General features: G+C 43.9%; 3 protein-coding genes across 3 annotated transcripts; 2 read left to right on the plus strand and 1 right to left on the minus strand.

Annotated features, from left to right (window-relative positions):
* Positions 1–23,654: 23,654 nt before the first annotated feature.
* Positions 23,655–25,018, plus strand: LOC125519048. The gene is made up of 2 exons (XM_048683937.1): positions 23,655–23,780; positions 24,566–25,018. The coding sequence occupies exons 1-2, from the start codon at positions 23,655–23,657 to the stop codon at positions 25,016–25,018; spliced, it is 579 nt and encodes a 192-aa protein (XP_048539894.1).
* A 1,423-nt stretch (positions 25,019–26,441) lies between these two features.
* Positions 26,442–27,445, minus strand: LOC125519049 (proteoglycan 4-like). Its single transcript, XM_048683938.1, has 2 exons — positions 26,916–27,445; positions 26,442–26,828 (listed from the first exon to the last, which is right to left on the minus strand). Exons 1-2 carry the CDS (start codon positions 27,423–27,425, stop codon positions 26,442–26,444), a joined length of 897 nt encoding a protein of 298 aa, XP_048539895.1. The 5' UTR covers positions 27,426–27,445.
* Positions 27,446–36,752: 9,307 nt separating this feature from the next.
* LOC125524868 (MADS-box transcription factor 16-like) lies at positions 36,753–43,218 on the plus strand. The gene is made up of 7 exons (XM_048689901.1): positions 36,753–37,224; positions 37,338–37,404; positions 37,618–37,679; positions 37,806–37,905; positions 38,231–38,272; positions 42,690–42,734; positions 42,826–43,218. The coding sequence occupies exons 1-7, from the start codon at positions 37,037–37,039 to the stop codon at positions 43,009–43,011; spliced, it is 690 nt and encodes a 229-aa protein (XP_048545858.1). The 5' UTR covers positions 36,753–37,036; the 3' UTR covers positions 43,012–43,218.
* Positions 43,219–72,089: the final 28,871 nt, after the last annotated feature.

Here is a 72,089-nt window from a genome sequence, read left to right on the forward strand (position 1 = left end):
CAGACAGCGAAGCTACTGAACCAGACACTTCTGTTCCTGAGTCTGCTGCAGGTCCTCAATTTGATTACCATGTTGAGCACAGGCCTCATGTACAGAAGCCAGTCCCAAGGCTGCCAAGGTTCCCAGGTCCTGCATCAGCACCTGGCTCCTTTGACATCAATAGCTTCAGGGCAGACAATACGTTTTTCAACAGCTCCAAGAACCCCTATTCAAGGGAACAGATTTCATCAGATAGGTTCTGGAGCTATCCTCAGCGCAGCTACTATTCATGCATCCTATACAACCAAGGTCGCATCTTCCCTCACAAGCGCCTTGATGTTGAAGCCATTGCTGGTCTGCCCTGCTTAGAGGAAGCGCTGGATTGCTTCAAGCAAGTGGGTCTGCTGCCGTTTATAACTGATGAAGAGCACTGCAATGAAGAGCTTCTGTTGCAATTCTATGCCACCCTACACATCAAGGGATACAACAGAGATCTGAAGACTTGGGCCCTGGAGTGGATGACCGGCAATGTCCATCACGAAACCAATGCATTCGATATCATTGAGCTCACCAGCCTGCCCACTCCTGGCGAACTCTTCGAGGAAAGTTGTCCACTTCACACTGAAGCTCTTGAGAGCATATTCCAGAGGCCTGAACCAAATATGAGTCAGATGCTCTCCATGATGAAGCCACTGCCTCTCGATGCTCCTTATCCAACAGAGTTCTTCGTTGAAGACTTTGAGTACCTGCCCAGAACAATCTATCACATTATCCGGCGGACTCTCTGGCCTATTAAAGGGCACTCTCCAAATGCCAAGATTGAGGGTGCAATGAAGACTCTGATATTCTGTATCCTTCATGGCAAATGCTTCAATGCACAGGATTTCTTCATACACCAACTCGCTACATCAGGCTCAGATCTGTTTGGCTTAAAGTTCTATGCTCCTTGGGTAATGAGACTGATCAAGCTTCACTCTGCGATCTCATATCAGCCTTCAGCCCGCAACCATCGGATCTTCTTGCCAGATGTGGATACCTCTGCCGAAGCTATATATCCTAAGCCTGCCAAGCAACCTATAAGTCTTCAGAATGCAGAACACCAGAGCTTCACTCAAAACGATGAAGGTGTTGAAGCCATCTCCAGGGTGTATCCTTTGGCTGGCACTACACGTGCGCCACACCCTGCTTCAACTGAAGCCACTGATAGTGCAACTGCTTCAAGACCCAAGAAGCGCGCTCGTGTTCTCAATGACCGAGAGCTTCTTGTGGCCCTTCATCAAAAACAAGATAGGCATCACGACTGGCTAAAGCGTCAGATGAAAAGCCTCTTGGTGGATGTTAATCGTCTTTGAAATCTTGCCACCAAGAATGCTTTCGTCACTCATGAAACCTGTCGTCGTACATGGAAAGGGCTATCAATGATATGTACTGAAGCTGAACTTGAAGAGGATGGCTTCACTGAGCGCTTCAAGTTTGACACCACACCTCCTAGAAGGGCTGTGATGCGCAACACACCTTCACTTGAAGACTCTGAGTTTTCTTCATCTGCTGCCACAGTCACTGCCAGAATCATCGATGAAGAAGACGATGCTACATCACCGCCACCTGCTTCAGCACCTCCAAGCTCTTCTGCACCGCCAAACACCTCCAATGACCCTGCTGCTCCTGGGAACGAGTAGACACTCTATGTCTTCAAACCTTTTTGGTCCTCGCTGACAAAAGGGGGAGAAGCATATGAGTTGATAGTCTTCAAGCGGGTCCATATGGGCGGGTGCTTTATGTTTTGCTATATTTTGCTTCGTGCTTACAACTCTCGTTTTTGCTTCATTTGGTTCTTATGAGTTGTAACACTTAAACCAGATGGTCGTCTGCTACTTGTTTGCCACCCTATTTTGCAAAGATAAATTCCGCATGTGCGACGATAAATTCCGCACTTAGCTCATTCTGCAGACGTCCATTTTCCATTATGCATGTCATTATCTTCATATACTTTCACATGCATAGTGGATTGTCATCATAAGCTGAAGTGGATCTCCAAGTACAACCTGCCATGTGCATTTGCATTCCAAAAGCAAATTAACTTATATGCACATCTTCAGGGGGAGCCGTTGCAACTTATGAAGACAATTCCTTATCCTTTACAATTTCACAGACTATATTCCCCGTTGAAAACTTCAACTAGTTTGTCATCAATCACCAAAAAGGGGGAGATTGTAAGTGCATCTAGTGCCACCCCTAGTTGGTTTTGGAGTATTGATGACAAACCTAGTTGAGGGACTAATGTGTTTGTGAGAATTGCAGGATAACACAGGTAGAAGTCCCTCATTGATTCGGTTTTACTACCAGAGATGACCCCTAAAAATGTATGAAGACATTGAAGCCAAAGGTGGTATATGAAGATATTCACATTGAAGACTATGACAAAAGAAGACACGTTATGAAGCCTATGGAGCTCGAAGACTTAGATCTTTCGTAGTTCTTTTTCTTTTGTGTTGAGTCATAGGAACCACCGTACTGTTAAGTGGGGTCCAGGAGAACCAGTCAGAATGACTGAAGTGATGCCTAAATCAAAAACCTATGTCTTCGAGTGAAGACAATGAGAGCGAATCTTGTCCAGAGCCGGACAAGTCAGCTTTGCTTGTAGCCCAAGTAAAGTTGCCATGAGAGTTGAAATCTGACCGTTGAGACACGTGTCAGTTCCTTAGTGACCCAGGGTCATTTCGGACAAATCAGGTCGGGTTGCCAAGTGGCTATAAATAGCCCACCCCACAAACCATAAACGGTTGGCTGCTCAGATTTCAGTGCACGGCTTTTGTCGTTTGAGAGCAACCCACCTCGAAGCCTTTGAGAGAAAATTCCTAGCGAGGAGAAAAGCCCTAACCACCTAGAGCCAGAGAACATTGGGCATCACTTAAGTCTTCTTGTCTGTGTGATCTGAAGACTTATTACACTTGAGGACTGTGAATCCTCCAGACGGTTAGGCGTCGCGTTCAGAGCATCCAAGAGACATTGTGGATTGCCAGTGAACGAAGTCTGTGAAGGTTTGGGAGTCTACCTTGAAGACTTACCAGAGTGATTGGGCGAGGACTATGTGACCTTAGCTCAAGGAGAATACGGTGAGGACTTGGTGTCCTGAGCTGCGTGTTCAGGACTGGGTGTCCGGGACTGTGTGTCCTAAGGTTTAAATACCTAGCCGCTCCAACAAGACGTACAGTTGTCACAGCAACTGGAACTGGTCCAACACATCATTGTCTTCAACGAGTTACCGGTTTCATCTTCACTTCCTTTTTCTTACTGTTACTCATTGTGAAGCCATTGCATGCTTGCTTTATCTTTTGTCTTCACAACGTGAATGTATGATCTGTTTGGCTTCATAACTTCTTCCTACCTGATCATTATTACATTGCAGCTGTTTGTGTTTGTGCTTTCACTCTATTGAATACTTGACCATGGCTTGCCTAGTGTAATCTAACTTCCGCTGCATACTAATAGGCAAAATCTTCGCTGTTTGTCTTCATAACTCCCACGTTTTGAAGACTTTCATAAAAATCGCCTATTCACCCCCCCTCTAGTCGATATAACGCACTTTCAGATGTCTCATCCGGTGTTGCCCTGAGAACGAGATATGTGCAGCTCCTATCGGAATGTAGGTGCATCGGGGGGCTTTGCTGGTCTTTTTTTACCATTGTCGAAATGTCTTGTAACCGGGATTCCGAGTTTGATCGGGTCTTCCTGGGAGAAGGAATATCCTTCGTTGACTGTGAGATCTTGTGATGGGCTATGTTGGGACACCCCTGCGGGGTTTTGAACTTTTGAAAAACATGCCCGCGGTTATGTGGCAGATGGGAATTTGTTAACGTCCGGTTGTAGAGAACTTGACACTTAACTTAACTAAAATGAATCAACCGCGTGTGTAGCCGTGATGGTATCTTCTTGGCGGAGTCCGGGAAGTGAACACGGTTCTTGTGTTATGGTTGAACGTAAGTAGATTCAGGATCACTTCTTGATCACTTCTTGATCACTTCTAGCTTCACGACCATTGTGTTGCTTCTCTTCTCGCTCTCATTTGTGTATGTTAGCCACCATATATGCTTAGTGCTTACTGCAGCTCCACCATATTACCCCTTTCCTACCCATAAGCTTAAATAGTCTTGATCTCGTGGGTGTGAAATTGTTGAGTCCTCGTGAGTCACAAATACTTCCAAACAGTTGCAGGTGCCGATGATACCAATGCAATTGACGCAACCCAGCTCAAGTGGGAGCTCGATGAAGATCTTGATCGTTGTTTTGTTTCGTTTCCTGTTGATCAGTAGTGGAGCCCAGTTGGGACGATCGGGGATCTAACAATTGGGGTTGTCTTCTTTTATTTTGGTTCCATAGTCAGACCTTGATTGTGTTATGGATGATGTATGAACTACTTATGTATTTGTGTGAAGTGGCGATTGTAAGCCAACTCTTTACCCCTTTCTTATTCAGTACATGGGATGTGTGAAGATTACCCCTCTTGCGACAGGCCTACCATGCGGCTATGCCTCTAAGTCGTGCCCCGACACGTGGGAGATATAGCCGCATTGTGGGTGTTACACTAAGACCGAAAGGTCGAGCATGAATCATATAGTAGATATGATCAACATAATGTTGTTCACCATTGAAACTATTCCATCTCATGTGATGATCGGACATGGTTTAGTTGATTTGGACCACGTGATCACTTAGATGATTAGAGGGATGTCTATCTAAGTGGGAGTTCTTAAATAATATGATTAATTGAACTTAAATTTATCATGAACTTAGTACCTGATAGTATCTTGCTTGTCTATGTTGTTGTAGATAGATGGTCTGTGTTGTTGTTCCGTTAAATTTTAATGTGTTCCTTGAGAAAGCAAAGTTGAAAGATGATGGTAGCAATTACACGGTCTGGGTCCGTAAATTGAGGATTATCCTCATTGCAGCACAGAAGAATTACGTCCTGGAAGCACCGCTACGTGCCAGACCTACTGCAGGAGCAGCACCACACGTTAGGAACGTTTGGCAGAGCAAAGCTGATGACTACTCGATAGTTCAGTGTGCCATGCTTTACGGCTTAGAACTGGGACTTCAACGACGTTTTGAACGTCATGGAGCATATGAGATGTTCCAGGAGTTGAAGTTAATATTTCAAGCAAATGCCCGGATTGAGAGATATGAAGTCTCCAATAAGTTCTACAGCTGCAAGATGGAGGAGAATAGTTCTGTCGGTGAACATATACTCAAAATGTCTGGGTATAACAATCACTTAATTCAACTGGGAGTTAATCTTCCGGATGATAGTGTCATTGACAGAATTCTTCAATCACTGCCACCAAGCTACAAGAGCTTTGTGATGAACTATAATATGCAAGGGATGAATAAGACAATTCCCGAGCTCTTCGCAATGCTAAAGGCTGCGGAGGTAGAAATCAAGAAGGAGCATCAAGTGTTGATGGTCAACAAGACCACCAGTTTTAAGAAAAAAGGCAAAGGGAAGAAGAAGGGGAACTTCAAAAAGAACAGCAAACAAGTTGTTGCTCAAGAGAAGAAACCCAAGTCTGGACCTAAGCATGAGACTGAGTGCTTCTACTGCAAGCAGACTGGTCACTGGAAGCGGAACTGCCCCAAGTATTTGGCGGATAAGAAGGATGGCAAGGTGAACAAAGGTATATGTGATATACATGTTATTGATGTGTACCTTACTAATGCTCGCAGTAGTACATGGGTATTTGATACTGGTTCTGTTGCTAATATTTGCAACTCGAAACAGGGACTATGGATTAAGCGAAGATTGGCTAAGGACGAGGTGACGATGCGTGTGGGAAATGGTTCCAAAGTCGAAGTGGTCGCAGTCGGCATGTTACCTCTACATCTACCTTTGGGATTAGTTTTAGACCTAAATAATTGTTATTTGGTGCCAGCGTTGAGCATGAACATTATATCTGGATCTTGTTTGATGCGAGACGGTTATTCATTTAAATCTAAGAATAATGGTTCTTCTATTTATATGAGTAATATCTTTTATGGTCATGCACCCTTGAAGAGTGGTCTATTTTTGTTGAATCTCGATAGTAGTGATACACATATTCATAATATTGAAGCCAAAAGATGCAGAGTTGATAATGATAGTGCAACTTATTTGTGGCACTGCCGTTTAGGTCATATTGGTGTAAAGCGCATCAAGAAACTCCATACTGATGGACTTTTGGAATCACTGGATTATGAATCACTTGGTACTTGCGAACCATGCCTCATGGGCAAGATGACTAAAACGCCGTTCTCCGGTACAATGGAGAGAGCAACAGATTTGTTGGAGATCATACATACTAATGTATGTGGTCCAATGAATGTTGAGGCTCGCGGCGGGTATCGTTATTTTCTCACCTTCACAGATGATTTGAGCAGATATGGGTATATCTACTTAATGAAACATAAGTCTAAATCATTTGAAAAGTTCAAAGAATTTCGGAGTGAAGTGGAAAATCATCGTAACAAGAAAATAATGTTTCTACGATCTGATCGTGGATGAGAATATTTGAGTTATGAGTTTGGTCTACATTTGAAACAATGCGGAATAGTTTCGCAACTCACGCCACCCGGAACACCACAACGTAATGGTGTGTCCGAACGTCATAATCGTACTTTACTAGATATGGTGCGATCTATGATGTCTTACCGATTTACCGCTATCATTTTGGGGTTATGCTTTAGAGACGGCTGCATTCATGTTAAATAGGGCACCATCAAAATCCGTTGAGACGACGCCTTATGAACTGTGGTTTGGCAAGAAACCAAAGTTGTCATTTCTTAAAAGTTTGGGGCTGCGATGCTTATGTGAAAAAGCTTCAACCTTATAAGCTCGAACCCAAATCGGAGAAATGTGTCTTCATAGGATACCCAAAGAAAATTGTTGGGTACACCTTCTATCACAAATCTGAAGGCAAGACTTTTGTTGCTAAATTTGGATCCTTTCTAGAGAAGGAGTTTCTCTCGAAAGAAGTGAGTGGGAGGAAAGTAGAACTTGATGACGTAACTGTACCTGCTCCCTTATTGGAAAGTAGTTTATCACAGAAACCGGTTCCTGTGACACCTACACCAATTAATGAGGAAGCTAATGATGATGATCATGAAGTTTCAGATCAAGTTACTACCGAACCTCGTAGGTCAACCAGAGTGAGATCCGCACCAAAGTGGTACGGTAATCTATTCTGGAGGTCATGTTACTAGACCATGACGAACCTACGAACTATGAGGAAGCGATGATGAGCCCAGATTCCGCAAAATGGCTTGAGGCCATGAAATCTGAGATGGGATCCATGTATGAGAACAAAGTGTGGACTTTGGTTGACTTGCCCGATGATCGGCAAGCCATCGAGAATAAATGGATCTTCAAGAAGAAGACAGACGCTGACGGTAATGTTACTGTCTACAAAGCTCGACTTGTTGCAAAAGGTTTTCGACAAGTTCAAGGAGTTGACTATGATGAGACCTTCTCACCCGTAGCGATGCTTAAGTCCGTCCGAATCATGTTAGCAATTGCTGCATTTTATGATTATGAAATTTGGCAAATGGATGTAAAGACTACATTCCTGAATGGATTTCTGGAAGAAGAGTTGTATATGATGCAACCTAAAGGTTTTGTCGATCCAAAGGGAGCTAACAAAGTGTGCAAGCTCCAGCGATCCATTTATGGACTGGTGCAAGCCTCTCGGAGTTGGAATAAACGTTTTGATAGTGTGATCAAAGCATATGGTTTTATACAGACTTTTGGAGAAGCCTGTATTTACAAGAAAGTGAGTGGGAGCTCTGTAGCATTTCTAATATTATATGTGGATGACATATTGTTGATTGGAAATGATATAGAATTTCTAGATAGCATAAAAGGATACTTGAATAAAAGTTTTTCAATGAAAGACCTCGGTGAAGCTGCTTACATATTGGGCATCAAGATCTATAGAGATAGATCAAGATGCTTAATTGGACTTTCACAAAGCACATACCTTGACAAAGTTTTGAAGAAGTTCAAAATGGATTAGGCAAAGAAAGGGTTCTTGCCTATGTTATAAGGTGTGAAATTGAGTAAGACTCAATGCCCGACCACTTCAGAAGATAGAGAGAAAATGAAAGATGTTCCCTATGCTACAGCCATAGGCTCTATCATGTATACAATGTTGTGTACCAGACCTGATGTGTGCCTTGCTATCAGTCTAGCGGGGAGGTACCAAAGTAATCCAGGAGTGGATCACTGGACATCGGTCAAGAACATCCTGAAATACGTGAAAAGGACTAAGGATATGTTTCTCGTTTATGGAGGTGACAAAGAGCTCATCGTAAATGGTTACGTTGATGCAAGCTTTGACACTGATCCGGACGATTCTAAATTGCAAACTGGATACGTGTTTATATTAAATGGTGGAGCTGTCAGTTGGAGCAGTTCTAAACAAAGCGTTGTGGAGGGATCTACATGTGAAGCGGAGTACATAGCTGCTTCGGAAGCAGTAAATGAATAAGTCTGGATGAAGGAGTTCATATCCGATCTAGGTGTCATACCTAGTGCACCGGGTCCAATGAAAATCTTTTGTGACAATACTAGTGCAATTGCCTTGGCAAAGGAATCCTGATTTCACAATAGAACCAAGCACATCAAGAGACACTTCAACTCCATCCCAGATCAAGTCCACGTGGGAGACATAGAGATTCGCAAGATACATACGGATCTGAATGTTGTAGACACATTGACTAAGCCTCTTCCACGAGCAAAACATAATCAGCACCAAGGCTCCATGGGTGTGAGAATCATTACTGTGTAATCTAGATTATTAACTTTAGTGCAAGTGGGAGACTGAAGGAAATATGCCCTAGATGCAATAATAAAGTTATTATTTATTTCCTCATATCATGATAAATGTTTATTATTCATGCTAGAATTGTATTAACCGGAAACATAATACTTGTGTGAATACATAGACAAACAGAGTGTCACTAGTATGCCTCTATTAGACTAGCTCATTGATCAAAGATGGTTATGTTTCCTAGCCATAGACATGAGTTGTCATTTGACTAACGGGATCACATCATTAGAAGAATGATGTGATTGACTTGACCCATTCCATTAGCTTAGCACTTGATCATTTAGTATTCTGCTATTGCTTTCTTCTTGACCTATACATGTTCCTATGGCTATGAGATTATGCAACTCCCGTTTACCAGAGGAACACTTTGTGTGCTACCAAACGTCACAACGTAACCGGGTGATTATAAAGGTACTCTACAGGTGTCTCCAAAGGTACTTGTTGGGTTGGCGTATTTCGGGATTAGGATTTGTCACTCCGATTGTCGGAGAGGTATCTCTGGGCCCACTCGGTAATGCACATCACTATAAGCCTTGCAAGCATTGTAACTAATGAGTTAGTTGCGGGATGATGTATTACGAAATGAGTAAAGAGACTTGCCGGTAACGAGGTTGAACTAGGTATTGAGATACCGACAATCGAATCTCGGGCAAGTAACATACCGATGACAAAGGGAACAACGTATGTTGTTATGCGGTTTGACCTATAAAGATCTTCGTAGAATATGTAGAATCCAATATGAGCATCCAGGTTCCCCTATTGGTTATTGACCAGAGACATGTCTCGGTCATGTCTACATAGTTCTTGAACCCGTAGGGTCCGCACGCTTAAAGTTAGATGACGATCGATATTATGAGTTTTGTGTTTTGATGTACCGAAGGTAGTTCGGAGTCCCGGATATGATCACGGACATGACGAGGAGTCTCGAAATGGTCGATACATAAAGATTGATATACTGGAAGCTTGTATTTGGATATCGGAAGTGTTCCGGGTGAAATTGGGATTTTACCGGAGTACCGGGGGTTACCAGAACCCTCCCCGGGGAAGTAATGGGCCTATTGGGCCTTAGTGGAGAAGAGAGAGGGCGGCCAAGAGGTGGCACGCGGCCCCCCTTGCCCCAGTCTGAATTGGACAAGGGAAGGGGGCAGCGGCCCCCCTCTCCTTCCTTCTCTCCACCTCCTCCTTCCCCCCTTCTCCTACTCCTACTAGGAAACGAGGAGTCCTACTCCCGGTGGGAGTAGGACTCCCCCCTTGGCGCGCCCTCCCTGGCCGGCCGCCTCTCCCCCTTGCTCCTTTATATACAGGGGCAGGGGGGCACCTCTAGACACACAAGTTGATCTGTTGATCTATTCCAGCCGTGTGTGGTGCCCCCCTCCACCATATTCCACTTCAGTCATATCGTAGCGGTGCTTAGGCGAAGCCCTGCATCGGTAGCAACATCATCACCGTCACCACGCCATCGTGCTAACGGAACTCTCCCGTGAAGCTCTGCTGGATCAGAGTTCGCGGGACGTCATCGAGCTGAACGTGTGCTAAACTCGGAGGTGTCGTACGTTCGGTACTTGGATCGGTCGGATCGTGAAGACATACGACTACATCAACCGCGTTGTGTTAACGCTTCCGCTTTCGGTCTACGAGGGTATGTGGACAAAACTCGCCCCTCTCATTGCTATGCATCACCATGATCTTGTGTGTGCGTAGGAAACTTTTAGAAATTACTACGTTCCCCAACACATGCATCTAGTGTATTAAGTTCATAAAAAATGGAGTAACGCCTTAAGCAAGATGACAGGATGTAGACAAGATAAACTCATGTATGAATAAACCCCATCTTTTTACCCTTAATAGCAACGATGCATACGTGTCATGTCCCCTTCTGTCACTGGGATTGAGCACCGCAAGATCGAACCCATTACAAAGCACCTCTCCCATTTCAAGATAAATCTATCTAGTTGGCCAAACCAAATTAATAGATCAGAGAGAAATACGAAGCTATAACAATCATGCATAAAAGAGTTCAGAGAAAACTCAATTAATATTCATGGATAGATCTGATCATAAACTCACAATTCATCGGATCCCAACAAACACACCGCAAAAAGTGATTACATCGGATAGAACTCCAAGAACATCGAGGAGAACATTGTATTGAAGATCAAATAGAGAGAAGAAGCCATCTAGCTACTAACTATGGACCCGTAGGTCTATGGTAAACTACTCATGTATCATCAGAAGGGCGGAAAGGATGATGTAGAGCCCCTCTGTGATCGAATCCCCCTTCGGTAGAGTGCCGAAAAAGGCCTCCAGATAGGATCTGTCAAGACAAGAACTTGCGACGGCAGAAAAAGTATTTCATGGAATCCTCTGTCGGTTTCCATATTTTAGAGAATTTATAGAGGCGGAGTTAGGTCAAATGAAGCCACATGGGCGCCACAAGCCACCGGCGCGCGCCCTGGTGCCTCGTGGGCCACTGCTCCATCTTCTCGTCCCCTCTCGAAGCTTCCAGGGTTTCTTATTGCTAGAAAAAAATCTCTAAAAAGTTTCGTGGCATTTGGACTTCATTTGGTACTGATAGTCTGAAAAAACAAAAACGGGCAAAAATAGCAACTAGCACTAGGCACTAAGTTAATAGGTTAGTGCCCAAAACGATATATAATTGCTTGAAAGTGTATATAAAACATCTAAGATTGATACAATAATAGCATGGAATAATCAAAAATTATAAATACATTGGAGACGTATCACACAAGTCATGCTAAAATCTAGGAAAAACTTTGGCATGATCTTTGCTAAAATAGAACATATCGAGCGCCTGAAATTTGCCAGAACGGAAATGAATCAACATTTCGGCAAAACATAGACCACTCAGAGGTGTTCCCTACAAAATCATAATAAATGATAGAAGAAATATGTGGCATGTTCTTGAACACCAGCATTCCAACACCAACAAATACACCAACACCAACATTCCAGCACCAACAAATACATCTTAAACAATGTGAAGATTGAGCATTTTCGATAATTGTATGGACATGACACTCTACTTAATCAGAGTGAGAATTTTCTTCTGTTCACTCATTAGCCACTACCTAGGTCATATATGTAGGCATGTGCTACTACAAATGTGTAGATTTTACCTCAAATTGAAGTAGTTGTGCTGCTAGAGATGTTCTCATGGTGGCCTTCAAATATCTTGCAACAGAAATAATATACATCTGCCTACAACAACAAACCTGAGAATTGTGTCAGCAGTCAATATCTGCGTCATATATGCATTAGCCAATATCGGTGTCATATATGTACTAAAATTGTAGTTTCATTGTGTACAATACATTTCTTAGTACTTTTATAAAATGTCCTAAAAAGAATGCTTTAATAGTATTTTCAAACTTCTAAGTTCAAAGACACATAAAGTTTACATGGAGAAGTTGAATGCTCTACATTGGAAATAATGAACAAGAAGTCCTTTTTGTTCAAAATATTAACTGAACGATGTGGTCACGTTGGCAGTAAATGTTTTTATGCATTTGTCCAAAGGTTGATCAACTAATATGTTTTTAGTGAGAAACTTGGTTCAGTGAGAAACTTACTTTTGAAATTCTTCAAAGCTATTATTGATAATGAGCAGAGTTCATTTATTGAATGGTTTGGATTTGTTACCAATGCTTCCTAAAGCTCCTTCAATTGAAAACTTTGGTACTGCCTAAAGCTCATTTTCATTATTTAGGAAGAAACAATTTACTTAAAATTACATAAATGTCCAAAACTAAATTCCAAACTCCGTCCTTCCTATTCAAAGACCATTTTTTGAAACTCTTCAAAACTATTCCAAGTCACGTTATTTTTTGATATGTGACATATGAAAGAACATTGTCTGTTGCATTCATATAAATTTGCTCATTTATCTTAAAATTTTGGATACTTCTACTAGCAATCATTTGAGATCATAAGCAGCAAACACTACTAGGTATAAAGAGGAGGCGGCAGGAGGAGGGAGGAGGGAGGAGGGTGGAGGCTTACCAAGGCTGGGGATGGTGGGGACGGCGGCAATGCGGCGACGACGGGAGGAGGAGGAGACGTGACAATGAGAGAGGGAGAGAGAGTGAGGAGAGGGAGAGTCAGGAATGGGCGACAGGGAGAGGATAAGGGTGGCTTAGCAATAGAGCGGGGCACGGGTTCACGCGCTCCTGCTAAGCCCATTAGCTGTAGCGCGAGACACATAATAGGCGATGCTGCTAGGGGGGCCCGAGAGCTCGGCCCGTGTATCCACAATAGCAGTGCATGTTATAAAGCCAACGCTACTACTATCTAGTTACTTGTAGCGGAGGGTTTTATAACCCCCACCACTACTGTGGCCAGCCCCTAGGGGCACGATGAGGACCACTTAGTAGTAGCGCTGGTGTGTTGAACCCACGCTACTGCTAATCTTCACCTGCAACACTGGGTTTGACCCCGCGCTACTGCTACTTAGCAGTAGCACGGCTCACTTACCCCGTGCCACTGTTAAGTGTCTACCTATAGGGTTTTTCTTAATAGTATACCAGAGAAAAACCACTATAAGTATGAAGTAAACACCTATGACTAGGTCGTTTTCTTTGACGTCAACACCTTCAAGAGGCATAATGCACTAGCGCCCTTGTCACCGCATCCAGCCAAGACGATCAGGACAACAGTCTGCATTCATGATGTCGAGACCAACCAATCAAGACCGGAACATCAACATGGAGACAATACATTCAACATGGTAATGGCAAAAGTTTGATGTTTTCGAGTCCAACTTATCAAGGCCAGATAATAGTTTTCACCCTAGACATAAAGCGATGTTCCAATCACCATCACTCTGGAACTCCTCGTAATCATGTGCCAACTCAAGCGCATGTCCAAAGGAGACATCTAACTCACCTATAACGAGGAGGAGTGTCACGCCATTGGGCAGCAATAAGAGGAGAGGGTGACCCCAGCTGATTTTTGTGGTTGCTCCGGTTGTAGTCTTTGTGCCGTGACACACATTCTCTGTAATTTGTGGATTTGGGTGGTGGCGCCAATTTAGTGCATTTTCGACCTTACTCTCTCTCTCTCTTACACACACGTTACCTTGAGGGGCGAGAGTGGCAACCTGCTTTTCTCTTATTAATCGGCAAGAACGCCGCCTTTTCATTAAGAAGGGCGAAATGTTTACGTAGTGACAAGTTTGGGGGCGAGCCAACCAATGGTTGGATGGTTAGATGGACAGTGGTATCACCAGCCTAACAGGGTTTAAGTTTTGGTGCTCGCATTTATTCTGGATTTATTTCAGAATTTTCGATGATGCGCGTTCAGTGCGAGGAGACATTTCTGTCGACTACAAAGCACCTACAGTGACTTCGTAAAATCTCAATATGATATGCCGGCTCAGTCTCTCGAAGGTGCTCATATAGGTAGGGTGTGCATGTGTGCGTTCATAAGGGTGGGTATATGCGCAAATATATGAGTGCTTGCCATCTGTACTGTATTAGAAAAATGTTTGAGGGACATGTGGAAACTGCACTGCACGCGAATTACTCATGAGTTTGGTTAGCATCCACACTCTATGCGTGGCCTGGATGCTCCCTGTAGCCGCCTGGTAGTTGTTTGGTTTGCGTCCTGAAAAGGAAAGTGTCTGTCTGGCCTGGTTGTTGGGGAACGTAGCAGAAATTCAAAATTTTCCTACGGGTCACCAAGATCTATCTATGGAGAAACCAGCAACGAGGGGAAGGAGAGTGCATCTACATACCCTTGTAGATCGCTATGCGGAAGCGTTCAAGAGAACGGGGTTGAAGGAGTTGTACTCGTCGTGATCCAAATCACCGGAGATCCTAGTGCCGAACAGACGGCACCTCCGCGTTCAACACACGTACAGCCTGGCGACGTCCCCTACGCCTTGATCCAGCAAGGGGAGAAGGAGAGGTTGGGGAAGACTCCATCCAGCAGCAGCACGACGGCGTGGTGGTGGTGGAGGAGCGTGGCAATCCTGCAGGGCTTCGCCAAGCACCACGGGAGAAGAGGAGGACTTGGGAGAGGGGAAGGGCTGCGCCAAGACTTGGGTGCGGCTGCCCTCCCACCCCCCACATATATATAGGGGCAAGGGAGAGGGGGCCGGCCCCCTCAGATCCAATCTGAGGAGGGGGTGGCGGCCAAGGGGGGTTGCCTTGCCCCCCAAGGCAAGGGGGCGCCCCCCCCCCTTTAGGGTTCCCCCAAACCCTAGGCGCATGGGTCCTAAGGGGGGAGGCGCCCAGACCACTAAGGGGCTGGTCCCTCTCCACATACAGCCCATAGGGCCCTCCGGGGCAGGTGGACCCACTCGGTGGTCCCGGTACAATACCGGTAACCCCCGAATTATTCCGGTGACCGTATGATGACTTCCCATATATAAATCTTTACCTCCGGACCGTTCCGGAACTCCTCGTGACGTCCGGGATCTCATCCGGGACTCCGAACAATATTCGGTAACCACGTATATCTATTCCCTATAACCCTAGCGTCATCGAACCTTAAGTGTGTAGACCCTACGGGTTCGGGAAACATGCAGACATGACCGAGATAACTCTCTGGTCAATAACCAACAGCGGGATCTGGATACCCATGTTGGCTCCCACATTCTCCACGATGATCTCATCGGATGAACCACGATGTCATGGACTTAATCAATCCCGTATACAATTCCCTTTGTCTAGCGGTACGATACTTACCCGAGATTCGATCGTCGGTATCCTGATACCTTGTTCAATCTCGTTACTGGCAAGTCTCTTTTACTCGTCCCGTAACACATCATCCCGTGATCAACTCCTTGATCACATTGTGCACATTATGATGATGTCCTACCGAGTGGGCCCAGAGATACCTCTCCGTCACACGGAGTGACAAATCCCAGTCTCGATTCGTGCCAACCCAACAGACACTTTCGGAGATACCTGTAGTGTACCTTTATAGCCACCCAGTTACGTTGTGACGTTTGGCACACCCAAAGCACTCCTACGGTATCCGGGAGTTGCACAATCTCATGGTCTAAGGAAATGATACTTGACATTAGAAAAGCTTTAGCATATACGAACTACACGATTTGTGCTAGGCTTAGGATTGGGTCTTGTCCATCACATCATTCTCCTAATGATGTGATCCCGTTATCAACGACATCCAATGTCCATGGTCAGGAAACCGTAACCATCTATTGATCAACGAGCTAGTCAACTAGAGGCTTACTAGGGACATGGTGTTGTCTATGTATCCACACATGTATCTGAGTTTCCTATCAATACAATTCTAGCATGGATAATAAACGATTATCATGAACAAGGAAATATAATAATAATCAATTTATTATTGCCTCTAGGGCATATTTCCAACAGAGTCTCCCACTTGCACTAGAGTCAATAATCTAGTTCACATCGTCATGTGATTAACACTCACATGTCACATCGCCATGTGACCAACATCCAAAGAGTTTACTAGTGTCACTAAACTAGTTCACATCATCGTGTGATTAAGACTCAATGAGTTCTGGGTTTGATCATGTATTGCTTGTGAGAGAGGTTTTAGTCAACGGGTCTGCAATATTCAGATCCGTATGTACTTCGCAAATCTCTAGGTCATATTATAAATGTTGCTTCCACGCTCCACTTGGAGCTATTCCAAATGGTTGCTCCACTATATGTATCCGGTTTACTACTCAGAGTCATTCGGATAGGTGTTAAAGCTTGCATCGATGTAACCCTTTACGCCGAACTCTTTATCACCTCCATAATCGAGAAACATGTCCTTATTACTCCAAGGACAATTTTTGACCGCTATCTAGTGATCCACTCCTGGATCACCTTTGTACCCTCTTGCCAGACATGTGGCAAGGCACACATCAGGTGCGGTACTTAGCATGGCATACCGTATAGAGCCTATGACAAAAGCATAGGGGACGACCTTCGTCCTTCCTCTTTCTTCTGCCGTGGTCGAACTTTAAGTCTTAACTTCATACCTTACAACTCAGGCAAGAACTCCTTCTTTGACTGATCCATCTTGAACACCTTCAAGATCATGTCAAGGTATGTGCTCATTTGAAAGTACCATTAAGCGTTTTGATCTATCCTTATAGATCTTGATGCTCAATGTTCAAGTAGCTTAATCCAGGCTTTCCATTGAAAAACACTTTTCAAATAACTCTGCATGCTTTCCAGAAATTCTACATCATTTCCGATCAACAATATGTTAACAACATATACTCATCAGAAATTCTATAGTGCTCCCACTCACTTCTTTGGAAATACAAGTTTCTCATAAACTTTGTATACACCCAAAACTTTGATCATCTCATCAAAGCATACATTCCAACTCCGAGATGCTTACTCCAGTCCTTAGAAGGATTGCTGGAGCTTTGCATACTTATTAGCATCTTTCAGGATTGACAAAACCTTCCGGTTGTATCACATACAACATTTCCTCAAGAAAATCGTCGAGGAAACAATGTTTTGACATCCTATCTGCAAGATTTCATAAATAATGCAGTAATCGCTAATATAATTCCAACAGACTCTTAGCATCGCTACGAGTGAGAAAGTCTCATCATAGTCAACTCCTTGAACTTGTCGGAAAACATCTTAATGACAAGTCGAGCTTTATTGATGGTGATGCTTACCATCATTGTCTGTCTTCCTTTTAAAATCCATCTGTACTCAACAGCCTTACGACCATCGAGCCGTTCTGCCAAAGTATACACTTTGTTTTCATACATGGATCCTCTCTCGGATTTTATGGCCTCGAGCCATTTATCGGAATCCGGGCCCACCATCACTTCTCCATAGCTCGTAGGTTCATTGTTGTCTAGCAACATGACTTCCAAGACAGGATTACGTACCACTCTGAAGTAGTACGCATCCTTGTCATCCCACGAGGTTTGGTAGTGACTTGATCTGAAGTTTCATGATCACTATCATAAGCTTCCACTTCAATTGGTGTAGGTGCCACAGGAACAACTTCCTGTGCCCTGCCACACACTAGTTGAAGAGACGGTTCAACAACCTCATCAAGTCTCCACCATCCTCCCACTCAATTCTTTCGAGAGAAACTTTTCCTCGAGAAAGGACCCGATTCTAGAAACAATCCCTTATTGCTTTCGGATCTGAGATAGGAGGTATACCCAACTGTTTTGGGTGTCCTATGAAGATGCATTTATCCGCTTTGGGTTCGAGCTTATCAGCCTGAAACCTTTTTCACATAAGCGTCGCAGCCCCAAACTTTTAAGAAATGACAGCTTAGGTTTCTCTAAACCATAGTTCATACGGTGTCATCTCATCGGAATTACGTGGTGCCCTATTTAAAGTGAATGCGGTTGTCTCTAATGCGTAACCCATAAACTATCGTGGTAATTCGATAAGAGACATCATGGTATGCATCATATCCAATAGGGTGCAGTTATGATGTTCGGACAAACCATCACACTATGGTGTTCCAGGCTGTATTAGTTGTGAAACAATTTCCACAATGTCTTAATTCTGTGCCAAACTCGTAATTCAGATATTCATCTCTATGATCATATCATAGATATTTTATCCTCTTGTCACAACGATCTTTCAACTTCACCCTGAAATTACTTGAACCTTTCAATAATTCAGACTCGTGATTCATCAAGTAAATATACTCAACATCTACTCAAATCATCTGTGAAGTAAGAACATAACGATATCCACTACATGCCTCAGCACTCATTGGACTGCACACATCAAAATGTATTACTTCCAACAAGTTGCTTTCTAGTTCCATTTTACTGAAAACGAGGCTTTCAGTCATCTTGCCCATGTGGTATGATTTGCATGTCTCAAGTGATTCAAAATCAAGTGAGTCCAAACGGTCCATTTGCATGGAGTTTCTTCATGCATATACACCAATAGACATGGTTCGCATGTCTCAAACTTTTCAAAATGAGTGAGCCCAAAGATCCATCAACATGGAGCTTCTTCATGCGTTTTATACCGATATGACTTACGTGGCAGTGCCACAAGTAGGTGGTACTATCATTACTATCTTTTGGCATGAACATGTGTATCACTACGATCGAGATTCAATAAACCATTCATTTTAGGTGTAAGACCATTGAAGGTATTATTCAAATAAACAGAGTAACCATTATTCTCTTTAATGAATAACCGTATTGCGATAGACATAATCCAATCATGTCTATGCTCAACGCAAACACCAATCTCGATGGTAGAGGGACCGTACGATATTTGATCAACCTCGGAAATACTTCCAACACATATCGTCATCTCACCTTTAGCTAGTCTATGTTTATTCCGTAGCTTTTATTTTGAGTTACTAACACTTAGCAACCGAACCGGTATCTAATACCCTAGTGTTACTAGGAGTACTAGTAAAGTACACATTAACATAATGTATATCCAATATACTTCTATCGACTTTGCCAGCCTTCTCATCTACCAAGTATCTAGGGTAATTCTGCTCCAGTGGCTGTTCCCTTTATTACAGAAGCACTTAGTCTCGGGTTTGGGTTCCTTCACTAGAGCAGCAGCTAATTTGCCATTTCATGAAGCATCCCTTTTTGCCCTTGCCCTTCTTGAAACTAGTGGTTTCACCAACCATCAACAACTGATGCTCCTTCTTGATTTCTACTTTTGTGGTGTCAAACATCGCGAATATCTCAAGGATCATCATATATGTCCCTGATACATTATAGTTCATCACAAAGCTCTAGCAGCTTGGTGGTAATGACTTCGGAGAAACATCAATATCTTATCTGTAAGATCAACTCCCACTCGATTCAAATGATTGTTGTACTCAGACAATCTGAGCACAAGCTCAACAATTGAGCTTTTCTCCTTAGTTTGTAGGCTAAGAAAATCGTCGGAGGTCTCATACTTCCTGACGTGGGCACAAGCCTGAAATCCCAATTTCAGCCCTCGAAACATCTCATATGTTCCGCAACGTTTCGAAAAACGTCTTTGGTGCCTCAACTCTAAACCGTTTAACTAAACTATCACTTAGTTATCTAAACGTGTATGTCCGATGTTCGTAACATCCACAAACGACGTTCGGGGTTCAGCACACTGAGCGGTGCATTAAGGACATAAGCTTTCTACTGTCCGCATAATTGCTACTGTCAACTTTCAACTATATTTTCTCTAGGAACATATCTAAACAGTGGAACTAAAGCGCGAGCTTACGACATAATTTGCAAAGATCTTTTGACTATGTTCAGGATAATTAAGTTCATCTTATGAACTCCCACTCGGATAGACATCCCTCTAGTCATCTAAGTGATTACATGATCCGAGTCAACTAGGCCGTGTCCGATCATCACGTGAGACGGACTAGTCAACATCGGTGAACATCTTCATGTTGATCGTATCTTCTATACGACTCATGTTTGACCTTTCGGTCTTCTGTGTTCCGAGGCCATGTCTGTACATGCTAGGCTCGTCAAGTCAACCTAAGTGTTTGCATGTGTAAATCTGTCTTACACCCGTTGTATGTGAACGTTGGAATCTATCACACCCGATCATCACGTGGTGCTTCAAAACAACAAACTGTCGCAACGGTGCACAGTTAGGGGGAACACTTTCTTGAAATTATTATGAGGGATCATCTTATTTACTACCGTCGTTCTAAGTAAACAAGATGCAAAAACATGATAAACATCACATGCAATCAAATAATAGTGACATGATATGGCCAATATCATAAAGCTCCTTTGATCTCCATCTTGGGGCTCCATGATCATCTTGTCACCGGCATGACACCATGATCTCCATCATCATGATCTCCATCGTCGTGTCTTCTTGAAGTTGTCTCGTCATCTATTACTTCTACTACTATGGCTAACGCTTTAGCAATAAAGTAAAGTAATTACATGACGTTTAAGTTGACACGCAGGTCATAAATAAATAAAGACAACTCCTATGGCTCCTGCCGGTTGTCATACTCATCGACATGCAAGTCGTGATTCCTATTACAAGAACATGATCAATCTCATACATCACATATCATTCATCACATCCTTTGCCCATATCACATCACATAGCATACCCTGCAAAAACAAGTTAGACGTCCTCTAATTACTGTTTGCATGTTTTACGTGGCTGCTATGGGTTTCTAGCAAGAACGTTTCTTACCTACGCAAAAACCACAACATGATATGCCAATTGCTATTTACCCTTCATAAGGACCCTTTTCATCGAATCCGTTCCGACTAAAGTGGGAGAGACAGACACCCGCCAGCCACCTTATGCAACTAGTGCATGTTAGTCGGTGGAACCGGTCTCACATAAGCGTACGTGTAAAGTTGGTCCGGGCCGCTTCATCCCACGATGCCGTCGAAACAAGATTGGACTAGTAATGGTAAGCATATTGAACAAAATCAACGCCCACAACTACTTTGTGTTCTACTCGTGCATAGAATCTACGCAATAGACCTAGCTCATGATGCCACTGTAGGGGAACGTAGCAGAAATTCAAAATTTTCCTACGTGTCACCAAGATCTATCTATGGAGAAACCAGCAACGAGGGGAAGGAGAGTGCATCTACATACCCTTGTAGATCGCTATGCGGAAGCGTTCAAGAGAACGGGGTTGAAGGAGTCGTACTCGTCGTGATCCAAATCACCGGAGATCCTAGTGCCGAATGGACGGCACCTCCGTGTTCAACACACGTACAGCCCGGTGACGTCTCCTACGCCTTGATCCAGCAAGGGGAGAAGGAGAGGTTGGGGAAGACTCCATCCAGCAGCAGCACGATGGCGTGGTGGTGGTGGAGGAGCGTGGCAATCCTGCAGGGCTTCGCCAAGCACCACGGGAGAAGAGGGGGACTTGGGAGAGGGGAAGGGCTGCGCCAAGACTTGGGTGCGGCTGCCCTCCCACCCCCCACATATATATAGGGGCAAGGGAGAGGGGGCCGGCCCCCTCAGATCCAATCTGAGGAGGGGGCGGCGGCCAAGGGGGGTTGCCTTGCCCCCCAAGGCAAGGGGGGCGCCCCCCCCCCTTTAGGGTTCCCCCAAACCCTAGGCGCATGGGCCCTAAGGGGGGAGGCGCCCAGCCCACTAAGGGGCTGGTCCCTCTCCACATACAGCCCATAGGGCCCTCCGGGGCAGGTGGACCCTCCCGGTGGTCCCGGTACAATACCGGTAACCCCCGAATTATTCCGGTGACCGTATGATGACTTCCCATATATAAATCTTTACCTCCGGACCATTTCGGAACTCCTCGTGACGTCCGGGATCTCATCCGGGACTCCGAACAATATTCGGTAACCACGTATATCTATTCCCTATAACCCTAGCGTCATCGAACCTTAAGTGTGTAGACCCTACGGGTTCGGGAAACATGCAGACATGACCGAGATAACTCTCTGGTCAATAACCAACAGCGGGATCTGGATACCCATGTTGGCTCCCACATGCTCCACGATGATCTCATCGGATGAACCACGATGTTATGGACTTAATCAATCCCGTATACAATTCCCTTTGTCTAGCGGTACAATACTTGCCCGAGATTCGATCGTCGGTATCCTGATACCTTATTCAATCTCGTTACTGGCAAGTCTCTTTTACTCGTTCCGTAACACATCATCCCGTGATCAACTCCTTGATCACATTGTGCACATTATGATGATGTCCTACCGAGTGGGCCCAGAGATACCTCTCCGTCACACGGAGTGACAAATCCCAGTCTCGATTCGTGCCAACCCAACAGACACTTTCGGAGATACCTGTAGTGTACCTTTATAGCCACCCAATTACGTTGTGACGTTTGGCACACCCAAAGCACTCCTACGGTATCCGGGAGTTGCACAATCTCATGGTCTAAGGAAATGATACTTGACATTAGAAAAGCTTTAGCATACGAACTACACGATCTTTGTGCTAGGCTTAGGATTGGGTCTTGTCCATCACATCATTCTCCCAATGATGTGATCCCGTTATCAACGACATCCAATGTCCATGGTCAGGAAACCGTAACCATCTATTGATCAATGAGCTAGTCAACTAGAGGCTTACTAGGGACATGGTGTTGTCTATGTATCCACACATGTATCTAAGTTTCCTATCAATACAATTCTAGCATGGATAATAAACGATTATCATGAACAAGGAAATATAATAATAATCAATTTATTATTGCCTCTAGGGCATATTTCCAACACTGGTTGCCTCATCCCTGTGATTAGCCGGGTGAAGATTAAAAAAGTCAAAGGAAATAGAGTGAATTGCAAAAAACATCGACATTGAAGGCTAGGGTTGCAGAAATCACAAGTCTCTGGTTTTGTGCCCAAAAACACTAATTCCGGGGCTAATTTTTTGCAAAAACCACAAGTCGCTTGGATCGCTCGTTTTAAGTGGGATTATGACAGGTGGGACCCGCACTTGTCGACGTGGCATAACTGTTCATCCGTTTGACTCGTTAGACGCCGTGAGATGCCATGCGCGGGACGGCTTGAGCTGGAACCCTTTTGACCGGTCCCTCCCCTCGAGTCGTTACAGGCCCACCCACCACAACCCTCATTCGCTCGCGCTCTCTGCTCCCACTCGTTCGCCGCCGTCGACACGTCCACATCTCCGACCGCCGCCGCCGCCACCGCGTCGCCATGGTTTCCTGGAGTGAGGACTCTGGCAGCAGTGAAGGTTCACATGGCAGGTATTACTAGTACGCCACCTCAGGTTCAGACGACGACATCGTGCAGGTGAGTTGGTAGAAATAGGGTTAGGGTTTGGATTTGGGGATTTTCCTCTTGGGCTAGATCTGAAGTTTTCTTCCCAAATCTCTTGCTTTCCTTTGCACGTGCAGATCCCTGCTACCATGGATGACTCCGAATTCGAGGGCAAAGATTATGTTTTGTGCCATGAACACCGGAAGCGAGCAGAAAGACTTGTTGCTTTCGAGGGCATCCATACTGGCAGGAGGTTCCTTGCCTGTGCTGTGAAGGTATGTGTCAAATTTCTGCTAATTAGTTGTTGTGGTCTAATCATTTCGTCATTGTTTAGTACTCCCTCCGTTTTTATTTAGTCTGCATATTAGCTTTGATCAAAGTCAAGCTTTGTAAACTTTGACTAAGTTTATAAACAAAAATATTAACATATATAATAAAAAATCAATACCACTAGATTCATTATTGAATGTACTTTCACATCATATAGATTTGTTATGGTAAATGTTTATATATTTTTCTATAAACTTAGTGAAACTTTGCAAAGTTTGACTTCGGTCAAACCTAATGTGCAGACTAAATAAAACGGAGGGAGTACCTATTTTGGTATTTAGCAGATCTGGCTTGTTAGTTAGGCTATTTAAATATGTGCCCAATGCTTATTGGCTTAGTGAAGTCATTGTATTTATGTGAGCATCTGTGCAGAGTGTTGTGGCATGTTCATTTGTTTATATGTGAGCATATGACAGTGTGGATAAGTGAGGTCATTTATTAATATGTCAGCATGTGACAGTGTTGATAAGTGAGGTCATTTGTTAATATGTCAGCATGTGACAGTGTGAACAAGTGAGGTTTGTTTATATGTCAAGCATGTGCATGGGGTTGGAAGCAGTTATTAAAAATTGTTATTAAGTACTGCTGCCCTAGTTGCTTTTAGTTAGTAAGCACGCATTATTTAGATTGCCTAATTGTTGGTACTAGTTGGAGTGCCTACTTGTTATTAGTAAATAACTCATCTTGGCATGTAGCTCATATCTTGTTGTTTAACACTGTAATTTAACAGGATGGTAAAAACTGTGGACTAGTTGAATGGGTTGATCCATCTTGGCCAGCTACAATGGAGAATGCACTGTCCAAATTGTGGGATATGTATGAAGAGTCCAAGAGAAACAGGACTGAGGACAACCTGATGAACTCATTTGCTGTTCACAATCTGACACAAGAGAAGATCAAGCTGCAGGCCAGTTATGACAAGTTGGTTGGAGATGTTCAAGCCATTTTGGATGAGAATGAGAGGAGGGCCCAGATGGAAAGGAAGCCTGATGAGAGCAAGCTCCAGGAGAAGTATGACATGGTTAAGAACCTGACAGTATCTCAAGCCAGTGTCATTAGGAACATGAAGTTGAAGCTTGTTGAAGAGAAGACTAAGTTGCAGGCCCATATTGATGAGATTGAGAAGGTTATGGAGCAGACCAAGGACAAGCTGAATGGGATCAAGGCAATCTTAGATGAATGAGCCACATTGGGCAGTAATGGTCATGGGGTTTATGGTCATGTATGGATATCCTTATTAGTTATGTAATGGTCCTGTATGGATCTCCCAATTATGCTACTTATTAGTCATGTATGGATCTCCAAATTACGCTACCTATTAGTTATGTAATGTTCATGTATGGATCTCCCAGTTATGCTACATATTAGTTATGTAATGGTCATGTATGGATCCCCCAATTATGATACTAATTAGTTCTGTATTGCTTATGTATGGATCTCCCAATATGCTGAATGTGATGAATTTTGATGTTGATTTGTATATCTGAAATAGCCCTATACTCACTTAGGTGGTTTTGTTGACGTCGTGGCACCCTAGACTCATTTAGGTGGTTTTTCGACGTCGAGGCACCCTAGAATCATTTAGGTGGTTTTTTCGACGTCGAAGCACCCTACAATCATTTAGGTGGGTTTTTTGACGTCGAGGCACCCTAGACTCATTTAGGTGGTTTTTTCGACATTGAGGCACCCTAGAATCATTTAGGTGGTTTTTTCAACGTCGAGGCACCCTAGACTCATTTAGGTGGTTTTTTCGACGTCGAGGCACCCTAGAATCATTTAGGTGGTTTTTTCGACGTCGAGGCACCCTAGACTCATTTAGGTGGTTTTTCGACGTCGAGGCACCCCAGACTCATTTAGGTTGGGGTTTTCGACGTCGAGGCACCCTAGAATCATTTAGGTGGTTTTTTCGACGTCGTGGCACCCTAGACTCATTTAGGTGGTTTTTTCGACGTCGAGGCACCCTAGAATCGTTTAGGTGGTTTTTTCGACGTCGACGCACCCTAGACTCATTTAGGTGGTTTTTCGACGTCGAGGCACCCTAGACTCATTTAGGTGGTTTTTCGACGTCGAGGCACCCTAGAATCATTTAGGTGGTTTTTTCAACGTCGTGGCACCCTAGACTCATTTAGGTGGTTTTTTCGACGTCGAGGCACCCTAGAATCATTTTGGTGGTTCTTTTGACATCGAGGCACCCTAGAATCATTTAGGTGGTTTTTTCGACGTCGAGGCATCCTAGACTCATTTATGCATCAATTTCAACAACCATCAACCATCAAGTTCAACAAGCATCAACATCATGCATTCAAGTTCAACAACCATCAAAAGGCATCAACTATTACTCATTTAGGTGCAACTACCATCAACATCCAGCATGAAGTTCAACAACCATCAAAAGGCAACAAGTTCAACATATGGTTCAAAGCAGCCAACAAAGGCATCTAGTTCAACATCTGGTTCAAACCTGCCAACAAAGGCATCTAGTTCAACAGCCAACAAAGGCATCTACTTGAATAGCCAACAAAGGCATCTAGTTTAACAGCCAACAAAGGCATCAAATTCAGCAACCAACATGGGCATCAAATTCAAGCAGCCAACAAAGGCAACATCTAGTTACCAGAAGCATAAAGGTACTCTTTCATCTTGTAGGAAACTGTCCTCTTCCTTCCAGTCTGTCTTGGAGCATGAAATGTTCCCCTATGGCCTATAGCAGATGTAGAAGATGCACCAGCTGGGGTAGTTTTCTTCCTGGGAGACCTCCTTGGAGGATCAGTAGGTGCTGGGGTAGCATTCTTCCTGGGAGACCTCCTGGGAGGAGCAGTAGGTGCACTAGCAACAGGTGCAGCTTTCTTCCTGGGAGGAGCACTAGGTGTAGTTGCAGCAGGTGCAACTTTCTTCCTGGGAGGAGCAGTCCCAACATCTGCTGTACATGGAGATGGCCTCTTCCTTGTTGGTGCAGCAGCTGTAGATGAAGCAGAAGCATGTGACCTGTTTGGCTGCATTTAAAAAACAGAAACAATCATGAACTATGAATTACAATTGAGACATAACTACAAAAACAGAAACAAATATGCTTAGCTAACCTGATGATGGTTTTGTCTCATAGCAAGAGCTGGTTTCAAGGGCTTGGAGCACACAGTGTATTTGTGCCCTACAAGTTTGCAGTTGCTACAAGTAATGGATGCCATCCTAGATGTATCTCTTGGTGCTGGCTTCTCAAATTGGTTTTTCCTCCTCTTTGTTTGTTGCTTCCCAACTTTGTCTCTGAAAACTGGAGGCTCTATGTCCTGAGTTCTTGTCCTTGGCCACAGATTTGGACCAGGGACAGGAAATATGATATGGCCATATGCTTTTTGGTACGTTTCCTTCTTGAATAAATCATCAACAAAGTCTTCAGGTTGCAATTTAGCTTTCACAATTGCAGAGACTGCATGGTTGCAAGGCATAGCAGTCATATCCCACTTCCTACATCCACATGTTCTGTGCAGCAAGTTCACTGAGTAGGTGTTATCTCCACTACTAACTTGGTAAATGTTAGGACCAGCCATCAAAGATTGGCACCATCTTGAGTTGTACTTTGCCTCCTCTAACATCTCTGCATATGTTGGGCAAATCTCCAATTTGTTGTCTCTGTCTTAGTTCTATTGGTGTTAAATTTAACCATCAATTTAGTCCTAATTCCTTCCAGCATGGTCTTTATTGGCTTCCCTCTAACATCTAGGATCATTTTGTTAAACACCTCACTGATGTTGTTCACAACTAGGTCAGTCTTGCAGGTAAAATCCATTGCATGTCTAGCTCATGTATGAACTGGTACTTTATTAAGCCATGCCCAAGTTGCCTTACACTCTCTTTTCAAATCATTCATTGCAGCTAGGTGTTCATTCTTAGTATAAGAGTAACTAGCTGCATCCATGTGTTTCTTTAATTCATCACCTCTAAAACCAGCAGTTTGGAAATTCTGATAAATGTGTCTAAGGCAGAATCTTTGTGGACAATTGGGGAAAACATGGTTTACTGCATTTAAAAGGCCCTGTTGACACAATATGAACTAGAGCTAAATATTGGTCCATTTGAATTGCTCACAAAGCAATGTGCATATGAAAAATTAATAGTAAATAGAAATATGAGAAGAGAAGTTTACCTTCTGCCTATCAGAAATGATAGTATAATACCCAAACTTTCCACTTTCTCCACCAAGTGCATCTTTCAGTTGTGTTAAGAACCAGGTCCAGCTGTTTGTGTCCTCTTTGTCAACAACTCCAAATGCTATAGGGTATATGTTGTTGCTTCCATCCCTTCCTGTTGTAGCAAGGATCTGCTGACCTGTTGACAGCTTGATAAAACAACCATCTACCCCTGCAAAATGACAAATGTGAGAATAAAGTGTATTTAATGTGGCCAAATAACAAAAACACTACACAAGTTACAACACAATGTATCTATGAATGGCCTACATCCATTTAAAAACCCTTCTTTGCAAGCATTAAGACAGTAGAACAGGCCATGGAACCTTGGGTTCTTGCTTGGGTGTTGTGGCAAATGCTTAGTGGTCACAACACATCTACTTCCTGGGTTTGTGTCTAAAATAGCCTGCAAATAATCTCTAATCCTAGTGTATTGACCTCTCTGGTCTCCTTGGACAACCTTCAATGCTTGTTTCCTAGCCCTATAGGCCATATGGGTTGAGATCTCTACTCCATATTTCTTCTTCAAATTCTGCATTATTGTGGTGATTGGTGTGGCAATATCAATTCTCAGCATATCCTCACACTGGTGTGCCACCCATTTTCCTGTGACCTTTGTATTCTCTGCTACTGCTGGGCATGTGTGCAGAAGATTAGCCTTTCTGATGCAAAAAGTAGTTTCATTTGCAACAACAGAAGGTGCAATGTAGAAAGGACATTTCACATTAGTGCACACAACTATGATGCTGTCATTGCAGTTTTTGTGGAAGTCATAGTTCCTATTCTGACTTATGTGAAATGTCTGAAGTGCTCTCCTAAATTGATACACATTAAGGAAACAAAGATTTCTACAGAACTGCTCCTCTGGGTTCTCTCTTTCTTCACTATACCACTTTCTTGGTTTTGCTTTATATGCTCTGCTCTTCCTTCCATTGGGCAGAATAAAAGGTGCATTCTCAGCTCCATCATCATATTCCTGCTTCAAATCACCTACATACTCCTCATCTGATGATGGTACCCACACATCCTCAAATCTTTGCTCCAAGCTTGAATGTGACCTCTTGGTTGGCCCCTTTCTTTTTTTCCTTCTTCTTTGCTGGCTCCTGTTGTTGCTCCATCTGCTCATCCTCCTCCACTTGCTCTACCTGCTCCTCCTCCTCATGCTCCATCTGCTCCACTTGCTCCTCTTCCTCATCTTCCCCATACACTTCATCCACATCAGTGTCTCCTTCAAAATGAAGGAGTGGGTCCTCTCTCTGCCTCCTCCAATCATTAAGCCTGTTAACAAAGTCCTCATCTGCATCCAGATCAGAGTCATCTTCAGTTAGAAGAACTGGTAGTTTTTGCTTAACCATTTGAACATGCTCAGATGCCTCCTTATGTTTCCTAAAGTTCTCAATCTTGGTTCTCCTCTTTAGCTCCATTAGTGTCTCCTGCTCATCTTGCTCCATAGCAATATCTATGTTTGTGCTCTGCTGTGTGGAAAAGAACTGGAGTGGCTCTGACTGCCTCTATTTATTTGATTTCTCAGGTGATCTGAATAGAACTCCAGAAGGATTGACTTCATAGACAGGTTTTTCTCCTAATTGACTCAAAGGAACCTGCTCCTCATACAAATAGCCTGCATTCAAATCTGCAGGTCTTGGATCAGTGGCCCTAATCACTGTCAAATTCACTACAGTCTGATCCTTATTAGCAATATGGTCAAGCATTTCATCCACCTTGTCATCATCAGAAATTTCTACCAATCCTTCAATACCCACACCAGGCTCCCTCACAAAGTAAATGTAGTCATTCAGCCCATATCCCTCTGTCTCTATTAATGCTACCAAATTGTGATATGTGATGTCTGAAATGCAGAGGGATCTCTCCAAGTTGTCTCTTTCATGGAAGTGCATTCTAACTTCCCAAATAGCATCGTCCAAACTAGACAACAAGATAAAACAACAATTCTAATTAACATTGCATAATTACTATAAAAAAGTTCACAGTAATATGCTAAAATTAACACTGCATATTAACAAAAAATACTTTACTTTGCTCTTATTGGCACTGTTCTAATTAACAATGCATAACTACAAATGAAGCTACTCTAATTTGCCCTTTATTCGCACTGCTCTAATTAACAATGCATAACTACAAAATGAGGTACTCTAATTTGCCCTTTATTGGCACTGCTCTAATTAACAATGCATAACTAAATATGTACATACTCTAATGTACTCTAATTAACACTGCATATTAACAAATAAGCTACTCTAATGTGTTATGTATTGCCACTGCTCTAATTAACAGTTCACGTTGCTACATATCAACTAAATAAAATTAATATGACACATATATGAGTCTGACAGTGGGCTATTCCCCTGCCCCCTCCCCCAAAATCAAATTGAGTGTTTCAGTACCCAAGCTAGGTTTAACACTGCAAATCAAAATAACCACACATACATACACGGCAGGGTTGCTAATTAACATCATGATGTCCTGTTTGTTGTGAATTAGGTGGTTGTTTTCCTACTCTAATGTACTCTAATTAACACTGCATATTAACAAATAAGCTACTCTAATGTGTTCTCTATTGCCACTGCTCTAATTAACAGTTCACGTTGCTACATATCAACTAAATAAAATTAATATGACACATATATGAGTCTGACAGTGGGCTATTCCCCTGCCCCCTCCCCCAAAATCAAATTGAGTGTTTCAGTACCCAAGCTAGGTTTAACACTGCAAATCAAAATAACCACACATACATACAGACCAAGATCCAGCCGTTGAATCCTAACCCTAACCCTAGAATCTGTACAAATGAGGTTAACTTACTAGACGCCGCCGAATCCTAAACCTAACCCTAGAATATGTACAAATGAGGTTAACTTACTAGACGCCGCCGAATGACGAGCCCCACCGGTGGCTTTCCGTTGGATCCGCCTTCACGGCCCTGGCCCAAGATCTAGCCACCGCGAACTCCAGCGAGTGCTGGGGGCTGGGGTTGGGGCTGCTGTCCGAAGGGGCGCCGGGGTTTGAGCTGCCGCAGAGATCCGCCTCCGGTGGCCTGTCGTCTCCGCCACCGGCAGGCCCACCGCAGTCGCCGCCGCCACTCGCCGTCGCCATGTTTGAGAGGAGAGGGTGTGGGGAGGGAAAGAGATGGAGAAGAGCTAGCGGGGAGGGGAGGGACCAATCAAAAGGGTTCCAGCTCGAGCCGGCCCGCGCACGGCGTCTCATGGCGTCTAACGAGTCAAACGGATGAACAGTTATGCCACGTCGACAAATGCGGGTCCCACCTGTCATAATCCCACTTAAAACGAGCGAACCGAGCGACTTGTGGTTTTTGCAAAAAATTAGCCCCGGAATTAGTGTTTTTGGGCACAAAACTAGAGACTTGTGATTTCTACAACCTTAGCCTTTAATGTCGATGTTTTTTGCAATTCACTCAAGGAAATAAGATGCTTGGCCCAGGCATGGTGATCAGCCTGGCTCCGATTCATTCCGCGTGCTGCAAACTAGCCTGGTACTAATTAGTCCCAACGAGCGCTTGCGTCTGTATTGTGTTAAAAAAAGCAAGAACTGCTTGTTGAAAATATATTCTAATGATCATTAAAAGACAAAGTACCAGGCACTGAGTGGAAACCAAACGCTTCGCTGTGAGGCTAGTCTGTATAGGCAAGAAACTCCAACTTTTCAGGCCAAAGCCAGGCACCCAAAATTCTGAGGCATGGAGCCCAATCAAACCGACCATAAATTCTCTATCCGATGTCCTCAACGGTGAAATGGACCACCTCAGTATACGTCATTCTCGTGCCATTTCCTCCTATCAGACGTTCTACTAAACTTGACTTCCAGTTACACACATACTTCCATCCTCTGAAGCGGCGTTGACCAATGCAAATCTCCCCAAACAATACAGGGCCAGATCAGGCTAACCGTTGCCTAGCATCATAACCTCGCCGCGTATTGACCATCGATGCCATCTCAGCCAAGAACATGCATTAACTGCCTTCCGCGCAACAAGCCAAAACCCTAGCCAAAAGTCGCACCTGCGCTACCCCATATATACCCACTGACGCAAAACAAAGAAGGGAAAAAAAGCGAGGCAAATTTTCTCTCCGCACGGCTCACGCTCTGCCCGAGCACGTCCCTCCCTGTAGTCCGCGCAGTGATGGGTCACGTCCAAGCGCCGGAAACGGCACCGCGGACACATCAACGCGTGCCTGGACTAGGAAAGCCGCGCGGAGCGTTTCCGCTCGCGTCCATGGCCGACTGACGGGCTGGCCCGGGCGCGTCGGCGGACCGCATGACATGAAATCAACAGTATCATGCGCCCATCACGTCTTGTCCCCGGCTGGCTGGTTGGCCCGTGTCAAGTTCGAGAATAACTCTCGCATCCCCAGCCTCCGCCTGCGCCACTGATGATGGATCATGCATGCGATGCATGGATGTCCGGTGATCGATCGATATTACCATCAGCGATTGGATGGACGTGATCGGTCACGAGCATTCATTCGTTTCTCCTCGGTGGATAGCGACTTCCGGCCCGATCGATCTTGCATATCGGGTGGAAGGAAGACTGCTGGAATCAGTTGACGATATTGCCGGATGCATGCAGAGGAATGAGGATTTGTAAGTGGTAACACCTTCCTGACCAAAGCTTTCAAGAAGATTGCCGGACAGTACTAAATTACAAACTAGCAAATGTTCTAGCCTGTCTGGCTGCATGGCCTTTTTATATTTTGCATAATAATACGTGTCTCATTCGTATCATAAATATTAAAGTACAAGTCACGTAAAAATCGACATGATAATACTGGAGAGATAGAAAAACATCTATAAGCTTGACACCAACGCCTGTCACTTATCTCCAGCACCACCACAACAGCCACCAAAGAATCGAATGACGGATCACCTCCTCACCCGAGCTCGACGCAGCTCCATCGCTGATATGCAGCTTTGTGGACCTCTAAGGTGGCTCACCCAGAGTGACATCATTGTCGTTAAATGAATCAGACCGGGGCAACACCCCGGACACGTCATCGAACTCCAAATCTGGCAGACTAAGATGCCGAAGTAGGAAACCACACCTGTCATTCATCAACCACGAACCCATCACACGCTTCGTCTTTCAGATGGCGTCAATGCAGACCACAATCTGCATCTGCTCCTGGACTACCTCCCAAGTTCCGACGTTGCAGCAGACGTCGTCGCACGGCGGAGCCCGAGGACGCATGTCCGCCGGGAGGATGCCGCTGCCGCCACACCATCCTTGATTGAACAGACTGGTTCCCAAACCACCCCAACCATTGGACCGATCACCTTGTCGGGGAAGAATCTGAAGAATCTTTATTCAGCGCCACCATCACTGCCGCCAAATCCAAGACGATGAACAGCCTAAAAACAAAGTTGCTTTAGCCTAAAACTATCCACACACCTGGATCCAGCGACCCCCTCACCACCGACGACCGAGGTCATCGGCGGAGGGGAGCCGCCGGAGGACGGCGGTGGGGAAAGTCTCCTTGGGAGAGACACTGCCAGGTCGCCCTTTTTCTTCCAGAGGAAGAAAGAACGAATCGTCAAAAAATTGTGGACCTATGCTATAGTTTTTATGGAAAACGAAGTCCTTTTTTAACATATGTACAGACACAAGCACTCATACATACGCGCATACACTCATCCCTGTGAACACACACACGCACACCCTACCCCTATGAGCACCTTCGAGAGACGGAGCCGTCATACCATCTTGAGATTTACAAAGTCGCCGTAAACGCCTTGTCATCGACGGAAACGTCTGCTCCCAGTGAAAGCGCATCGCCGGAAATTCTGAAATAAATTCAGGAATAATGCAAGTAAGAGGACCTGAATGGTGGGTTAGGATACCACTGTCTCTCAAACCATCCAACCACGGGAAAAATAAAGTCTGTCAGACTACGGATAGATGGTGTGGGACAATACGTGTGTACACATACATGTAAACTTCTTCTCTTTTTTTTTGCGGGTAATACATGTAAAAGTTCAATGATAGAAATCACGCATCTACGTGCACCTGTCACGTGCTGCATATACGTAGTGAAGACACGCTACCATGCAAAAACTGACGTGTGGACCTGATCTACAGGCTTCTCTTGTCAGTAATAACTAGCAAGATCGGAACATCAAGATGCATTTATATGAGTAGTTTATCTTGTGAGAGAAAAGGATAAACGAAAGAAAGCCTTATTTGCATATGTAGAGAGGGGTGTGGGTATCTTTCTGCAAAATTGCCATAGTTTCCTTTCTATCCGTCAGATAGAAATCGGACGGCTTATATTGCAGGATGGCAGGCAGACTATCATCACCAACTCTGTTTTTTATAAGAGTAGAGATAGAGCCGGGAGCTCTACTTGATTTTCTATGAAGTAAAAATACCACTTAAATGCTATCACCTTTGTTCCGAATTATAAGACATTTTGGATATTACTAGAACAATGCGCATGCGTTGCAATAGGATATAAATATTCTAGTACGTTAGCTTGTGATTTACCTATCCATAATAATCTGTGTAAATAAATGTCCATCAAATTCTGCCCGTAAATTACCTTATATTCCGATCCGAAGTTCAGTAAGTAAATTAAAGTGAAATTGGTTAAGAAGGTAAGTAAATTAAGTTGATTGATTATCATACATGAAAGGTTGAACGAAGGTGTGGTGAAAAGAAAGGTGAAATGAAAACCTTACCTTTTTTTAAGTAGTAGAGATAGAGATTACGACATACGAACTGAAATAAGTGAAACAAACACACCAAAATACGTCTATACACATTAGATTCAGGAAAAAAATAGAATATCTTATAATTCGAAATCAGAGGGATTTGCGATGAGGCTTACAACTCACTAATTGAAAACTAACTAGATCCCTCCCATTTTTAATTAATATGTGTCCTAATATTTTTTAGGGATATATTACCTCCATAGTTGATGATAAGTATGGACAAAAAGAACGAAGATCTTTTCATTCCAAAAGGAAATTAATATAATCTTTGGAAAAAAATCATGAGAGTAGAAATAACTGAATTAAAGCAATGAATTTGAAAATTGCAGTTTCTGCAATTTTATTTTTGAGAAATGCATTCTTTCCTAACTTGGTATTTAGAATTTTTTAACTAAGCAATACCAATGGAAAGACCAATCCCCCCCGCCCCCCCCCCGAACCAACATGATCACACAAGTGCACGTACGCATATGCTTGGCATATCCTCTAAATTCCAAGAAAAATAGTTATTGTTTTGTCCTTCATTACACATTGTTTGACACTTTAGATGGAATGCTAAAATGAGGCTGACTTCAAAATAATAAAACCATAACCGGGCAGGAGAGGCTTTCAAAATTGCAAGCATTGAAAAGGGGAAGACTCTAAAAAATATGCACGAAACAAGCAAATGTAGTATAAGAACTATGAGAACATATGTTTGCTTGATCCCATCGACTGAGCTAAGATTCCAATTGCACACAGTGGCACTGAAACTATACAAACAAACGGCCCCAAAAGCATCAACAACAACATCAATAGTGACCCGACGCATGGCCAAAAAACCAAGTAGGGTTCATGGGTCGGGTCTTGCGGTGGTGGCAGGGGGGGGGGGGGGGGGGGGGGGGGCTTCAAGCAATGCCTCCAAGGAGAGGAACACCACGCAAGGTCGTTGGCGTCTACAGCAATGACCAAACCCAAGCAAAACTTATGGTGGTGCTGCAACCATCAACCCACAACTCAACCTTGCTACCGGCAACCATCACACTTCAACCAATAACACGGCAAGATCATTGGGAAGTGTAGGTAAACATGGGAAGGCCGACCCAAATTGGGACTACACTGGATCTCCAAGAAGGATAACAACACACGAAGGCATAACAGTGGCCACTGCCATGCAAAGCTTTCAATCAACCTCCATCCCCAAATTGAAGCCAGTCGCCACGCCACGAGGATGCAGAGAAGAAGCATATGTGGCCGACGTCTCACACCAACAAAGAACTGGTGCCAATCCTCCAAGTGCTACATGATATTTTCTACAGTGTCTTGTGCTACACGATGCTACTGTCCATTTTCAATCAAATGGTAAAGTTACCCGGGACTTAGCAGATTGAATCCGCGTCCCCGCGTGACACATATGACAGATCCTACGAGGTACACCGTCCCACCGGATCTGTCTTGCTCCATCTTTCTTGAATTTCTAGATCCGCCACGGAGCAATACTAAGAGAAATGCTAGCTTTTTTTTCTTCAGAAAAGAGAAATGTTAGCTTGATGTATCAAATGACAGAAATGTTAAGAATTAAGATGAGAGAATGCCCCTTCTATTGTACACAAAAGAAGAAAAGAGAGGGGAAATACTTTATTCCTTAAGCTGGAAATGCAGGGGAGAATGGTATCTAGCCATAGGGCCTCTTTTCTGCATGCGCATGCCTCAAGTCGAGAGACCGGCAAGCCAGGCCAAGCAGCGAGGCAATGATGGCCGCAGAGCCCGAACCGTGCTAACCGTTGTGCCGAGCGCTGCTCGGCCACGGCCACGTCACAGCAACATACCCCCCGGGCATACGCCCGCGCCCGCGTCCGTCCCGGCGCTCAAAACCACGGCCGGCCGCCCCGCACGCACGCAACGGCGCTCAAAACCATACGCGTTACGGGGCTACGTGGTGGTCGTACGGCCCGTGCGCGCGGGCGGGGTAGGGTAGGGCAGGGCAGGCACGGCGCGGCGCGGTTCCCCACGTCTTTCACGGATTCGGCAACCGCCCCCGTCCACCGGCGCCACCCACCACCGTCCTCGCCACCCCGAAATGCACACGCACACTCGGCACCACCTCCGTCCCACCTCCTTTACTAAACCAAACCAGCAGCTCGAGAAGCAGCAGCAGCAGCTCGCCGATCTCCCCTCCTTCTCGCCATTTCTTCTCCACCGCTCGCTGAGTCGGTCGACCTAGCTAGCCAGCTCGCCCGCTCGCGGTGGCGCGCGCGATTGCGGGGTCGGAGGAGGTGGATCGGCCGGCGGAGATGGGGCGGGGGAAGATCGAGATAAAGCGGATCGAGAACGCCACCAACAGGCAGGTGACCTACTCCAAGCGCCGGTCGGGGATCATGAAGAAGGCGCGGGAGCTCACCGTGCTCTGCGACGCCCAGGTCGCCATCATCATGTTCTCCTCCACCGGCAAGTACCACGAGTTCTGCAGCACCGGCACCGAGTACGAACTACGAGCTCACTTCATCCACATCACTAGCTAGCTGCCTGCCAAATTACCTCTCTGATATAAGCCAGCTTGGCCTTGTTCTTCTCCATGTATGTACGTACTTGCAGCATCAAGGGGATTTTTGACCGCTACCAGCAGGCCATCGGGACCAGCCTGTGGATCGAGCAGTATGAGGTTGCTGCTTCTCTTTCTTGCCTCAATCCATCTTTTTCTTTAGCTGCAACACTTTCTCATTTCCCTTTTAATTTCTACTAGTAGATAGCTACTCACTCGCTGTTTTCTTGTGATTTGACATGAGATCTAATCGAGTCCAAGCTCCATCTTCCGGTGCTTCACTGCTCTTTCGCTTTGGCTGATTTGCTTTGGTTTGGTTTGATTTCATCGCAGAATATGCAGCGCACGCTGAACCATCTCAAGGACATCAACCGGAACCTGCGCACCGAGATCAGGTCAATCACTTTCCTCTTTCCTTCTTTACTTCTTTCATGGGGATTCTCCAGCTCCGGCAATTTAGATTGATTTGATTTCGAGATCGACTTGAATTGACATACTGTTTGCTCCTGTATCCATCCCAGGCAAAGGATGGGTGAAGATCTGGACGCGCTGGAGTTCGAGGAGCTGCGCGACCTTGAGCAAAATGTCGATGCCGCTCTCAAGGAGGTTCGCCAGAGGAAGGCATGCACGTACAAACCCTAGCTACCAGATTTACTGATTTAGGCTTCGATTCCTGGCTGGATCTGTCTGTTTTTGCTCGCTCATCTGCCGTCCAATCCGTGCATATTTCATGCTGAGTAGCTAGCCCCCCTTTTGGTCGTAGATCTACACGAGTTCTCTATCTCTAGGATATAGAATTAACAATTGACATCATTTTTCTGAGTTCCAAAGAACTGGTTGGGTTTTCCTTGTTTAATTTCATCTCATGCATTGCTTCCTTTAACAACATAACATCTTAATTAACCTTGTTTTCTTTTGTCTGTTGTTTTCGTTTTTGATTTTGCAGTATCATGTGATCACCACGCAGACTGAAACCTACAAGAAGAAGGTGAGACCTTTTCTAAACAATCATTATAATCTGTTCTCTATAAATTGAAGTAGTTTTCTCGTAGCTCGAAAATTTCAGGCGTACGTTGCCCAATTTGGTGTACATGACTGTTCTGGTGCACACATATCTCCACAAAACTAGATCTTTCCCCAATTCGTTTACCTTGCCTTGTGTCAGCTGCCACTTGTTACAGTTTCTTTATTTAGCTAGTTCTCCATGCCACTGTTCGAACACCATGTGTTCACCAGATCTCTGTATTGTACAATCATTCGGCCACACATTAATTTTGCTTGAGAAAGTCCGTCTAGCTAGATATGTATGACCACTATTGCACTTCATGAGCTGCATCATATGCATGGCGTTACAAATGAATCACATATTAACCACTCTCATAACCTAGATAGCTAGCTAGCTTAGAGCCCCAAACATACATCCATCTCCCAGCCCTTATATGGTTGAACATTCAACCTAGCTAGTGACCGATGGAAGCAAAGATCTGACAGACACCTCCACGCCCCAAACAAACACGTTGCATGCCAATGTACACGGTGCACTGCCATGCGTGTCTGCACTTTACACACTCAACCCCCTCACTTCGACAACTCTAGACTCTAGACTCTACAATTCTAGATCCAAATCTTGGCGTAGCTAATTAGCTATAGAGCCTTTGGAAAAATCTCGGTGTAGAGTATGCATGTCATGTGCTTACATGCATGCACACACACGTAGACGAACAGCAATAGATGCAGTGATCTGTCTCCTTTTGACAGAAACACATAAGCTGGAATTGAGAAAGAGCGAAGGACAATAATCTTTGGGCTATATCTCTCATGCACTACACGTATCTCCTGCTAAGCCTATGCTAGATGATCGATCAGTAGCTGGCTGCCTAGAGATGCATGGGGTGCATGAGCGTGCATGGCTGCTTTGTTCGGTCCCCCGGCTATCTGGGGGTAGCATGTCAAACACGGATTTTTATGGGATTGCACAGCGCCATGATACCCCTTGTAGATGAGGACCGGCGACGAGGCTTTATGGTTTGCGGAACTATAGAAACGAAACCTCTTGGCTTTTTCGATCTGAATGAATGGCAGAGAACTTTCGCCTTTCTTTTGTTTTACGTACTGACATATATATGATCCGGTCTTCAGCTTTGCGTAGTCCTGGGTATAATGCTTTATACCAGTCGTCAATGTGAAGCTAAGATTGGTTTCAAGATATGTTCATGTTCTAGGTCCGTGTGGCATTAATATAGGCGCTCAGGGAAAGAATAGTGTGTCTTTTTCTTTTCGAAAAGGAGGTTAAACCCCCGGGCTCTAGATTGAGCGATGCACAAAGCATTCTTATTGCGAGGTTTTTAAATCTGTTATAAAGATGATATGACAAGGAAACAGCCGCATCCAACAAATAAAAGCACATATGTTTTACTGATCCCATGACTAGACTCGCATTCAAACCGGTTGAACAAACCCCGCAACCATCTCCATATGGTTGCCCCAGTGTTCAGAAGCTCCCGTACTTCTGCTATTGAAGTAAGGACCACATACAGATCTAGTCAGTAGCCCTGCGGATAATTGGCAAACAAAAATTGGAACTCTGACAATGTTAAACTTATCTCAACTACATGAGTTTCTTCTATGGCCATTGTGATTATATGGCTGGATGCTTTTGTAGTTGCGTTGGATGAACAATTGCTTAGACATATGAGATCTACAATGTTAGTCTAAACGATAAAACAGTTGGTCCTCGCACTAGATGACACTAATCTTACATGATGGGTACTCCCTCGTTTTTATTTACTTCGCATATTAGCTTTATCTTGGGTCAAACTTTCTAAACTTTGATCAAGTTTATACAAAAAAAAATTAACATAAAAAAACCAAGTCAATACCATTAGAATCACCATTTTCCAACATATTTTCATACGATAAATATTTTTTATTGTGAAAGTTTAGATTGTTTTCGATAAACTTGGTCAAACTTATAACGCATTTGACTTAGGTCAAAGCTAATATGCAAAGTAAATAAAAATGGAGGGGTATTTGATGAGTGCATATATATTCCTTTTCTTCAATCATCCATGTAAAAGCATCTTGTAAAGTACATGCACGTAAAACAAAACAATCTAATTAAATTAAATACATATTGTCCCATCAAATATACATGCATGTACTTGGTTAGTACTACCTTCGTTAGGTGATATAAATACGCACAATGTTTTAGTCAAGTTAAGTTTCTGCAACTTTCACTCTGACTAAGCTATAAAATGTTAATCATGTAAAATGAAATCATTAAAATGTGTCTACAACAATATTCATGTAAAGATGGCAGCCAAAATTTAAAGGTCATTCCTATGTACAGAATGATGTATACTTAATTGTGAAGCGAGTATAATGTATTCCGTATTTGAGAAAGATGGTTTCTCTTGCCTTTTTTTTTGTCAACATTTTTTCTTGTGCACCAGTTCTAGATCGGATTCCACTACCATCAATAAACAAAAAGGGAAATCCAGCCTATATGTTCTAGTCACCGCCTACTCCTAAAGTCATAGTAAAGACCAACACTTAAGTTAATATGAGATAAACTGACTACCATGGCTTAAATATAAGTTTAACTTCTGGAAGTTCATGTAAATTGAGCATGATTGATGTTCAAGGAGTATATTCACAAAAATCTGCAGCAGGGAACTAGTAACTAAACAAACAAGCTAGCCACACTTGGTAGTTAAAACCGGCGGCCTCCAATGAAAATAGATGACGACCTAGAATGGGTGTGCTCAAACTTTAACTTCGAGGATGAATATATAGAATTATGAATCATATTGACCAACTGGAAATACCATCACTAGAAATTTCACGGAATTTTAATTAACATGTTGATAGAAATGTAACAGTAATACTTGCACTTTGACACCACATGCAAGATCCAAAACATCATGTATTATTGAGCAGAGGGAATGGATATATGTGAAGATATATAAATTAAGGTGTTATTTCATCGTGAAACGACTCATAATTTTATGTGCATGCAAGATTCCACAAGGTGAATTTTAATACTATTGCATTACTTCACACCATGCATGCACAGATGTGAAAATATTCAAAACATTTTTTTTGTGTTCTCAAGAAAGAAGGGATAAACTACAACCTTATTTCCCATCCTTCTGATTTTTATGTTGCCTTCTGTTTGTTCTTTGTTTGTGGAATTTCATGTGTGTTTTGGTCTTGATGTGTACGTAGAGTATGTATGAGTAGATAATACACCTCTAAATTTTCCCTTTTTCTACAAAGTCCTTTTTTGGCTAAGTATGGATTAAACCCAAAAAAACCTTGTACAAGTCATGAATGTATCTGAAAGTTTTTTGTTGAGTGATGATTGTATTTGAACTTCCTTTTCTAGGTTCAATTGTATATCAACTTATTTTCTTTTTCCAGGAAATTGTATCTAGACCTAACAATTAAGTGTAACTAAGTTTGGTGGGAAGTAGAGGTACAAATCTTACCCGTTGGGCTGGAGTCCTCGATCTGCTCATTTTTCTTTTTTGTAGGTTACACTGCCGGTGATTCTTACAGTTTTCCTTTTTGTAGCTTTTATTTTGCATGATTTGTCTTGTACTTCCTCTGTTTCTAAATAAAGTCTTTTTAGATATTTCAATACTAACTACATACGGATATACATAGACATATTTTAGAGTGTAGATTCACTCATTTTGCTTCGTATATAGTCCGGTCCATATTCAAATATCTAAAGAGACTTATATTTAGGGAAAGAGTTTTTCTGTACTCTGATTAATAATTACTACTCCCTTTGTAAACTAATATAAGAGCGTTTAGATTACTACTTTAGTGATCTAAACACTCTTATATTAGTTTACGGAGGAAGTAATATATATGGTTGTGTGCATCACAATGATGCAAAGGCTGGAGGTTGAACCTCCTTTTTGAAGAAACCCGCGAAACAATGCTTGTCAACATGGCATACATGCATATGTGGTAGCACCATTATATTCTACATGGATATATGGAGGAACCTATAGCTAGAGGGACAAAACTAAGAGCACATATAGGAAATCCCCAGCCCTTAGTTTGCATGTATGCCATGGTCCTTCATATAAACTGGCCAGGTTTTCCTACTCATTCTGAACACATCTTTTTACTTGAGAGGTTTCTCAATGACAATGCAGTTAGACAAGCAACAAACCCATGTCAAATTGTGTGTCTCCGCGACATGTCTAACACTGTAATGCATGCCTTCTATGTGTAGATATAGACTCTGGCTCTTGTCATTCGGTGCCTCCTGTTGTACGATAAATATACGCATGTATTTACCCTGCAGCTTGTTGCATTCGTTTACCCTGCAGCTTGTTGCATTCGTGTACTAATTCATGCTTCTCTCGGAATCCATTGCATATATTCAGGTGAAGCACTCCCAGGAGGCATACAAGAATCTGCAGCAGGAGTTGGTGAGCTCTCTCGCTCCCTAGCTAGCTATGTAACCACGATCATGCATGAATACGAGCTGACCATGATGACTGTGCACGCGTGTGTACGCAGGGCATGCGCGAGGACCCGGCGTACGGGTTCGTGGACAACCCGGCGGCGGGTGGGTGGGATGGCGTGGCAGCGGTGGCGATGGGCGGCGGCTCGGCGGCCGACATGTACGCCTTCCGCGTGGTGCCCAGCCAGCCCAACCTGCACGGCATGGCCTACGGCGGCTCCCACGACCTGCGCCTCGGCTAATCGATCATCTCGATCGCTCCTACTAGCTTATAGTATATCAAGTGATCGATCAAGTTGTTCAAGTTACCACAATAAGAAAAAATCTGTGTGCTTGTATTTGTCACATGTTGTGATCGACTGTGTATTGTATTGTATGATCTGCTATGACTTTGGTTGTGAGCTACTTTGCTGGTACTATAATATATGTTTTGGTACTTTGTGATGTCATTTCATATGTCTAAATGTTTTCTGGTTATTATGCATATATATGTTTTCTAAAGGAGGGTCTACCCTGGCCTCTCCATGAAATGATGCATACAACCATATTGATAAAGTTTAGAGTATTAAACAGATTAACAGTAAAAGGAGCACAGAGCTCAGAATAACCATGAACTAACAAGATAAAATGATGCAATCACATATTCTATCATTGGATCATCATCGAGCCCGGTTAAAGAAACATCCACACTAGGTTGCAACCAAAATCCATGGGTCATCTGTCCTCCACATGAAGTGGCTACTCATAGTGAGCGGTTCTTCAAAAACTCAACAAACTTTTGTTGTATAGATAAGTAGAAGTGTCTTGTGTGTACGAAGTTTTTTATTTTGAGGGACCATTCGGTTTGCAGGGATTCTGTTAGAAATTTTAAAACCCTAAAATCAACTTCCTCCTTTCCGGTTTCAAAGGCTCATGCCTATCCTAGATCAACAATTCGACCAATATAATATAAATTGTATGTCACAAAAGTTATACCAATAAAAAATATAACATTAAATGTTTCTAATAGTATATTTGTTGTGATATATAACTCGTGTTACGTTTGTCAAATTATCGATCCAAGGATACAGGTGGGACTTTTAAATCAGAAAGCAGTTAGTTGTAGAATCCAATCATTGGACGGAAGCCTAGAGTCAATTAGGTGGATAAAAAAATACATAAATCAAGGCTAGTGATAGGCGCCGGCACGCCGGCCGAAATAGTTCGGCCGGTCGCGTTCGAGCCGTCCAATCCGTGAGCTCGAGCCGTCACATCTGTTCCTCGCGCCCCCTCCCCCTGCGTTGACTTCTTCTTCCTCTTCTTCTTCACCGCGCCCCCACCCCAGCCGCTCCTGCCGCCGGCGACTAGCCCCCTCGCCTGGACCTCCTGGTCCAGCAGAAAGCCCGTCACCCCTCGTAGAAAAAGATGGCACCGTCTTGAAGCACACCGGCACCCCCTGTCGTTGCAGCACCTAGCAGCCGCCATCGTCGCTGCACTGTCGTGTCGCCGACGGAGCTCTCAACGCCGCTGCTCGCTGCCATTGGCGAGTCAGGTTGAAGCTTTTTATCTCATCGGCTGAAGCTTTTTCTATGCATGTTGAAGCTTTTCTCGCGGATTGAAGCTTTCCACCGTGCTAATTGAAGCTTTTTTCACAAAGGGTTGCAGCTTTTTACTCTGCGGTTGCAGCAAAAACATAGAGAGACGTCATGGGCATCGTCGAGGAGGATTTCTCAATCTCCGGTTGAAGCTTTTTCATCTGCGGGTTGAAGATTTTTGTCAACCGGTTGTAGCTTTTCCTGTATTTCGTTGTCTGGTTGAACCTTTTTTATCTACTGGATATAGCCTTTTGTGTCCATGGTTGTAGCATGGGAAAACGCCGTTTGCAACTCTCCCAATACCGCGGTTGCAGCTCCTCCCCGTGGCCATGGTTGTAGCACAGGCACCTCGGTCCTCCCCGTGTTTGGCCTGTCGCTGGTTGCAGCAAAAAGGGAAGAGAGGAGGAGGAAAGGGAATAGAGGGAGAAGGAAGAAGGACAAAAAAGAAGCAGAAAACTATGCTGGTTCCAGCACTGTCGTCTGCTCGCTGTGTGTGCAGCCATCGTCGTGGTCATCATCCATGGAGGTTGTCAGCACGATGAGGTCCCAGCACCTTCCCAGGGAGCCCCTGTCGCACCAAAAAGCGGAGAAGGGTAGCTGCTGGTGCCGCGAGGGGACGGCAGCTCGGGAGAACGCCAGCAAGGCGGGATCTGCAAGATGAGAAGAGAGAGAAGACATAGAAGAAACGAACGAGCAGTTGGAGAGAAAGCTAGAAGGGGATAAGGCCGTGTGATTGGGGCCCACCACCCCACGTGTCGCGACTTGACTTGCTGCAGCGCGCGCGTGGACGAGTCTGGCGGAACGGTTCGGCCGGCGCCCCGGCCAAAAACGATTCCCATAAATCAAGGGCCAAAAATAGAACATTATTTTCACATTCTTGTGTTCCATACCCGAAGTTTCGACTAGTCAAGCACGATGTATTCCTACAAAGTATTTTTTCATACAATGTTTTTCTCTTGAAGATTTAATATAAAGGTTTTTTGAGTGGAAAATGGGTTTTTATTCATTCAGTATGCCAACCCAAATATGACAACCTGAATTGAGGGCAGTTGCTGTCTTAACTAGGCTATGAGCCTCGTCATTTGAATCATTGTTCTCATGGACAATTGACACCTCATGAAGTGCCCTAGAATGATGATCAATCTCCCTTAAAATCATCACGTACGCACATGGGGCCTTGTTATGAAAATTGGTAACCATCTCCACACAGTTTGAAGCAACTAACAGTCGTGCTATTAAGATCTTCTTTTTTTTGCGGGTGTGCTATTAAGATCTTGAGCTGCAGCAATTGCCTCATTGCATGTCATCACCTCTAAACTGACCGGATCAAGCAGTTCTTCAATCACCACAATAGATACACCAAGAAAATCGTTGTGCTCGTCTCTACAAGGGAAGACAATAAATTGTCTTGCTTTAAGTCCAATTGTAGGAAGAGTGTTGTAGTTTGCAACGGGACCTCTTATTCTTCCAAGGTTCTATATGCCACTTGGAGAACGTGAGGCGTGCATCTCCCCTGAAGTATTCTGCCCGCGTGTAGCTACAGAGCTGGCCCATTTTTCGTATTTTATTCATTTACTGGGTTTCAATCGAGACACTAGTGGTTCTGTTCGGTCGCTGGCTTTGGCTCTGTATTTTGTAGATTTTTTCCTTTTCTGTTCTCTTTGGTTTTCTGTGTTTCTTCACTCATTTTCTCCGGTTTTTGGTTTTCTTTGTTTTTCACCTGAGTTGCTTTATCTTGTTCTCAGTTTTCGCTGGTTCCTTTTTTTTCTTTCTTTTTTCTTCCTTTTTCACATATTTTGTTCGTCTCCTTCTCAGTTTTCACTGGTTCTTCGTTTCTTTCTTTTTTATATATTTTCTTTGTTTCTTTCTCCGTTTTCATTGTTTTTTGTTTTTTCTTCAGTTTTCCTTTTATTCTTTCTTTTGTAAGTTACACAGTTTTTTTAAACACATGTCTACTTTTTTCAGTACATAATATACATTTTTAATATACTCATGCAACATTATTTTGATACACGTTGAACATTTTTCAATTACACAATATACATTTTCCTTTTTAACATATGGTCTTGAACACTTTTTTATAATACATGGTCCACATTTTCAACTACACGTTGAACATTTTCAATGGAAATAGACATTTTTAACACTACAGGGACATTTTATAAATACTTTCCAAAATTTCACAGATATTTTGGGAACACGTGAATATTTATATAAAATGCAACATACTTTTTTTTGAATGGCAATAAACATTTCCTTTAACTTATGCAAACAATTTTCTACGTTCTAGGAAAAAAGTAGGTACATGATGAACTTTTTTTCAAATACATTATTAACAGCTTTTTAACATGTATCTTGATGCCATTTTTTTCATATGCATTCTACATTTGTCGTATATATACACCAGGAACAGTTTTTACATACACATTTGACAATTTTCAAATGCATGATTAAATATTTTGAAAACATATCTTTTCATGTCTATTTTTCATACACATTTTACATTTTTTTATACATTGAGAACTTTTTTATAAACACGTTTAACATTTCTAAATACATGATTAACATTTTTTTAAACATACTACTCCATCCCATAAGTAAGACGCATAGAGTCAAAAAGTGTCTTACATTATGGGACAGATGGAGTATTTCTTTTTATGTCTACTGTTTTCCATACACATTGTACATTTTTCATACATCAGGAATATTTTTTATATATACGTTTAACATTTTTTAAAATGCATGATTAACATTATATATATACAGGAGTAGGATTTTCTATCATATCTTACCACATAACTACTTAAGGTTTTCGATGGTGTACAAGTTCCCAAAAATCCTGACAAAAAAATACTAAAACAACACACCTATAATATAACATGATCCAATGAGTGATTGAAAAAAAATAAGAGTATATGTGCCCTGGACAAAAAAACAATTAGTTCAATAAATATTTATGTCGCAGTGTGCTGGAATCATTGTGTTTTTTGCCGATGTCTCATAAATGTATATTTGACAATCACTCTATTGTATCATCTTATTACATTAGAGTGATGCTCTACTATTTATTTCATATTTTTTGATAACTTTTAAACCATTAAAAGCTTAGGAAGCCTTAACAAGTTTTGTGGTAAGATATGATAGACACGTTTAACAATTTTCAAATGCGTGATTAACATTTTTTTAAATAGTATGCAAAGTATTTTTTTATAGTAGATATATTTGGAATGTTTCAAAATATAAGGAAAAGTAAAAAATAAAGTAAACAACAAATGCAAAAACATGAAAAAGGATGAAAGAAGAGAGAGTTGAAGGCCCGTGGTCCGCGCTAGGCCGGCTCATTATGGCGGCTGCTTGACGCGAGACGTGCTACTGTCTCGCATCAAACGAGACATAGTCGCGCTCTTCGGAGACAAGGACAACTCCAATGCGGTTCACCAAACCAACTCTGAAATTCGGACTGGACTGCCCAGATTTTTTTTTGGCATCCAACGCCTACGATGCATGCTTAGTGGGCCGGCCCAACTTGGCCTTGGTTTTATTTTTCGATCGGGTCAGCTTTGGTTTTATGGTGGCAGTATTTGGTTTTGTTTCTCCATTTTTGGGTTGTACCAGTTTTCTCCAGTCATAGTGGTTGTTTATTTCTGTCAGATTTCTCTCTCTCTCTCTCTCTCTCTCTCTCTCTCTCTCTCTCTTCATTGATGTATTTTTTTTCTTATTTTTAAATTATAATCATTTCTATATTTCATTTTCCTTTCTTTCATTTCCCATTTCTTTATTTTCATATTGTTATTCTTTTATTCTTTTTTTTGCGTTGTGCTTTTATTTATTTTTGTTCTATATTACTGACATTTGACAAGTACATAAGCATTTTATATGCATCAACACTTTTTTTAAACTATATGGGTGTTTCTAGAAAACATGTGAATGCCTTTTCAAAATTAGACATACATTTGAAAATGCACGAAAACTTTTTAAAAATTACATGAATATTTTTGCAAAAATAACTTGACACATTTTACAAGTATATCGATTTTTTTTTCTAAAGTCGTGAACACTTTCTCAAAATTGCATGAACATGTTTAAAACTGTATGGAACTTTTTATATGATATGAATATTTTTGGAATATATGTGAACACTTTATGAGCATTTACTGAAAATATGTGAACATTTGTTAAAGTTGCATGAACATTTCTAAAATGCATGAACACTTTGAAAATTGAACGAATATCTTGAATTTTTTTGTTGCACCAATGTTATTTTTTCACCTTTTGTAATTAGATACACAAAATTAAAATAATATATTCTGGAACCAAATTTCACATTTTCTGTGAAACTTTCTCATTTCTTACTTAGATGAGACCCACTCAATATTACCATTTTCCCCTTGATTAAATGATAGAATGTGACGATGTTGGGACCCCAACCCACTCACTCATGCTATGTTGACCGACAAGTCAGGGGTGTTGCATGGCCACGTGGTATGATAGATGAGACCGGCATGTGTTGCCATAGCTAGGCTAGGATTTCATCCCGGGCCAAGCGCGGGAGTAATTTACAGTTGAGGCAAGGTTGCGCGGAAAAATATGCGGGGATTTAGATTGGCCCCATAGATTAATATTAATCTTTTCTACACACTTTATCTTATCCGCGCGCATCAGAATCAATTTCCCGGTTGGTCACCCATCCTAAAATTACTCTAAGCCAAGCATGCTTAATTTGGGAGTTTTTTTTTGAATAGGTTCTCGGAAAAAAAGAATTCCTTATTGATATGAGTAGTCTATCATTCTTAATAAGCCAGGCTATCACATACATCCTCACTCAAAGAAACCGACGTCCTCGTCGAGCACAGGAATGTTCCCTCTTGGCACATACATCTGTGTGAGCAGTCCGGCATATGTGCCATGGCGTGTGCCACGATGGGTCACAAACGTCATGCACAACATGACTGCGCACCTGACTCGCAAACATCCATGTAACCGCAGGGGTCGGCTCTAATACTGATTTGTAACGCCCTCGACACACCCGCCGGTGGTCGTTACTCCTGGCGAGATCTAGACTAGCCCTACGGATCAATACTAGTCTTTCCCGCGCACATTGTCCTCACTTGTGCGCATCTGGACCAGCTTCCCGGTCGGTCACCCATCCTAGAATTACTCCAAGCCAAGCACGCTTAACTTGAGAGTTCTTTTTGAATGCGCTCCCGAAAAAGAAGGAATTTCTTATTGATATGAGTAGTCTATCATCTCTAAGCCAGACTATCACATATTCGTTGAACCAGCTTTCAAGAAAGATGACCCAAGACGAAGAACAACGCGGAAGATCAAGGAGTGTATCCAACTTGAAGACCATTTCAGGGGCTACCGATGGTGTCCCAGACTAAGGGTAACTCACCAAGTCATCTCCCAGCCAGGTGGGTTAAGCCTAGGACCCCATGCTGGTTCACTAGTGGGCCACATCAAGGCGACCTATGGCACATGAAAAGAATAGTTATGAAGACTTGGCGCATACTCCAAGACTTAGATGTCGTCTACAACACGGTTACCTTATACGTAGCCAACCTTACTATAACGCTAGACCTCCCCTGTATCTATATGAACTAGGGGGTAGGTGATGAAAGTGCAATCATGCCCTTAATCATATTTGAATGTTGATGATAATATACATATAGGTGACTAATCACGTTTGTCAAGTATATCTCAGGTTTTATTACTCAAGGAATGATGTGTGGGTCATGACTACTAAGAGTGTATTGCTCAAGAACGAAGATATAAGACAAATAGCTTAGGCTTTTTCCTACTTGCTCTTGAGTATAGGGATCTCGCACTATTAAGAGGAGATCATCGGTACTCGTTAATGACTTGCTCAAAACCCATAGATACTCTGCTCTTACATACACAATATTGCCCTAGACTCTCCACCCTACTGTCCTAGATTTTCGCCTAGGGCTTGTTCTGTTTTGTCTCTAGTTCACCAGACGACCAATAGTTACCAGACGTCCGACCAGTCACTGCTCATTGGATGTCCAGTACCCTATGGGAATCCGGTGTCTCACCACAGAACCAAAATGATGAAAATCCGATCAAAATCTAGTTTATCCGTGTGACTAAAGTATGTTCCCACCGGACGTTCGGCCCCTACTACCAACGGACGATCGGTCCCATCCGAAAATCTGGTAGACCCTCAACAGAACCCTATTGTCAGATTTCTAGTACTCATCGGACGTCTGGTACCTCTCAAGGCACTGTACGACCGGTAAATATTAGACGTCCGACAATACTCCATCTATGTAATCTTTACACTTCAACCTGCTGTTTGCACGTACCAACGGCCAGATGATCGGCAATTATGTTGGACGTCTGGTGGCTATTTTGCCTCTGGACGTCCGGTAAGTTCCCATGTCAAGTGATTCCAACGACCATTTAGCACTTCCACTATAAATATCCTTCTTCCACTCTGGGAGAAGGTTGACCATTCACTTTGAGCTAACCCTATAACACACTACACTCTCTCACATCCTCACACACCAAATCTGAGATCCTGAAGGGATTTGTGAGAGATCTTGAGAGCTTCTCCAATCAAGTGATATATCCACTTCTTCCCCTTCTCTCTATGAAAGGATTTTTTATTGAGCAAATACCCCTTGATCTTGTTACTCTTGGAGGTTGGAGATGAAGGAAATATGCCCTAGAGGCAATAATAAAGTTGTTATTTTATATTTCCTTATTCATGATAAAGGTTTATTATGCATGCTAGAATTGTATTGATTGGAAACTTAGATACATGTGTGGATACATAAACAAAACACCATGTCCCTAATGAGCCTCTACTAGACTAGCTCGTTGATCAAAGATGGTTAAGGTTTCCTAACCATAGACATGTGTTGTCACTTGATAACGGAATCACATTATTAGGAGAATGATGTGATGGACAAGACTCATTCGATAGCTTAGCATATGATCGTTCAGTTTATTGCTATTGCTTTCTTAATGTCAAATACATATTCCTTACACTGGTACGCGTCGGTGCTATACAAATGGTTTTTAACTCCTTTCCGCGACGACATTTGGAACCGTCGCCAAGTGAGTGTGGGTGATAGGGGGGGTCCTTCCCACATGACCCAGAAGCCGTCAGGGATAGGGAGCCTTGATGCATACAGTTGTCCCTATATAACCGTTTCCGATATCTCGAATATCCCAAACGCTTCATCCTTGCTACTCGTTTGTGCTCGCATTGTCATCGCAGTCGGAGTTTTGTGGTTTTACCTAAAAACCAGGCAGATTCCAGGCACGGTAGCTTTCCAGGCAGATTCCAGGCATGGGAGTTTTATGATGCCTGGCACATCACAAACAGTTCATGATTATAAATCGTGTACGATAGGTAGACAGTCACACACATTTAGTTTTCCCGCACCGTATGTGATAGTGTCTGACATCACACACGCTTTGCAAACGGCAACTGTGTGCATGCTTGCACATGTTTCCTCTCTGTGAACCGTCTCGGATTATGGTGTATATCGCAAACGTTTGTGTTTTACCAACCGTGTGTGCTGTAATGACCTGCACAACGTAATTTCACCCTAATTTAATTGCTGTTATTCAAAATTGTACCTAATTTAAACTTGAAAGTAAGCTATAGCTTTATTCATATCCATCAGGTTCAAACAACCAATGCATTATTCGATTCACAGGTACATACGTTTAAGAATTACATAAGCACCAAATAAAGAATGATGAACCAGGGTTCTATACTGTACTATTACAGATGGTAAAGAAAGAGGCGATAGACATTCCGGTTGCCAAACAAGGTGAAGCGGAATGGCCCTATTGTGCTCTACTGGATGCAGAAGACATGCAGGACTCTAGTCCAACCCCTTGTGATGGTCAGCCGCCAATCATCTAGTTTAGAGGTAATCTTGAGTGAACTGCTCCATGATCCGCTGCAAAAGAAAAAAGATTCAGATATTGTCATCTAACACAACTCATTACGGGCAGTAAAAAGAAGGCTACAGGGTTCTTACTTACCATCCTGCAGTTCACTGTTGTCTTGCATAAAGTGTAAACGAATAGTTCGATTGACATCTTTTGACCCATTTTAATAACAATCTTTATCAGTTTCCTCACTTGATGCTGATTCATGAATATCTCATTGCCCCATAGGCAGAAAAGGTCAAAGTGTGGATCTTTGGCAATGATATATGTACCTAAAAGCACCAAGTTAATATTAAAAGCTAAAAACAATTGAAAAATGATGTAGTACAACACTCCCTCCATCCAATTATATGAGATTTTATTACATGTATATATGTACATCATCAGAACATTAAGGTAACACTCTTCCTTGTTGCTATGTAGCCTGGGATTGCATATTTAGTCATTCAGTACAATGCATGTTGCTATGTAGCCTCAGATATATTAAATATGACCCCAGTTAACCTATTGATAAATGGTTATAGATATATTCAGTGAAATGTCTGATTCGACGATTAATCCCTTATCAGCCCCAGGCTATATGGTACCAACTACCGATATCCTGAACAGTGAGTACATATAAGCAATGCGATGAAACTAACCTCGATGGAAAACAACGCCGTTCTCAATATTGTCTTGCATGAGTACATATAAAGTCATGTTAAGCACAACAGGCTAAACATCAACCAAATATATCCATGGTAGACAACATAATCTGCAGATGATAGCTTCAGTGTGCAGGCTTAAGTACGCTAGTTAAGCAAAACAAGAAGTGGAAAGGTGTGTTAACTGCATCAGGCATAACATTTAAAAACAAGCAAATAGTCATTCAAAGTGGTATTGTGCAGGTCTACAGTACACTAGTTATTGTTAAAAGAACGAAAAGGCATGCTAACTGCAATATCCTTAACAGCAACCAAATATCATAATTCATAGTGGTATTGTTGAAACTTTTATTGATGAAATTGAACCGCACGGCAAATAGTTGCACATATAGAGCATCACATTGTGAAGTACTGAAATAAACAAGTCATAAGGACATCTCTAGGCGATTCTTAAAAAGTTAAAGGACTAAAACCCTTAGTGGATATATATATATACACTCCAACAATTTTTGGCCTTTTCTAGTCGATCCCCTAAAGTTAAGGTTGTAAACATCAATTTGATCAAGTTCAAACCAAGTTCAACCGAAAGTAGCATGCATTTAAACATAAACATACATAGTTTTGCATAACCGAACATAAAACATAAATTTAGACTAAGCTAAACTACTTTCGGTCGAAGTAGAGGTTGAGCCAATCCTTCCTCATCATGTACGGTGTGCCGCGAGCCGGGTCCGGGCCGGTTCCGTCGTCGGGGTTGTTGGGCAAGGCACTCCTCCACTCATCGACGTCGATCTCCTCGTCCTCGAGGCCCAGCTCGCCGCTGTCGCCGCTGCCTTCGACCTCGTCATCGGAGGAGAGCGCGATAACCTCGCCGCCCTCCGCGCCGCCGTCCTCGCCGCCTTCGACCTCATCATCGAAGGAGAGCGCGATAACCTCGCCACCCTCCGCGCCGGCAAAGATCGCCCGCTCCGCCTCCACGAGCTCCGGGTGCTGCCGGCGGAGCTCTTGCATGTAGGCCTTGTCGGCAGCCTCGACCTCGAGGCGCTCCCATGCCTCGCGGTCCTCCCGTGCCATGGCCAAGCTCACCACCCCTAGCTCCGGTGGAACGAGGTCGACCGGACGTGTGCCACATAGGAAATTGAGCCTAGCCGCCACGCCGTGGTAGCGGACCTGCCAGCGGTCGTACTCCATGGCCGCGAGCTCGGCCGTGTGGAAGCTACCGAGCCACCGGCGGGTGTGAGTCTCCTGATCTGTAATCTCGGCGACCCACTTCCCCAACTGCCGCTGCCGGACCCTGAGGTAGGATCTTGTCATCTGTCGGGTCCGAGGGAGGACGGGGAAGTCCTCAAACCGGCGTAGGGGCGCGACGGCGGGAGGATTGGGGGACCGGCGACGGCGGATTGAGCCCGCGGAGGACGACGGGGACACATCGGCGGCCACCTCGCCGGCGTCGGGCGAAAAGGCCGTGATAAACCTCTTTTTGGCCATTGGCTCCTCGAGCTCCCCGTCACACAGACAGAGGTTGAGGATGGAGGCACCGGCGATGGCGGCGACCTACCAATGGTTTCGAGGGTTGTGTGTGTCTGTGTGAGCGGAGGTTTGGGGGGGTGTGTGGAGGGGGACGGGGGGGGGCAAGGTGGTGTTTGAGGAAATACTGTGGCAACTGGAAATTTTAGTAGGCGGGTGTAACAAGGCGGGGCTACTGAAAATTTGGATCAAGGGCGAGCAGATATTTTTGAGATTGCGAGGCATGCAGAGGCGGGAGTAAAATGTCGGGGCTACTGAAAATTTGAATCAAGGGACTGAAGCAGAGCAGGAGTAACATACATCACACACGGTCCGCACATACTAATTGTGTGCTATCAAACATTAAAACCTTCCAGGCGGTAGATATTTTCGAGATTACGAGACAGTAATATTTTCAAGATTGCGAGGGATGCAAAGGCGGGAGTACTTGGGGAGCGAGCTAGTGTGCTTGACACGCCGGCTGTGGACTGTAGGCGGGGCACCTTCTCGTGTAAGCCATAGGCGTATTATACACCGACGATGCTCTAAGATATTTTGTACTACATCTCACACGGTTGGTGATAATAAACTGTGTGGGATCTACTTGATTTGAATTACATAATGGGGTCACAGTGGCAATGGACGCTGTTTGAATTGCTAGACCTTTTATCCGCAGTGAACATGCAACTATATGTGCGTCGTAAAAGAATTGGAATTATTCAGGGTTCGTTTGAACATTTTATACATTAAACTGGTTTTCTAGCCATTTCAGGTGCACAATTCAAAATTAAACTACATGCACATGCTCTGGTGCATATAAATTGGTTGAAAAATCAAATCTGGGTCCTTGAGTGCATGCTTAGGTCCCATGTAAGAAATGGGAATGAATTTCAAACACCAAGGCACAGTTGATTGCCGGCAAAATGTTGAGATACCCGCTTTTTAAATTCTAGTAAATCCAAAACTCATCTAAAATTCATGAAACTTGGCATGGTATCATGGAGCGGCATCAACATGCCGTGGTAAATTTTTTGTCCCATTTGGGGACAGGTTTGGGTATAAGCTTCTCACAAACCAGAACTTCTCACAACAAGCGTGATGGTTTCGGTACGGAACGTGCCACCTTTGGGGATGAAACAATATCCGTTGCCTCTTATTGCTTAAGAAAATTCTAGTGCCAACATAGAACAACAGGAGTGTTGTGTTAAGTTTTGGAATTTTTCAGGGTTCGTTTGGGCATTTTTATACATTAACAGGGTTTTCTAGGCATTTTATGTACATAATTGAAATTTGAAATACATGCACATGCTCCAGTGCATACAAATTGGTTGAAAAAACAAATTTTATGTCCTTGGGTGCATGATTAGGTCACATGCAAGAAATGGGAATGAATTTCAAATACTAGGACACTGTTGATTGCCGGCAAAACGTTGAGATACCTGGTTTTTAAATTTTAGTAAATCCAAAACTCGTCTGAAATTCATGAAACTTGGCATGCTATCATGGAGCGGCATCAACATGTCGTGGTAAAAAATTGTCAGCTTCCCCATATTTAATTCAGTTTCCCTAGTTTAATTCAGTTTTTAAATATAAAACACTAATCACAAACGTTTTAGTTAGAACACCCATATGCAAACTGACAGCTTCCCTAGGAAGCCAAGGGAAAATATGCCGAGAAGGATTTGTGCAGCTCTTGATCGAAAACGTTTTAGATAGAACACCCATATGCAAAGTGAGAGCAGCCCAGGATTTGTGCATCCCTTCAACGCAAACGGTTGTTTTGGATGACCCGTGTGCAACCACGTACAAACAATTATTGGATATGTTGTCATTTGTCAAACTGAAAAGATTTACATTTGTAGATCTAGTAACGTTGCCATTTGTCAATCCTTGTAACACTGCGATTTGTCAAAATATGCAGCTAGAAATCATTAGCACTATCTAATTTTTGCAACTAAAGTTCAGTAATTAAGCATAGATTTCATTCATAGATTAAGTAGTCGTTCTTAATTTATACAAACAGTTCAACTCGACAGCTGAACCGACCAAACTTCTCCCCAATTGTTGCCAACCATGTGCTGAAATAGCTAGTTCAACTATATATACTAGCTAATTTTAAGTACGTTGTACAGTTCGACCACACATCTATAGTCAAATGAACTGAACAAAATTGCCCCTAAATACTACTACCATGAAGGGGTTTTGTGCTACTTCCGGCAGCCTCTCCTCTGTCGAGCACGCTCACCCCCTCAGTAAGAGGCAGAGGAGGAGGAGGAGCCTACCAACGAGCTGGACAAATGCAATACGGTGCCTGCCGGTGCTGCACGTTCATCGACGCTCGCCAGCTCAAACGCCCACTGCCGCTCCAGGCGATCCCTCTTGAAGCGGCCGGACTGCTCGTAGATCTCCTGATTCCTCGCCTCTGCGTCGACGTGTGCTGCAGCCATAGCTGCGGTAAGGCTCTTTGCGTGCTCGACAAGGTGCTCATCCTCCTTCTGCAGGAACACGCGCCTCCACCTCCGCCTCTCGCCTTCGGGCCACGGCGGCGGAGCGGGTGATAATCCCAACGGTCGACGATGGGCTGGCGGCCACGGCGGCCGACGATGGGATCGCGGCCACGACCACCACCTCTCGCCTTCGGGCCGTAGTGGCGGAGCGGGTGATGGCCACGGTGGCCGACAGTGGGGTGGCGGCCACGACGGCCACCTCCCGCCTTCGGGCCGCGGCGGCGGAGCGGGAGATGGCCCTGGCTTTCGACGGTGGTGTGGCGGCAACGGCGGCCGGCAACAGCTGCCGACGGGCAGCGGCGGCAGAGCGTGTGGTGGGTGTTCTGTGCACACCCAACATGCACGCCACGTGCACTACACTACGCTGGGGACTACGCCGCCGCCGCGGTGTAGCCTCCCAGCTGGAGCTGTCCTATGATGATGGCGGAGTGGCTGAGCGAAGACGACGGACCTGTGCCATTGGCGATTGTGGGAGAAGTAGACGAGATAAGCTACAGGAAGGGAGGGGAAAATGCGACGCAGGACTCGCCGGCCATGAGGGTTTTTATAGCAGGCTGGTAAGCATTGCGATTTTGGGGGATTTCACTGAGTTGGGCGGGAAGCTTGCGCGGGAACCTGCAAGGTTGTGCGGGAACGGGCTCACCGACGATTCATTGGCGCCACCATTTGGTCAAAAGAATGCCCCCGCGCACTGCGCAAGCTTGCGTTGTAAGCCGTCTGCGGCAGCGGGTTGACAAGACATGCGAGAGGACACGTTTAATAAAAAAACGTTTGCGATTTAATTACCTACTATACCCCCGTCCTGGTATATAAGTAGGATTTAACTAATAAAATACGAATGCATGTCGCCAAAGATTATATCGTTGGAGTCGTATTTGAATATAGTTTCCAGCTATACAATTTCTGTAACATGCATTAACACTGTTTTGGTTAAATTTAAGGTTATATACCAGCAAGCATTTTCCCACAACACAAACGGCTTATTCCATCACAAACAGCTCGGATGGATCAACTGTATGCCACGTATCGCACACGCAACTCTAATCTGATTCGTGCTTGATGTCTCCGACACCGCTCGCATAGTTTGTCTTATTTGCCACGTATCACTGTGTTGTCCTCTGCTCGCGTCCCTCGGCAAGCTCTGCTCGCCGTTAGGTGCCGCGGCGCGCTGTGCTCGCCGTTAGGCACTGCGGCACACTCTGTCGCGTCCGTTGGCGCGCTCTGCTCGCGTCCGTCGGCGCGCTCGGCTTGTGGACAGCTTTTCCTTGTGTGTTCAACTGCTATATGCATATATATGCTAGCAAGATGCCCGTGCGTTGCACGGAACATCAAGATACATTTGTATGAGTAGTTTATCTTGTGAGAGAAATAATGAACGAGAGAAGTGCTTATCTGCAAGTGTGGAGAGAGGTACGGGTATCTTTTTGCAAAATTGTCATAGTTTGCTTTCTAACCGTCAGATATAGATCAGACGGTCTATATTACACGATGGCAGGCACACCATCATTAGCAACTCAGTCTTTATAAGAGTAGAGATAGAGATGGTTGATCGCCGTTGAGGCGACCGCAGAGTGCTCTGCTCGCGTCCCTCGGCGCGCGCTCCGCCAGCGGTTGGGCATGCACACGATCACGTCGGGGGCCCCATATGCATGTGGTTGCATAGCGCGCGTTGCCATGCGATGCAATTACGTGCAGCACGATGGAGTTACGCGCTGCAAATTAGAACTGCCATCAAGGCCTACCGATATTCCTGGCCGTCCGGCTTCCCCTTTAATTCCCGCGGCCATTATAACCTTAGTCTCTTCAACCTTTCGATCGTGCCCCACAACACAACAAGAACACCCACGACGACACGTAGAGAGGGGATGTCCAGCGGCGCTCCAATGGAGTTCGGCGAGCATAGAGTGGAGACCCACGCGAGGGAGACGGATCTCTCGGTGGTGTACACCATCGACCCGACCGTGGTGGACGACTACATCAACGGTGTTGAGCAGTTGCTTGCTCGAGACAAGTACAAGGTGGTCGGCATCGACCTCTAGTACACCACCGGTAGTCCCAGCATAGATCAGAAGGTTGCCGTCGCCCAGTTGTGCGTGGGCCATCATGTCCTCATCTACCACTACTGCATGGCCACAGAGCCTTGCGACCGTTTCAACAGGTTTGTCAACAGCTTCGACTACAAGTTTGCCACGGTGGAAACCACCAACGATGTAAAGGCGCTCCGTGTTACGGGCTTGGCCTGCAAGAACCTTGTCGAAATCCGTGACCACTCTAGGGTCTGGGGCAGCACAAAGAAGGACTCCCTGGTCGAACTCGCCTCAGCCATCATCGACCCCTACTACGAAAAGATGAAGCAGGATGCCCAGAGAACAAGTCTCGTATCCTGGCACTGGGCCTGGATGCGGCAACTGATGAACCTCACCTCAGGTTCGCGACCAAGAGCATTTACACATGCTACGAGATGCACATGTGGATCGTTGACATGAGGAGGTGCCTCGTTACCAAAATCGACGAGCCCGGATCGAGCCACAAGCAGATGATGATCAGATGATCATTTATGCTAGTTAATCATGCATGTAATATATAGTTTACTTTATTGTTGGTGTGTGGAAATGTCATGTGTGTAGTAGCCACCTATGTAATTATGCATGTAATAGTTTACTTTGGTGTGTGCAAATGCCATCATTGTAGTAGCCACCTATGTAAGTGGATGTTTAATTTGGTTATGCAAGCATGTCCTTATAAGTGTGTATGTGTGTGTGTGTGTATATATATATATGTTGTCCTGTATGCAATCCCATCTAACTACACACACGTCTTGTTAAGTTGAACCGTTTCTGTTCTCTTGTTTCAACGCAAACACTTCACCCAAGTAGGCATGCTATCATGGAGCGGCATCAACATGCCATGGTAAAAAGTTTGTCCCATTTGGGGCAGGTTTGGGTATAAGCTTCTCACAAACCAGAGCTTCTCACAACAAGCATGATGGTTTCGGCAGGGAACGCGCCACCTTTGGGGACGGAACGATATCCGTTGCCTCTTATTGTTTTAAATAATTTTCTAGTGTCAACATAGAACAACAGGAGTGTTGTGTTTAATCTTGGAATTTTTCGGAGTTCGTTTGGCCTTTTTTATACATTAACTGGGTTTTCTAGGCATTTTATGTGCACAATTCAAATTTGAACTACAAGCACATGCTCCAGTGCACCAAAGTAGGTTGAAAAATCACATGTGTGTCCTTGGGTGCATGCTTAGGTCCCATGCAACAAATGGGAATGAATTTCAAACACCAGGGCACTATTGATTGCCGACAAAACATTGAGATACCTGGTTTTTTAAATTCTAGTAAATCCAAAACTTGTCTGAAATTCATAAAACTTGGCATGCTATCATGGAGCATCATCAACATGCTGTGGTAAAAAAAATTCCCATTTGCGGCAGGTTTGGATATAAGCTTCTCACAAACCAGAGCTTCTCGAAACAAGCACGATGGTTTCGGTAGGGGACATGCCACCTTTGGGGACGGAATGATATCCGTCGCCTCTTATTGTTTCAAAAAATTTCTAGTGTCAACATAGAACAACAGGAGTGTTGTGTTTAATCTTGGAATTTTTGGGGTTTGTTTGGACTTTTTTATACATTAACTATGTTTTCTAGGCATTTTATGTGCATAATTCAAATTTGAACTACAAGCACATGCTCCAGTGCACCAAAGTTGGTTGAAAAATCACATGTGTGTCCTTGGGTGAATTTCTAGGTCCCGTGCAAGAGATGGGAATTAAACTCAAACACCAGGGCACTGTTGATTGCTGGCAAAATGTTGAGATGCCTGGTTTTTAAATTCTAGCAAATCCAAAACTCGACTGAAATTCATGAAACTTGGCATGCTATCATGGAGTAGCATCAACATGTCGTGGTAAAACATTTGTCCCATTTGGGGCAGGTTTGGGTATAAGCCTCTCACAAACCAGAGCTTCTCACAAACCAGAGCTTCTCACAACAAGCGTGATGGTTTCGGTAGGGAACGTGCCACCTTTGAGGACGGAACGATATCCGTTGCCTTTTATTGCTTTCAAAAAATTTCTAGTGTCAACATAGAACAAAAGGAGTGCTGTGTTTAATCTTGGGATTTTTCGGGGTTCGTTTGGCCTTTTTTATACATTAATGGGTTTTCTAGGCATTTTATGTACATAATTCAAATTTGAACTACAAGCACATGCTCCAGTGCACCAAAGTTAGTTGAAAAATCACATGTGTGTCCTTGGGTGAATTTCTAGGTCCCATGCAAGAGATGGGAATGAAATTCAAACACCAGGGCATTGTTGATTGCCGACAAAATGTTGAGATGCCTGGTTTTTAAATTCTAGTAAATCCAAAACTCGTCTGAAATTCATGAAACTTGGCATGCTATCATGGAGCGGCATCAACATGTAGTGGTAAAAAATTTGTCCCATTTAGGGCAGTTTTGTGTTGGGGAATGTAGTAATTTCAAAATTTTCCTACGCACACACAGGATCATGGTGATGCAAGCAACGAGAGGGGAGAGTGTTGTCCACGTACCCTCGTAGACCGAAAGCGGAAGCGTTAGCACAACGCGGTTGATGCAGTCGTACGTCTTCACGATCTGACCGATCAAGTACCGAACGTACGGCACCTCCGAGTTCAGCACACGTTCAGCTCGATGACGTCCCTCGAACTCCGATCCAGCCGAGCCTTGAGGGAGAGTTCCATCAGCACAACGGCGTGGTGACGATGATGATGTTCTACCGACTCAGGGCTTCGCTTAAGCACCGCTACGATATTATCGAGGTGGACTATGGTGGAGGGGGGCACCGCACACGGCTAAGAGATCCAAGAGATCAATTGTTGTGTCTAGAGGTGCCCCCTGACCCCGTATATAAAGGAGCAAGGGGGGAGAGGCGGCCGGCCAGGAGGAGGCGCGCCAGGGAGGAGTCCTACTCCCACCGGGAGTAGGACTCCCTCCTTTCCTAGTTGGAGTAGGATAAGGGGGAAGGAGGAGGGAGAGAGGAAGGAAAGGGGGGCGCCACCCCCCTCCTTGTCCAATTCGTACTAGAGGGAGAGGGGGCACGCGGCCTGCCCTGTCCACCCCTCCTCTTCTCCACTAAGGCCCATCTTGGCCCATTAAACCTCCGGGGGGTTCCGGTAACCCTCGGTAGTCCGGTAAAATCCCGATTTCACCCGAAACACTTCCGATATCCAAATATAGGCTTCCAATATATCAATCTTTATGTCTCAACCATTTCAAGATTCCTCGTCATGTCCGTGATCATATTCGGGACTCCGAACTACCTTCGGTACATCAAAACACATAAACTCATAATATAACCGACATCGAACTTTAAGCGTGCGGACCCTACGGGTTCGAGAACTATGTAGACATGACCGAGACACGTCTCCGGTCAATAACCAATAGCGGAACCTGGATGCTCATATTGGCTCCTACATATTCTACGAAGATCTTTATCGGTCAAACCGCATAACAGCATACGTTTTTCCCTTTGTCATTGGTATGTTACTTGCCCGAGATTTGATCGTCGGTATCTTCATATCTAGTTCAATCTCGTTACCGACAAGTCTCTTTACTCGTTTTGTAATACATCATCCCGCAACTAACTCATTAGTTGCAATGCTTGCAAGGCTTATAGTGATGTGCATTACCAAGTGGGCCCAGAGATACCTCTCCGACAATCGGAGTGACAAATCCTAATCTCGAAATACGCCAACCCAACAAGTACCTTCGGAGACACCTATAGAGCACCTTTATAATCACCCAGTTACGTTGTGAAGTTTGGTAGCACATAAAGTGTTCCTCCAGTAAATGGGAGTTGCATAATCTCATAGTCATAGGAACATGTATAAGTCATGAAGAAAGCAATATCAGAATTCTAAACGATTGTGTGCTAAGCTAACGGAATGGGTCAAGTCAATCACATCATTCTCCTAATGATGTGATCCTATTAATCAAATGACAACTCATGTCAATGGCTAGGAAACATAACCATCTTTGATTAACGAGCTAGTCAAGTAGAGGCATACTAGTGACACTCTGTTTGTTTATGTATTCACACAAGTGTTATGTTTCCGGTAAATACAATTCTATCATGAATAATAAACATTTATCGTGATATAAGGAAATAAATAATAACTTTATTTTTGCCTCTAGGGCATATTTCCTTGAGTCTCCCACTTTTACTAGAGTCAATAATCTAGATTACACAGTAATGATTCTAACACCCATGGAGCCTTGGTGCTGATCATGTTTTGCTTGTGGAAGAGGCTTAGTCAACGGGTCTGCTGTTGGAAATATGCCCTAGAGGCAATAATAAATTAGTTATTATTATTATATTTCCTTGTTCATGATAATCATTTATTATCCATGCTATAATTGTATTGATAGGAAACTCAGATACATGTGTGGATACATAGACAACACCATGTCCCTAGTAAGCCTCTAGTTGACTAGCTCGTTGATCAATAGATGGTTACAGTTTCATGACCATGGACATTGGATGTCGTTGATAACGGGATCACATCATTAGGAGAATGATGTGATGGACAAGACCCAATCCTAAGCCTAGCACAAAGATCGTGTAGTTCGTATGCTAAAGCTTTTTCTAATGTCAAGTATCATTTCCTTAGACCATGAGATTGTGCAACTCCCGGATACCGTAGGAATACTTTGGGTGTGCCAAACGTCACAACGTAACTGGGTGGCTATAAAGGTACACTACAGGTATCTCCAAAAGTGTCTGTTGGGTTGGCACGAATCGAGACTGGGATTTGTCACTCCGTGTAAACGGAGAGGTATCTCTGGGCCCACTCGGTAGGACATCATCATAATGTGCACAATATGATCAAGGAGTTGATCACGGGATGATGTGTTACGGAACGAGTAAAGAGACTTGCCGGTAACGAGATTGAACAAGCTATCGGGATACCGACGATCGAATCTCGGGCAAGTATAATACTGCTAGACAAAAGGAATTGTATACGGGATTGATCGAATCCTCGACATCGTGGTTCATCCGATGAGATCATCGTGGAACATGTGGGAACCAACATGAGTATCCAGATCCCGCTGTTGGTTATTGACCGGAGAACGTCTCGGTCATGTCTGCATGGTTCCCGAACCCGTAGGGTCTACACACTTAAGGTTCGATGACGCTAGGGTTATAAAGGAAGTTTGTATGTGGTTACCGAATGTTGTTCGGAGTCCCGGATGAGATCCCGGACGTCACGAGGAGTTCCGGAATGGTCCGGAGGTAAAGATTGATATATAGGAAGTATGGTTTTGGCCACCGGAAGTGTCCCGGGCATCACCGGTAGTGTACCGGGACCACCGGAGGGGTCCGGGGGTCCACTGGGAGGGGCCACGGGCCCCGGAGGCATACATGGGCCAATAGTGGGCAGGGACCAGCCCCTAGGTGGGCTGGGGCGCCTCCCACCAAGGCCCAAGGCGCCTCCTAGAGGGGAGGGGGGCAAACCCTAGGGCAGATGGGCCTTAAGGCCCACCCTAGGTGCGCCCCCCCTCTCTCCCCCTTGGCCGCAACCCTAGATGGGTTTGGGGGCAGCCGCCACCCCTAGGGAGGCAACCCTAGATGGGGGCACAGACCTTCCCCTTCCCCTATATATACTTGAGGTATTGGGGGCTGCAAGACACACGATTTGATCTCTCCCTGGCGCAGCCCTACCTCTCTCCTCCTCGTCTCTTGCGGTGCTTGGCGAAGCCCTGCTGGAGTACCACGCTCCTCCATCACCACCACGCCGTTGTGCTGCTGCTGGATGGAGTCTTCCTCAACCTCTCCCTCTCTCCTTGCTGGATCAAGGCATGGGAGACGTCACCGGGCTGTATGTGTGTTGAACGCGGAGGTGCCGTCCGTTCGGCACTAGGATCTCCGGTGATTTGGATCACGACGAGTACGACTCCTTCAACCCCGTTCTCTTGAATGCTTCCGCATAGCGATCTACAAGGGTATGTAGATGCACTCTCCTTCCCCTCGTTGCTGGTTTCTCCATAGATAGATCTTGGTGACACGTAGGAAAATTTTGAATTTCTGCTACGTTCCCCAACAGTGGTATCAGAGCTAGGTCTATTGCGTAGATTCTATGCACGAGTAGAACACAAAGTAGTTGTTGGCGTTGATTTTGTTCAATATTCTTACCGTTACTAGTCCAATCTTGTTTTGACGGTATTGTGGGATGAAGCGGCCCAGACCGACCTTACACGTACTCTTACGTGAGACTGGTTCCACCGACTGACATGCACTAGTTGCATAAGGTGGCTAGCGGGTGTCTGTCTCTCCCACTTTAGTCGGAACGGATTCGATGAAAAGGGTCCTTATGAAGGGTAAATAGCAATTGGCATATCACGTTGTGGTTTTTGCATAGGTAAGAAACGTTCTTGCTAGAAACCCATAGCAGCCACGTAAAACAAGAAAACAACAATTAGAGGACGTCTAACTTGTTTTTGCAGGGTATGCTATGTGATGTGATATGGCCAAGAAGAATTTGATGAATGATATGTGATGTATGAGATTGATCATGTTCTTGTAATAGGAATCACGACTTGCATGTCGATGAGTATGACAACCGGCAGGAGCCATAGGAGTTGTCTTTATTTATTTATGACCTGCGTGTCAACTTAAACGTCATGTAATTACTTTACTTTATTGCTAAAGCGTTAGCCATAGTAGTAGAAGTAATAGTTGACGAGCAACTTCATGGAGACACGATGATGGAGATCATGATGATGGAGATCATGGTGTCATGCCGGTGACGATGATGATCATGGAGCCCCGAAGATGGAGATCAAGAGGAGCAAAGTGATGATGGCCATATCATGTCACTATTTGATTGCATGTGATGTTTATCATGTTTTTGCATCTTGTTTACTTAGAATGACGGTAGTAAATAAGATGATCCCTCATAATAATTTCAAGAAAGTGTTCCCCCTAACTGTGCACCGTTGCGACAGTTCATTGTTTCGAAGAACCACGTGATGATCGGGTGTGATAGATTCTAACGTTCACATACAACGGGTGTAAGACAGATTTACACACGCGAAACACTTAGGTTGACTTGACGAGCCTAGCATGTACAGACATGGCCTCGGAACACAAGAGACCGAAAGGTCGAGCATGAGTCGTATGGTAGATTCGATCAACATGAAGATGTTCACCGATGTTGACTAGGTCATCTCACGTGATGATCGGACATGGCCTAGTTGACTCGGATCATGTAATCACTTAGATGACTAGAGGGATGTCTATCTGAGCGGGAGTTCATAAGATGAACTTAATTATCCTGAATATAGTCAAAAAGATCTTTGCAAATTATGTCATAGCTCGCGCTTCAGTTCTACTGTTTAGATATGTTCCTGGAGAAAATTTAGTTGAAAGTTGATAGTAGCAATTATGCGGACTAGGTCCGTAAACTTAGGATTGTCCTCATTACTTCATAGAAGGCTTATGTCCTTAATGCACCGCTCAGTGTGCTGAACCTCGAACGTCGTCTGTGGATGTTGCGAACATCTGACATACACATTTTGATAACTTCGTGATAGTTCAGTTAAACGGTTTAGAGTTGAGGCACCGAAGACGTTTTTAAACGTTGCGAAACATATGAGATGTTTCGAGGGCTGAAATTGGGATTTCAGGCTCGTGCCCACGTCAAGAGGTATAAGACCTCCGACGATTTTCTTAGCCTGCAAACTAAGGGAGAAAAGCTCAATTGTTGAGCTTGTGCTCAGATTGTCTGAGTACAACAATCATTTGAATCGAGTGGGAGTTGATCTTCCAGATGAGACAGTGATGTTTCTCCGAACGCATTACCACCAAGCTACTAGAGCTTCATGATGAACTATAATATATCAGGGACATATATGATGATCCTTGAGATATTCGCGATGTTTGACACCACAAAAGTAGAAATCAAGAAGGAGCATCAATTGTTGATGGTTGGTGAAACCACTAGTTTCAAGAAGGGCAAGGGCAAAAAGGGATGCTTCATGAAACGGCAAATCAGCTGCTGCTCTAGTGAAGAAACCCAAGGTTGAACCCAAACCCGAGACTAAGTGCTTCTGTAATAAAGGGAACAGCCACTGGAGCAGAATTACCCTAGATACTTGGTAGATAAGAAGGCTGGCAAGGTCGATGGAAGTATATTGGATATACATTATGTTAATGTGTACTTTACTAGTACCCCTAGTAGCACCAGGGTATTAGATACCGGTTCGGTTTCTAAGTGTTAGTAACTCAAAATAAAAGCTATGGAATAAACGGAGACTAGCTAAAGGTGAGATGACGATATGTGTTGGAAGTATTTCCAAGGTTGATCAAATATCGTACGCTCCCTGTACCATCAAGATTGGTGTTTGCGTTGAGCATAGACATGATTGGATTATGTCTATCGCAATACGGTTATTCATTTAAGGAGAATAATGGTTACTCTGTTTATTTGAATAATACCTTCAATGGTCTTGCACCTAAAATGAATGGTTTATTGAATCTCGATCGTAGTGATACACATGTTCATGCCAAAAGATATAAGATAGTAATGATAGTACCACCTACTTGTGGCACTGCCATGTAAGTCATATCGGTATAAAACGCATGAAGAAGCTCCATGTTGATGGATCTTTGGGCTTACTCGTTTTGAAAAGTTTGAGACATGCGAACCATGTCTATTGGTATATATGCATGAAGAAACTCCATGCAAATGGACCGTTTGGACTCACTTGATTTTGAATCACTTGAGACATGCAAATCATACCACATGGGCAAGATGACTGAAAGCCTCGTTTTCAGTAAAATAGAACTAGAAAGCAACTTGTTGGAAGTAATACATTTTGGTGTGTGCAGTCCAATGAGTGCCGGGGCATGTAGTGGATATCGTTATGTTCTTACTTCACAGATGATTTGAGTAGATGTTGAGTATATTTACTTGATGAATCATGAGTCTGAATTATTGAAAGGTTCAAGTAATTTTAGGGTGAAGTTGAAAGATCGTCGTGACAAGAGGATAAAAGATCTATGATATGATCATAGAGATGAATATCTGAATTACGAGTTCGTCACAGAATTAAGACATTGTGGAAATTGTTTCACAACTAATACAGCCTAGAACACCATAGTGTGATGGTGTGTCCGAACATCATAACTGCACCCTATTGGATATGATGCATACCATGATGTCTCTTATTGAATAACCACGATAGTTTATGGGTTAGGCATTAGAGACAACCACATTCACTTTAAATAGGGCACCACGTAATTCCGATGAGATGACACCGTATGAACTATGGTTTAGAGAAACCTAAGCTGTCATTTCTTAAAAGTTTGGGGCTGCGACGCTTATGTGGAAAAGTTTCAGGCTGATAAGCTCGAACCCAAAGCGGATAAGTGCATCTTCATAGGACACCCCAAACAGTTGGGTATACCTCCTGTCTCAGAACCGAAATCAATAAGGGATTGTTTCTAGAATCGGGTCCTTTCTCGAGGAAAAGTTTCTCTCGAAAGAATTGAGTGGGAGGATGGTGGAGACTTGATGAGGTTGTTGAACCGTCTCTTCAACTAGTGTGTGGCAGGGCACAGGAAGTTGTTCCTGTGGCACCTACACCAATTGAAGTAGAAGCTTATGATAGTGATCATGAAACTTCAGATCAAGTCACTAACAAACCTCGTAGGATGACAAGGATGCGTACTACTTCAGAGTGGTATGTAATCCTGTCTTGGAAGTCATGTTGCTAGACAACAATGAACCTATGAGCTATGGAGAAGCGATGGTGGGCCCGGATTCCGATAAATGGCTCGAGGCCATAAAATCTGAGAGAGGATCCATGTATGAAAACAAAGTGTAGACTTTGGCAGAATGGCTCGATGGTCGTAAGGCTATTGAGTACAGATGGATTTTAAAAGGAAGACGGACAATGATGGTATGCATCACCATTAAGAAAGCTTGACTTGTTAAGATTTTTTTTCGACAAGTTCAAGGAGTTGACTATGATGAGACTTTCTCACTCGTAGCGATGCTAAGAGTCTGTTGGAATTATATTAGCGATTACTGCATTATTTATGAAATCTTGCAGATAGGATGTCAAAACATTATTTCCTCGACGATTTTCTTGAGGAAAGGTTATATGTGATACAACCGGAAGGTTTTGTCAATCCTGAAAGATGCTAATAAGTATGCAAAGCTCCAGCAATCCTTCTAAGGACTGGAGTAAGCATCTCGGAGTTGGAATGTATGCTTTGATGAGATGATCAAAGATTTTGGGTGTATAAAAAGTTTATGAGAAACTTGTATTTCCAAAGAAGTGAGTGGGAGCACTATAGAATTTCCGATGAGTATGTGTTGTTAACATGTTGTTGATCGGAAATGATGTAGAATTTCTAGAAAGCATGCAGAGTTATTTGAAAAGTGTTTTTCAATGGAAAGCTTGGATTAAGCTACTTGAACGTTGAGCATCAAGATCTATAAGGATAGATCAAAACGCTTAATGGTACTTTCAAATGAGCACATACCTTGACATGATCTTGAAGGTGTTCAAGATGGATCAGTCAAAGAAGGAGTTCTTGCCTGAGTTGTAAGGTATGAAGTTAAGACTTAAAGCTCGACCACGGTAGAAGAAAGAGAAAGGACGAATGTCGTCCCCTATGCTTTTGTCATAGGCTCTATACGGTATGCCATGCTGAGTACCGCACCTGATGTGTGCCTTGCCACATGTCTGGCAAGAGGGTACAAAGGTGATCCAGGAGTGGATCACCAGATAGCGGTCAAAATTGTCCTTGGAGTAATAAGGACATGTTTCTCGATTATGGAGGTGATAAAGAGTTCGGTGTAAAGGGTTACATCGATGCAAGCTTTAACACCTATCCGAATGACTCTGAGTAGCAAACCGGATACGTATAGTGGAGCAACCATTTGGAATAGCTCCAAGTGGAGCGTGGAAGCAGCATTTATAATATGACCTAGAGATTTGCGAAGTACATACGGATCTGAATGTTGCAGACCCGTTGACTAAAACCTCTCTCACAAGCAAAACATGATCAAACCCAAAACTCATTGAGTCTTAATCACATGATGATGTGAACTAGTTTAGTGACAGTAGTAAACTCTTTGGATGTCGGTCACATGGCGATGTGACCTGTGAGTGTTAATCACATGGCGATGTGAACTAGATTATTGACTCTAGTGCAAGTGGGAGACTGTTGGAAATATGCCCTAGAGGCAATAATAAATTAGTTATTATTATTATATTTCCTTGTTCATGATAATCGTTTATTATCCATGCTATAATTGTATTGACAGGAAACTCAGATACATGTGTGGATACATAGACAACACCATGTCCCTAGTAAGCCTCTAGTTGACTAGCTCGTTGATCAATAGATGGTTACGGTTTCCTGACCATGGACATTGGATGTCATTGATAACGGGATCACATCATTAGGAGAATGATGTGATGGACAAAACCCAATCCTAAGCCTAGCACAAAGATCGTGTAGTTCGTATGCTAAAGCTTTTTCTAATGTCAAGTATCATTTCCTTAGACCATGAGATTGTGCAACTCCCGGATACCGTAGGAATACTTTGGGTGTGCCAAACGTCACAACGTAACTGGGTGGCTATAAAGGTACACTACAGGTATCTCCGAAAGTGTCTGTTGGGTTGGCACGAATCGAGACTGGGATTTGTCACTCCGTGTAAACGGAGAGGTATCTCTGGGCCCACTCGGTAGGACATCATCATAATGTGCATAATGTGATCAAGGAGTTGATCACGGGATGATGTGTTACGGAACGAGTAAAGAGACTTGCCGGTAACGAGATTGAACAAGGTATCGGGATACCGACGATCGAATCTCGGGCAAGTACAATACCGCTAGACAAAGGGAATTGTATACGGGATTGATCGAATCCTCGACATCGTGGTTCATCCGATGAGATCATCGTGGAACATGTGGGAACCAACATGGGTATCCAGATCCCGCTGTTGGTTATTGACCGGAGAACGTCTCGGTCATGTCTGCATGGTTCCCGAACCCGTAGGGTCTACACACTTAAGGTTCGATGACGCTAGGTTATAAAGGAAGTTTGTATGTGGTTACCGAATGTTGTTCGGAGTCCCAGATGAGATCCCAAATGTCACGAGGAGTTACAGAATGGTCCAGAGGTAAAGATTGATATATGGGAAGTATGGTTTTGGCCACCGGAAGTGTTTCGGGCATCACCGGTAGTGTACCGGGACCACCGGAGGGGTCCGGGGGTCCACCGGGAGGGGCCACGGGCCCCGGAGGCATACATGGGCCAATAGTGGGAAGGGACCAGCCCCTAGGTGGGCTGGGGCGCTTCCCACCAAGGCCCAAGGCACCTCCTAGAGGGGAGGGGGGCAAACCCTAGGGCAGATGGGCCTTAAGGCCCACCCTAGGTGCGCTCTCCCTCTCTCCCCCTTGGCTGCAACCCTAGATGGGTTTGGGGGCAGCCGCCACCCCTAGGGAGGCAACCGTAGATGGGGGCACAGCCCCTCCCCTTCCCCTATATATACTTGAGGTATTGGGGGCTGCAAGACACACGATTTGATCTCTCCCTGGCGCAACCCTACCTCTCTCCTCCTCATCTCTTGCGGTGCTTGGCGAAGCCCTGCTGGAGTACCACGCTCCTCCATCACCACCACGCCATTGTGCTGTTGCTGGATGGAGTCTTCCTCAACCTCTCCCTGTCTCCTTGCTGGATCAAGGCATGGGAGACGTCACCGGGCTGTACGTGTGTTGAACGCGGAGGTGCCGTCCGTTCGGCACTAGGATCTCCGGTGATTTGGATCACGACGAGTACGACTCCTTCAACCCCGTTCTCTTGAACGCTTCCGCATAGCGATCTACAAGGGTATGTAGATGCACTCTCCTTCCCCTCGTTGCTGGTTTCTCCATAGATAGATCTTGGTGACACGTAGGAAAATTTTGAATTTCTGCTACGTTCCCCAACATCTGCAACATTCAGATCCATATGTATCTTGTAAATTTCTATGTCTCCCACCTGGACTTATTCCCGGATGGAGTTGAAGCGTCTCTTGATGTGCTTGGTTCTCTTGTGATATCTGGATTCCTTTGCCAAGGCAATTGCACCAGTATTGTCACAAA

The sequence above is a fragment of the Triticum urartu genome, chromosome 7 (genome assembly GCF_003073215.2).
Source record: "Triticum urartu cultivar G1812 chromosome 7, Tu2.1, whole genome shotgun sequence".
Lineage (NCBI taxonomy): Eukaryota > Viridiplantae > Streptophyta > Magnoliopsida > Poales > Poaceae > Triticum > Triticum urartu.

Excerpts from the sequence above, each read along its gene's own strand:
- LOC125519048 (XM_048683937.1), top strand. The coding sequence starts at position 23,655 with ATGGATGACTCCGAATTCGAGGGCAAAGATTATGTTTTGTGCCATGAA. Across the intron at positions 23,781-24,565 it reads TCCTTGCCTGTGCTGTGAAG|GATGGTAAAAACTGTGGACT; the intron begins GTATGTGTCAAA and ends GTAATTTAACAG.
- LOC125519049 (XM_048683938.1), bottom strand. The coding sequence starts at position 27,425 with ATGTTAGAGGAGGCAAAGTACAACTCAAGATGGTGCCAATCTTTGATG. Across the intron at positions 26,829-26,915 it reads TGAGACAAAACCATCATCAG|CCAAACAGGTCACATGCTTC; the intron begins GTTAGCTAAGCA and ends TTTTAAATGCAG.
- LOC125524868 (XM_048689901.1), top strand. The coding sequence starts at position 37,037 with ATGGGGCGGGGGAAGATCGAGATAAAGCGGATCGAGAACGCCACCAAC. Across the intron at positions 37,225-37,337 it reads TTCTGCAGCACCGGCACCGA|CATCAAGGGGATTTTTGACC; the intron begins GTACGAACTACG and ends ACGTACTTGCAG. Across the intron at positions 37,906-38,230 it reads AGGAGGTTCGCCAGAGGAAG|TATCATGTGATCACCACGCA; the intron begins GCATGCACGTAC and ends TTGATTTTGCAG.